This window comes from Glycine soja, chromosome 2, assembly GCF_004193775.1.
Source record: "Glycine soja cultivar W05 chromosome 2, ASM419377v2, whole genome shotgun sequence".
Lineage (NCBI taxonomy): Eukaryota > Viridiplantae > Streptophyta > Magnoliopsida > Fabales > Fabaceae > Glycine > Glycine soja.
Genome location: NC_041003.1, coordinates 38,644,172 through 38,716,260, shown reverse-complemented (window position 1 = coordinate 38,716,260; position 72,089 = coordinate 38,644,172). Strand labels below are relative to the sequence as shown.

The window sequence follows — 72,089 nt, the reverse complement described above, 5'->3', positions numbered from 1 at the left end:
TGAGATCATTAGCTCATGCGAAATAAAGTCACAACAGAAACAGAGCACAATCTTAATTGAAATTTGAAATAGAGCATACTTGTATTGAAGCAAACTATTTATTGAATTCAGAATAACTTCCACTGCACTTTCATGAACACAAATCTTAATGTATTTGAACTAAGGGTATGCCTTCTGCAGAATTTTTCTTTTGATCAAATTCTGATTATTAGATGCTGCTATGTTTGCCGGTAGCTTGATGGTGTAAAAGTTAAATAGTGGTTGTATGTTATTTGGATGTACTTTTCGGTTTTTCAGCTTGCTCATGGAAAAGGATAAGCATTGCAGTTCAACTGATTATATAGATAAACCTAAGAGAATCCTGGTAATTATGTAGACATGCCTCCTTGTGTATTTCCCTTTGTTGGAAAATTGTTCTTTTAACTGAGTCTTATTACTTCACTTGTCTTGGTAACTTCTTTTCAATCTTTGCTTACAGGAAGTAGTTCACTTTATTAACTGGGTAGCAAGTCATTGTTTGGAGGCTATAGATGGAGATGCAAATTGTTTACCAGAAAGAACATGAAGTAGTTGTTCACAATTCTGTTGCACAGTTGTCATCTGTAACTTCAGCTCCGTGGTGGAGAGTACCTTTGAATCTCAACCAGTTTCATGGGGGAGTATTGTGGCCAAATAAATTAAACACTTTTCATTATGGGGAGCTTTGATGCAAGGGGAGTATTGTCACTTTTATTATATATATTTCCAACCAAATTTAAAATTAAAATAACAAATTTTAAATGTCATACATTCATTGTATTGATTTATGTAATGGTTAACATATCTTAAAATATAATAAAACCTATCTCGTTTAAAAAGGATAAAGCACACACTTTAATAAATATTATAAGAACGAAAAAGAAATAAATGTAAAGATGGAAGTTAGCGTTGTAAAAAATATTACTTAAAGTATATGAAAAAAATGCTTCAAACTACTAAAAAAATGTGTAACAAATACTATTATAGATGTGTTTGCATTGCATACACTGAGAATGGGGCTCTGTATTCTTAATTCTATTTTTACTTGATCATACAGTCAGAAAAGAACATTGTACTGAGCTTAAACGTCCTCCTAGTTACACAGAAATAAACAGGCACGTAAGCAACAATGATAGAGGAGATTTCATTATTTTAGCTTAAAATCTATCTTAGGAGGGAGAATTTTAAAATTACCTTCAAATGCATAGCTTTGTGTCGTGGTCTTCATTTTCCATTAGTAATTTGATAACTATAATTTAATTAATATATAAAGTTTTGGTGAATCCAGTATAATTGTAGAAGTTCTTCAAGGGCCATGTCAGTCTCCTGGAGTCCGGCAGAACAAATTGCAACCACTATTTCTGCTGTTCGTGTGCAAGTTGGAAAACCACATGTGGCATGTCAGGGTGCAGTTTATTACTTAAAACTTTCAAATTCACTGCTGAATGTTTTATGTGTCTTGGAAGTTTCATTAACGTAAGTGAACTCTACCTCCTTTTCAAACATCTCCCCCCTTCTTTGTATTTTCTTAAATATGTTTTTAGTTCCTCAAATTAGGAATTTTTATCTTTTTTAATCCTCCCAATTCAAATTTGCATCTTTTAGTTCCTCAAATTCACGAAATAGTTTTTTTCAGTCTCTTGCTACAGTCAAAAACTATCTCAATTTGTACTTCAAACTGCCAAAAATCAATGAGACTAAAAAAATATTCCATGATTTTGAGAGACTAACAAAATACAAATTTAAATTTAGGAAACTAAAAAACACAGACCCCAAATTTAAGAGATTAAAAATATATTTAAATTTTATTTTAACTAAAAGTTAGATTTCCACTTTAATCTCTTGTTATATCAATGTTGACAAAGATAAACAAAGAATAATCTTCTAGTTTCAAATATGTACATGTGAACACATAAAGATATGGCTTGGTTTGTGCATGCAGTCTAACAAACTTGAAAAACCTGACTACAAATGAACCAGCCTGAGGTTCACCAATCACTGTGAACGAAGCTTTCTCAATAACCATTTCTTTCTCAAAGGAGAAGCCAGAGCCAGAAACATCCTCGCTCTTGTCTCATCTTCCAAAAAATCACAGGCATCTAATATTAAATCATCATCCAGGTCTGGTATAGCCTGAAGCACCCTGATAACATTATCTACAGAAAAATTATCTTCTTTTTTTGCTTTCTTGGTTAGTGATGCAACCGCAACAGCTATATGCTGTCTTGCCTTCTTAGACTCATTAAAGGTCGGGAGCATTTTAGGTTGATGCCTTTTTAGGTGACCAGAAACATTTTTTTCAACATGTTGTAATGCTTTATTATCTGCATTAGCAAGGGACTGAGTTTCTCTGGCAGAGTTCTTCTCTCCACCAATATGCAACACTTCTTTATCTGCATTAGGCAGAGGCTGAGTTTCTCTGGTAAAATTATATTCACCACCTATATGTGATGCTCTTTTATCTGCATTAGGTAGTGGCTGAGTATCTAGGACAGAGTTATTGCCCGAAGAAGATTCCTTTTCAAGATTTGATGCTCCTTTATCTGCATTAGGTAGTGGCTGAGTATCTGGGACGGAGTTATTTCCCCCAGAAGATTCCTTTTCAAGATTTGACTTGCAACCCACAGTAACTTCATTGCGACATACTATGCACATGCCCAAATAAAAAGGCATGCTTTTAATTTTATAGAGCCGGAAGCTGTGATGTACCTGTAATCACGAATAGGTGATGGTAGTAGAAAATGAAAAAGAATCAAAAAGAAAAATGAAAATAACCACAAGGCAAGAACACTTTATACCCTGATGCATTTTCGCCATACTTGTTCATCAGCAACAACCTTGTGTTGTGTCTTATCCCAACTAAACCCTTCTTTGCCAAGGAGGATATTTATAGAACGGTAATGCCTTCTCAGGACATTAAAACGGTTTCTCAACACAACTCTACCATAATGACATAAAAATCGTTTATTAAATGATTCTGTCATGTCTACCCATGCTTTCCTCCTGAATGTAGTGCCAATCTTGTTCCCTTTACACACCTGATCCACCATAAGTTCAACAAAAAATTGGTCCATCATTGGAGACCAGTCAATTCTACCTTGATTAACAACAGCTGGGGTAGTTTGATCGTCCACTCCTTTACTAGTGATAGTCTTGTCATCCAAATCTTTTTCTGAGAAAAGAATTAAAAATGTTTCAACATGATGAAAATACCAACAGTAAATGAATAAATTTGGTAAAGAAATTTCAAGTTTCAACCATCAAGGTATTTGTTTCCACCTTCGTACTCAAAATCTACATCAAAACATGAAAGGCTGTATCTCCCATCAGCAACTGCATGGCCATAAATTATGCACAGATCATCATAATACAGACCGACTCTTTTTTTGAAAGGTTGAGCATCAGGATGGGCCTGCATGCAGAAAAACACAGCCATAATTGCAATGTAACAATTCGTTAGTGCAGTTGAAATATTTGATGACAATGTGTACCTTAATACATTCATCCCATGCTTTATCATCAGCTACTATCATGTTTTGTGTCCCATCCCACCGGAATCCCTTTTGACCAACTATCATTTTCATATCATTGTATTGCTTCCTGAATCTTTTGTGACGGTTCTTCAACACTTCTACATCATACTTGAAACCAAACTTGGTGTTAAATTGTTCAATCATATTTACCCAGGCTTGTCTGCTAAACACTTTCCCAGTTTTATTCCCTTTGTGAACATGGGACAGCAAAAGCTGAAGAAAATATCGATCTTGAGATGGAGTCCAGTTAGCCCTCAATTTGTCCAAACTAGGAAAAGAATCATCCCCCATTAGTTTACCTGTAACTCAAATGGATTAGTACCTAAGAAGCATGGTGAAATTCCTCTAATCTTTGGACACTTGAACCCAGATAAATATGCACACAGACACTAAATAATAATAAGTAACAACAACAACAATTTCCTTAGAATAAGTAATATAATGTCATCTAATCATCAGAAACTGTCATGTATGATCTGTGTTATCAATGGCAGATGGCAGAATATGGCGGAAGGCCAAAATTCCACCATATAAGCACATCATTGCAGCCTATGGTGCCGCCATAGCGAACCTCCCTCCACAAATTGCCTATGGCGTTTGGCAAGAAATCCGCCATGGCAACACCATTTAACAACATTGTTAGTATGATAAGTTGGTTGGTTTTTATAATAACTAGCTGTGGGACCCATGCAAAGCATGGTTTTAAAAAAAATCAAACTGAGAAACAGAAAAAAAAATATTGCACTTCCCCCCAGCAGCTGACATGTGACAAGCTGCTGGACAAATTTAATAATATATTGAGACTACCTTAGTCATATCAAGTTACCAACAATATTTTTTATTGGTTAACAATGTAAAACTTTTACACTATAGTGCATGTCTATCAAACTCAAACTCATATCATCGTTAACAACAAAAACAAAAATGTAAAGGAACAGTGTCAGATATATCAGGAGTACTACAGTGCAAAACCCCTTGAAATCTACCCTCACCCTAGCACCTGGTCTTTTTTTCCAGCAAACACTATCATATTCCAAAATATATTTCGCTACATTTTCTATACCTCTAACAAAGGTAATAATTCTTAATAACTATTGCTAGCATAATGCTGCAAATGCCAAACAAACAATACACAGAATTCAACTTCATAAATAATATCCAATATGCAAAATCGTTATACAACATTGACCCAAACTCCTTCAGGTTTTCACTCGAAATCAGTTCCATGGAACATTCTACTCCTCAAGAATTCAACAGAAATTTTATGCCTAACTTATACCGAAAGGTTTGTGTTTTAGCAGCCAAACAAGGAACACGGAGCAGAGGGTCATTCAACGAACAATCAATTTCGACCTCCCAAACAATTTCGCCAAACGCGACATTGATGAATGGAACGTGATCGAACCCTAAATCTCTGTTTGGATGAATTGATAGAGAGAAAAGAAAAAGAGACTTACCTAAAAGGAAAGACAACAGCTGACGAAGAATAGCAGCGAACCAAGCAAGTGTTTGAGAAGTGCGAAGGAAAAGTAGTTTTTTTGTAATTGTGGAGTGGGACCTGACTCTGATCTGACTTGGAACTAAAGGGAATAGAATTATCCCTAAAAAACACACATAATGGTTCCTATACATATTGTTTGTAGTTGTTTCTTATCATTTCATTTGTTTAGTGTTTTTTTTTTTAATTATTACAACAAATTTAGTTGAGTTTTGTTTTGAGTTATGTCCTTAAATTTACCCTATCTTTGAAAGAAAAGTGAGAGAAAAAAATACAGAAAGAAAAAAAATATGAATAAAACTGTTTATTTTTAGAGAAAAATAGAACGAAAAAAATAGTTAACTTTTAGAAGAAAAAGAAAGTTTAATTATATTTTTTATCCAATTTTTTTTAATTTTTGACTAATTTGATTCCCAATAAATTAATTTAACAAATTTTACCTCTCACTTTTAAAAAATTTGCCAACTTTGACACTCAACTTTTTTATTTTTTGATGAATTTTATTACCACCAAATTTTGTGCTTAATAATGGATAAATAATGGAAGGTAAAATTCATAAGTTTCTTAAAAATTAAAGATAAAATATGTCAATTAATTTGTTGGGATAAAATTCACCAGAAATTAAAAGGTTAAAGATAAAAAAATACAATTAAATAAAAAAAATACAAAAGGAATTATTTCCCATGAAAGAGTCTAAACCAAAAAAAATTAAATACAAAAAAAAAATCTACTTTTCCAATTTAAATTTCTTTTTCTTTCTACTCTCTTATTTTCTTTTCTGTCAAACAAACATAAGTTTAAAGGATTTCTATAGAACACTTTTTAACAAAATTCTTAAAATTAGTAAGGATATTTAAACTTGTACTTATATGAGATACAATTTTAATCCTTATAGTTAAATCAATTTTTATTGGTTAACTATGCTTAGTTTTAATTAAAGGTAAAAATTTATTTATTAAGAAAACTAAATCAAATATTTTTAATTAAAAATGAAAATTGTGGAGCTTATGAGATAATTTGACATTGTGGGCATAAATAAATAATGGTTTCTATGGGACCAACTTCAACATGGTAGAAGATAAGGAAAAAGTGATGAACAAAAGGTCAGATGATATTTTATCATTATCATGCCGGGAAATTAAATTCCATATTTTTTTCACCAACAGCAAAGATAAAGCATACCCTATATGGATTCACTTTCCTAGTCCCAATTTAGTTTATTATGAAGAAATTTTTTGTTTGCCTTGGTGTCAGAAATTGCCAAGCATATTAATGTAGACTCTAATACCTTACGGGTTGAGAGAGAGAGATTTGTTAAATTTTTTGCGAAAATAGACTTGACCCAATCAATTGTGAGCAACATCTATTTGAGTAAACAATAGTATAACGTAGAGTATGAAGGACTGCACGTCATTTTTATGTCTTGGGTTGTTATGGAAACTTCCTAGAATTGTACCACGATTGGGAAAGCTTTACCGAAAAATAACAATAATCAGCTTAAACCACACAATCACGATGACGGTTAGGTTGGAAAGATTGTAAAGGTTCAAAACTGAGATTTCCTTGAGAATTTTATTTTGGCTCAAACTAAGAAAATGAGTCTATGAATACGGGCTTATCATCTAAAGTAGAGAGCCTGGTTACCCATGGCAAAGTATTAAAGACTCAAATTGCTCAAATTCCCTTTGCAACTTGAGACTAATCCTAGTGAGCATTGTAACCTTGTGACTTGTGAGCACCATGAGGAGTGATTAGTAATTAGAGGTTTCCAAGTCTAGAGAAGGAAAGGATAAGGAAACAAAGAGTCTACGGTTAGGAATTTTATAATTTTAAATTAATTAATATGGGTTATATATTATATTCTAACATTTATATTTGTTATTTATATCTAGTGTGTTTAATACAAAAGATCTAATTTAGTGAGTCCATTAGAATGTCAACATAAAATTAATATGGACCATGAGTATAAATTGGTTGATTTCATTAATGAATAATGAGAATCCTAATAGATTTAAAACTTAAGGCACAATTATGGTCTCCAACAGAAAATGACCATCCCATAAAAAATAAAATGATTTGGTTAAAAAATATCATAAAATTAACTATTCATGTGATCATTTTTGTTCCCCTGTATTTGTTTGATCAAGTTCTATAAATTTAAGTATTCCTTAAATTTTCCTTTCCATAAACTGAGGTAATATATTTGGTGTTCATTTGATATTTTTATATGATTTGTTAAAATTCTAACAAATGATATTAGAATCATCATTATCATTAGATTATTAGAATTTAAAATTGTTTGATTCAAATTATACCAGAACCGATTAATTGATTATCTCAACCAAACAGTACCTATTAATTGTCAGTATAACCAGAATTGCCATGTTCGACGTTTGATTGGATACTATATTTTTTTTTTGGCGTCGCTTTTAGTTGAACACCGTCATGTTTTTAAAGGCTTTGACCGAATACTATGTTCTTTAAGAAATCATATATATCTCGCTGAAGTAATAGCCTTATAATATACGTGTTTTAATAAAGTGATGGCATCAACTATGTTTTACAAAAGATCGATGGATGCTAGCGTAAGGTTCCTTTTGTTATAGATTATTGCATTGGATTGACATTGTATATTGCAAGACATTATTGGCTATATCCTTTTACAATCTCTATATGAATCCAGTTATAAGGAAATGGTTTTTTTGTGTGTGTGTGTTACGTGGATAATCTTTTGGCGTATTTTGGTTTTCATATTTTCCTGTTTCAAGCTTTTGTCCATAGAAAGCAATTTGGCCATCCGTAAGGTTTTCTCTTTATCATCATAATTGATGTACGAATTGTTTTTTCTTCTTCCACAAATGGGTGATTGTGATTAGTATAAATCGATGATAGCATTAGATACAATTTACATATATGTTATCTACTTGTCGTTATTAATGTTTCATATTTATCGTTATTATGATAGAGTACAAATTTAAGTAGCTACGGCTCCTCCCTATGGATCCTCCATATTTATTTACATGTCTAGTAATTTTTTAATTAATTTGATTGATACAATATATTGTCCAAGTAACATCTATTATGTGTATTGATTTAATTAAAATTACATAGATGATATGCGATTATTTATGCGAATTGTATTTAGCCTAAAGGAAGATATAATTTTGGCAAATAATAACATACTTGTGATGGTAAATATATGATAATGGCTAAATATGAGTTGTCTTTATAATGAAAATATCCTTAAAAATAATTATTTAGTAGTTATTCATGCTTAATTGTTAAGAATTGATATTTTTTCTATTCTTGGCTTGCGGATATGAAAAAGAGGAATTAAAAGCCAAAAAGATACAAAAATAACAAATATTTGAAAAAAGACTCAGCCCAAGACGCACTCAGCGCGCAAGGGTGCGCTCAGTGCGAAAACAAGCACTGATGCTATGCTAAGTGAGGAAGAGGTGCGCAAAGCACGAATACAGGCACCCATGCTAAGCGCGAGTACGGAGGCCCAAGTCCACTCCAACAACTATAAAAAGAGAATCAAGTCAAGGAAAAAAGACACACCGAGTCTCAAAGCACTCTAATAAACATCTAAAGCCTGAGAACTCTCCCTTAGGGAATTATTTCTTCTCTCTCATCATTTTCTATTCCCTTTTTCCATCCCTTCTGTTCCATCAGTTTCTAAACCCATTTTCAAGTGTAAGACCCCTTATGGCTCTGAGAGGCTAAACCCTTAGTTAAGGTCTGGCAAGCCTAAAAAGCCAAAAGATGTATTATATATTTCATATTCATCAATACAAACAAGTGTTTTCTTTTCTATTATCGTTTCTTACTTTTAATTTCATGCATCATTCATCCTTGCATCATCTTTGGGGGTTAGGTGCTCGGCAGAGGGTAATCCTTAATAGAAATACAAGGAAGGTTTTGCATACATCAGTTTTAGGAATTAGTCGCTCAACAAAGGGTAATTTCTAATAAAACAAAAAGGAATGGGTATCTTAATAAAATCGTTGCTAGACATAGAGTGATTGCATTATGCCAATGCATCAAAGCAAGCATCTAGAATTAGAACTTCATGCATTTTATCTATTGAATCTTTGCAAAGACATTTGGGAGACAGATAGGTAAGATTAGTTTTTCATCGTAAGACATCAGGGGCAAGTATTCTAATAGATGTGGGTAGGAAAAATTCACCTAATTGATATAGAAAAATCGAAAATAATACATCTTAGGCAAATAAGGCATGTTAGGTCCTAACATTCCCATCTCATTGAATTCCCTATTATTTCCTTTTGTTTTTTTTATTAATATCTATTATTTAGTTACTGTTCTTTTAAATTCATCTTTTAGAGCTCATCTTATCTTTTCCTCTTAGAAATTGAAAATCATCCAACACAAGTACAAAACAAAGTCCCTGAGGAAATTGACACTCGGACTTCTGAGTCTTTACTACTTGAACATTTGGTACACTTGCCAAACAGTTAACGAGTTTTTAGCGTCGTTGTCGGGGACTTTGTTCTTCGTACTTGGTTGTCATACATTTTCAATTTGTAAGTATTAATTCTTTTATTCTTTATTTTTTTATTTTACAATTTTAGTCATTATTTTTCTTCTTCATTCCTTTTCTTCTATAATTTGCACGGTAGTCTTTGTTTTTGTGTATGCGAGGTAGAACTACAACCGAAGATTTAGCTCCACTAAATCTGGAGATTGAAGCCACTTGCAGGCATAACAACGCCTCAAGAAGAAGAAGAGAGCAAGAAATACAAGGGAGCATTCAACCCTCACCTTCACTCTCTCCTCAAAGTTACTATCAAATGGAAGAGGAGCATGCACGACAAGTGACACTAAAGGACTACTCTAGTACAGCTACCTCATAGTTCTTCACCAGTATTGCAAGGCCGGAGGTTCAAGCGGCCAACATATCTTATCCTCACTCTCTCATACAGCTGATACAAGGAAACCTCTTCCATGGTCTACCGAATGAGGATCCTTACGCTCATCTCGCCACCTACATAGAAATATGTAACACGGTAAAAATAACCGGTGTTCCTGAGAATGTCATACGCCTTAATCTTTTCTCTTTTTCTTTGACAGGGGAAGCAAAAAGGTTGCTACACTCCTTTAAAAGCAATAGCTTGCAGACTTGGGATGAAGTTATCGAAAAGTTCTAGAAAAAATCCTTCCCAGAGTCAAAGACTGCCAAAAGGAAGATGGTAATATCATCATTCCATCAATTCCCCGATGAATCACCCAGCGAGGCGCTCGATCTTTTCCACAAACTACTTAGAAAGACACCTACACATGGGTACAGCGAGTCGGTGTTGTTAGACAAATGACCTCAGTTATCTTAAGAAGGGGGGCTTGAATTAAGATACAAAGACTATTCCCCAATTAAAATTTTGCTCTCTCTTTTTAGATTAACAATGCACCCATAACATGAATTACTCAAAAGACAATTCAGAATAAACTTCTTTAAAGCAAAAGATAAATGGCAATAAATAAAAGAAGTTTACAGGAAGAGAGAAATGCAAACTGATTTATACTGGTTCGGCCACTTCCCGTGCCTACGTCCAGTCCTCAAGCAACCCACTTGAGAGTTTCCACTCTCTTTGTAAAACTCCTTTTACAAAGTCTGAACCACACGGGGACAATCCTTCCCTTGTGTTCAGGAATCCTTTACAACAAGAGACCCTCGGTCTCTTAATCCCTTTTCAGAAGTAAGAAGAAGAGAAGAAGAAATCTCTCTTGAAAGAGATGGATTGTACAATGAAAATCAACCAAAACTCCTTATTGAATATGCAAGTGTTTGACCAAGGAATCCTTTTTGAGAGAATGAGACATTTCAGTTCAAAAAAACTCTCTTAATCTTTTGAGAGGATAAAACTTTTTGAACAATTAACACTCTCTATTAATTCATGTTTCCAAGTCACATATAAATAGACCTTTGATGGTCATTCATAAAACGTTTGAATAGATGTGACTCTTGGAAGTTATTTTCTGAAAATCTCCTCTGGTAATCGATTACATGATTTGTGTAATCGATTACAGGCTTTAAAATTTGAATTAAAATGTTTATTAACTGCGGGTAATCAATTACCAATATTGTGTAATCGATTACACAGTGTAAAATTTGAATTCAAATTTTTAATGGTTGTTGTAAACCATTTGGCCACTGGTAATCGATTACATCCTCTGGTAATCGATTACCAGAGAGTAAATCTCTTGAAAAAGACTTTTTAACTGTAATTTCTTGGCCAAACCTTTTGCTATTTCAATTAGGAATTTCCTTCCTAAAATACTAGAGATCTTCTTGATGTTGTATCTTGTATTCTTGGATCCTTGTCTTGAATTAAACTTGAGAAGCGCGTTTTCATCAAATCATCACGATCATCATCAAAACATCAAAGACAAAGTCTTTGCTTCTACAATCTCCCCCTTTTTTATGATGACAATTTAATTCCTGAAATCAAGATATAAGTAATGTATATGCGTGATATATTGCGTTCACTCATTTCATACTCCCCCTATGTTTTGGAATTGATGATCACTTGATTTCTAAGCTTCTATACAAGCTTCTATACCACCCCATTTCTCTCCCCCTTTGGCAACATCAAAAAGCCAAAGTGTGTGGTAATAACAACACAATAGCATTCATATAATTCAATATAACACGAAAACACTAAAACCAAAAATAATCCAAACATTCATAAGTTAAATAACTAATCCAAACATTCATAAGGTAAATAAATAATCCAAACATTCATAAGTCAAACCACATTTAATCCTAAGCATAAAAGACTAAAGTCCAAATACCAAAAGATAACTAAAGTGCAGAAAATGATAGCCTAAAGATCATAGCCAAATACACGGCTTATAAGAAAAGAGAATTATAAACTAAACACTAAGAAGGTGGTGGTGGTGGTGGAAGATTAAAGCTCTGACGAATATAACCCACATCTTCTTCAAGTTGTGTGAGACGGATATCCATTCCTGCAAAGCGATTATCCAAAGAATCAAAACGTTCACCAACATAAGTGTGAAGACCCCGTAACTCTGAAAGAACTTCAGTCATAAGGGCTGAATCATCTCGTTGAGGAGGAGGAGAAGGAGTACGCTCATCTTGTGGAGGAATGGCATCTTTCTTCAGCCATTGACCATTACGATCCTTACAGTAACCAAATGAAGTGACTGCACCAGCACCTATAGCAAAGGAACGCTTGACTTGAACAAAAGGTTCATCATCAAGAGGAATTTGAAAATGATGGAGAAAGAGGGTGACCAATTGAGGATATGGAAGAGGTGCATTGGTCCGTAATGCCTTATGCATTCGGTACCGAACCAAGTGAGCCCAGTCGATCTGACAACCGGTGAAGAAAGCCCACATCAAAATCAAGTCCTCCTCAGAGGCTTGAGCCAAATTTGAAGACCGGGGAAGCAAAATTCTAACAATAATGTAGTGCATGATGCGATTATCAAAGGTCAATGATCCGGCCAGCAATCTACCGCTCATTTCAGCCTGGTCATTACAAACCATACGGTGAGCATCATGACTAGAATAATCGAATTTCCAGTCATCAACAATGGTGCCCTCAAAAGGTGCACCTTGACTGGGTAATTTTGTCAATGAAAAGAACAAAGATTGATCAATGATCATAGAAATACCATGCACCTCAGAAGAAATAATACCATCCTGAATTTTTTAATTGCTGTAGAAGACTTTAACAAGTTCAGGATAGTAAGGCAATTTTAAAGACATGAAATCAATCAATCCATAGTTTTGAAACACTTAATAACAGTCAAATGTCTCATCATTGAAGAAATCTATGTCTAGGTACTTAGGGTCTAGAATGATCCTAGAAGAAAATTGAGAAAGATACCGTAGACGTTGATCATCTGAAGAAAATAGAGTGGATGATCTTGGAGATGATAAAGAAGGATGAATAGGTGTTGTGGGTGCTTCAGATGGTCCATGGCGGCAATGGCCAGCAACAGCAGTGGTGAAGGATGATCCCTTTCGCTTCTTTGACGATTCTGCCATTTGATGAAGTTTTAGTGAATTTCAATCGATAGAATTGAAAGAGGAGTAAAAATGATGAAGATTGGGCTTTGCGGGACGTGTTTTGGTTAAGAATTGAGGAAGATATGAAGGTTTGAAGATTAGGGATGAAGGAGGCACGAAGATGAGAGGTTGGCTGCGCAGCGTGACTGGTTTTCGTAAGTATTTATAGAGGAGGACGTGATGTAATCGATTATAAGGTGTGGTAATCGATTACATGAGTAGTAAGTCTTCTGGTAATCGATTACAGAATGTTGTAATCGATTACAGGCTATTTGTTCTTGTGTAATCGATTACACTTGATGGTAATCGATTACCAGAACAAAAACTAGGTTAATTCCTTTAAAAATTATCTATGTCTATGCTAAAAACATCTATCAATATCAATCATCAATACTAATACTTATTTATTTCAATCAAACAAGTATTAATCACACAATTAACACACACCAATCAAACATAATCAAATACTTACAATTAAACACAATCAAACAAAAGCAATCATCAAAACATAATAAAAAAAAATTATCAAAGACAATCAACATAACTATCAATCAAAATCATCAATGACAATCAAATATTTAAGCAGAAAACAAGCATCAAAACTCAATCTAAAGTTAACAATCATAGACAAAAATATCAAAAGTAATCAATCGAAGACAAGTGACCTGTTGGTATCATTTGATATTACTTGTTGGGCTTGTTGATCAAGTGGCCTCAGTTTGTTGTCTCCATAAATCACATATCCATTTATCTTGGGGAGAAATATGAATGAACTTTGATGCATGCCATGTGTTTGGAGAAATTGCTATCAATGTATCAACTTTGCTCTTCTCCGTTTTCATAATCTTTCATCATGATACCCAGATTTATGATTTTATTTTTCTGAATCACTTGAAGAACTTTTGTCATTATCTTCCTAAGTGATTTATGCTTTCTTTTCTTTCTTTTCTTTGAGATTCCTCTTGTCGGATTTTTCAATTCTTCTTTTAAAGACAAGACAATCGAATCTCATGTGCCCAGATTGATTGCTTTCATATCATGTTGGGGCCAAGGAGGAATCTTCTTCTTTCTTCTTTGTATTGATGTTTTATTCCCTTTTATTTCTTTTGTTTCTCAGAAATTTATTGAACCTTTTCACAAAGAATATGAAATCATCATCATCTTCTTCTATTTCAGTTAAGTCCTCTTTGTCACTTTCTTCTTGAATAAAAGATTATGAGGCTCTGAGTGTTATTCCTTTTCTCTTTATATCATTCTCTTCATGTTGATGGAGTCTCATAAGTTCCATTTCATGTTCTTGAAGTTTTCCAAAGAGAGTGGCAAGAGACATATTAGTGAGATCTCTTGATTCTGCAATTGCTGTTACTTTTGGTTGTCATTGCCTGCTTAAACATCTCAACACTTTGTTAATAAGATCTTCATTAGGAAATATTTTTCCCAATGATGCAAGATGATTAACTATACGAGTAAACCTCTTCTGCATATCTTCTATGGTCTCATATTGAAACATTTTGAACAGTTCATATTCATGTGTGAGAGTGTTTATTCTAGATCTCTTGACATCAGTTGTGCCTTCATAGGTTACTTGCAATGTATCCCACATTTCTTTTTCATTTTTACAATTTGAGACTCTGAAATATTCATCCATGCCTAATGCAGAAGTGATTATATTTTTGGCCTTTAAATGGTATTGAACCTTTCTTCTTTCATCATCATTCCATTCTTCTCTTGGTTTTTCTATAGTTGCATTTCTCACTACCTTTGTAGGAACAAAGGGACCAACTTCAATGGCTTCCTACATATTTAAATCTATGGCTTCAATAAAGATCTGCATTCGGATTTTCCAATAGTGATAACCCTCGCCATTGAACATAAGAGGTCTATTAATAGAATTTCCCTCAGGAAATGGACAGTTGGATGAGGCCATATCTATTCTTGAAGTTTTTAAACTTTATACAAGAATCTTGCTCTGATACCACTTGTTAGACAAATGGCCTCAGTTATCTTAAGAAGGGGGGGGTTAAATTAAGATACAAAAACTATTCCCTAATTAAAATTTTGCTCTCTCTTTTTAGATTAACAATGTACCCTTAACATGAATTACTCAAAAGAATATTCAGAATAAACTTCTTTAAAGCAAAAGATAAATGGCAATAAATAAAAGAAGTTTACAGGAAGAGAGAAATGCAAACTGATTTATACTGGTTCGGCCACTTCCCGTGCCTACGTCCAGTCCTCAAGCAACCCACTTGAGAGTTTCCACTCTCTTTGTAAAACTCCTTTTACAAAGTCTGAACCACACAGGGACAATCCTTCCCTTGTGTTCAGGAATCCTTTACAACAAGAGACCCTCGGTCTCTTAATCCCTTTTCAAAAGTAAGAAGAAGAGAAGAAGAAATCTCTCTTGAAAGAGATGGATTGTACAATGAAAATCAATCAAAACTCCTTATTGAATATTCAAGTGTTTGACCAAGGAATCCTTTTTGAGAGAATGAGACATTTCAGTTCAAAAAAACTCTCTTAATCTTTTGAGAGGATAAAACTTTTTGAACAATTAAAACTCTCTATTAATTCATGTTTCCAAGTCACATATAAATAGACCTTTGATGGTCATTCATAAAACGTTTGAATAGATGTGACTCTTGGAAGTTATTTTCTGAAAATCTCCTCTGGTAATCGATTACATGATTTGTGTAATCGATTACAGGCTTTAAAATTTGAATTAAAATGTTTATTAACTGCGGGTAATCGATTACCAATATTGTGTAATCGATTACACAGTGTAAAATTTGAATTCAAATTTTTAATGGTTGTTGTAAACCATTTGGCCACTGGTAATCGATTACATCCTCTGGTAATCGATTACCAGAGAGTAAATCTCTTGAAAAAGACTTTTTAACTTAAATTTCTTGGCCAAACCTTTTGATATTTCAATTAGGAATTCCCTTCCTAAAATACTAGAGATCTTCTTGATGTTGTATCTTGTATTCTTGGATCATTGTCTTAAATTAAACTTGAGAAGCACATTTTCATCAAATCATCATGATCATCATCAAAACATCAAAGACAAAGTCTTTGCTTCTACAGGTGCAACTAAACATCTTTACAGATGGCATGTGACCACAGCCAAAGTAACTCCTTGACGCATCCGCAAGGGGAAAAATCAAGATGAAGACACTGGAGGAGGCAATGGAGCTGATAGAGAACATGGCGGCCAACGATCATGCCATCCTTCGTGGTCGAGCATACACGCCAACAAAGAGAAGCCTTCTGGAACTCACAGCTCAAGATGCAACATTGGCCCAACAGATAAAGGCCCTGACAGAGACCCTCAACAAGCTCCCTTAACAACTACAAGCGGTAAGTCCCTCTCACTCTTCGATCATGCAAATAGGGGGATGCCACATCTGCAGTGGAGCACACGAGCCAGGGCAACGCATAGCCCAAGAAGATTTTTCCAAGGAAGTGAACTACATGGGAACTCAGAATCGCCACAGATTGCAAGGCTACAACCAAGGAGGACTACTGGGATTCAACCAAGGGAGGAATTTCACACAGGGCTCAAGCTGGAGGAATCATCCAGGGAACCAGTTCAACAAGGAGCAAATAAGTCAACCTGTCTAGAATTCCAACCAAGGGATTGATCTTTATAAGAAGACCAGCAAGCTTGAGGAGATGACGAATCAATTCATTCAGATATCCATTCCAGCTATAGGAGCACAGAGTCATCCATTAAGAATATGGAGATACAAGTGGGACAATTAGCCAAACAAATGGTTGAAAGACCCACTAGCAGCTTTGGAGCCAACATAAAGAAGAACCCGAAGGAGGAATGCAAGACAGTGTTGACTAGAAGCCATTGGAGAGTGCAAGGAGAAGAAGAGAAAGCTGAAGGAGACCAGCTTGAGGAAGAAAGAGCAGATAAAAAAGGAGAGAAAGAAAAATGAGGTCTTAACTTCTAAGACCAAAAGCCAGCTAGCCCGAGAGGCTAGGAAAGAAGAGCCACCAGCCCCTCTAGAGGAGCCCACATATACTTTAGAGCCATCAACGAAGAATAAGGAGCCCTACTTCAAGCATTTCTTGGAGATATTCAAGGGGATGGAGATAACCATGCCATTTGGGGAAGTTTTGCAACAGATGTCGCTCTACACCAAATTCATGAAGGACATCCTCACCAAGAAGGGGAAGTACATTGACAATGAGAGAATTGTGGTGGGAGGCAACTGCAGTTCGGTGATATAGAGGAAGCTACATGTCATACCCTAATTTCGTCCGGGGACCTTTGCTTGATGACATGCAACTTTTGTTTGGTCCTTGTGAGGTGCTTGGCACCCATCATTAGGCAATTTGTGAAATTCCGGGACATGCCGGAAATCAAAAGAAAATATTGATGCATAATCCGTAAGGTTCCGTGACACACCAGAGATCAAATGGAAGCATCGTTGCACAATTAGTGAGGTTCCGTAACATTCCATAAGTCAAAAAAGGGGATGATTATGTAATCCGCAAGGTTCCGTAACATTACGGAAAGAAAACAAGTATCGTTATGAAATTCGTAAGTTTCCGTAACTTTACGAAAAAAGAATCACCAAAAAAAGGCAGGGGGGTGTATTTAGTAAAAATAGGGGTGCAAATAGAAACCAGGCCCACTTGGGCCCTCCAGAAGATTCCTCCAGAAGGCTGTTGCTTCTGGAGGAAGCAACCCTGCTCGCCTGGGCGAGCTGGGTGGCAAGCTTCTCCCCCAATTTTCTATAAATAGGGGGAGAAGTGAAGTAGAAAAAGGTTCAACCCCTTAGGCACTTCTCTCTCTTTTGAATTTGCTGAGGAAAATTAGTTCCGTGAAGAAAATCCAAGCCGAGGCGCTTCCGTAACGTTTCCGTGAGTAATTACACGAAGATTCTCGACCGTTCTTCAAGATTCACCGTTCGTTCTTCGTTTTCTTCAGTCTTCAACGGGTAAGTACCTCAAACCAAGCTTTTCGATTCATTCTATGTACCCGTGGTGGTCCACATTTTGTTTCATGTATTTTTTATTCTCGTTTTCATTTACTTTTTATACCCCCTTTTGACGTGCTTAAGCCATTTATTTAAGTCATTTCTCGCTTAATGTAAAAATAAAATAAATTTCCACCGATCATTTGAATTGTATCACCCGTTAATTTCGGTTAAAATGAATTCCGACCGTTCGGTCGTGCCGTAACCACGTTGGAAATTAAAAAAAGAGGTAAAATAATAATATAAATAAAAAAAATACCTTTTAGTAAAATAAAAGCGAAAGATCAAAATGGACGTTTTCTCTTTGGGATTTCTCGTTCTTAATTGAATTGACTAATAACTAAAGTGAAACTAAGGCTAAAATCAACTCGCCTAGTCAAGCTCGTCCACAAAAATAGCTTTTTGAAAGTTTATCACTTTTCTTACTAAGTAAAATGGATCATTCTTAAGGTCCAACGCCTTAAAATAATCACTTTTTTAAGTAAAAAAAAAAGAATCACTTGATTCACGCATAAGGAAGAACTACGTAGGTCTGATTTCCTCATCGCAATTGAGGAATACGTAGGAGTAAAGGGAAACACCCTTGTCGACCACAAAAAGAGAAAAAATATAAAGAAGGGTATAAAGGATATAAAGACATAAAAGGGTACGTATAAATCAAAGTCATGTTTGCACATTCGATTAAAGGCTGCCGTCCCTTGTGACGGACGTGTGGGGTGCTAATACCTTCCCCGCGCGTAAATACAACTCCCGAGCCTTTCACTTAAAAGTTCGTAGATCACGTCTTTTCCGGTTTTTCCGACGTTTTCCTCAAATAAACGTTGGTGGCGACTCCGCGCGTATTCCTTTTGTGGAACACGCATCCCGCGAGTCACGCGTCGCCCTCCCGCCGAAGGGTAGGTTGCGACAGTTGGCGACTCCACTGGGGATTGTTTTTAGAGAGTTAGGCCATTTAATCTTGTGCAAAGTTTTGCCATGACTTACTCCTTTGTTGGTTTCCCTTTATTATGTTCTTGTATATATAACTCTTTGATGCTTTTAGTGCATTTTTTGTATGCATGAGGTAAATATTTATTCATTTGATGCACACAAACACTAACACTATTTGCACACACGGTGAGTTGAAAAAAAAGGGGCCCTATACCCGGGTTCGTGGGAGCATAAGGAGTGGAGGTGAATTTGTGATCATGCTAGGTCTCCGACTTTCTTGATTACAGTGAACCCTCATCTAGAGTTTTTCTCTTTGAAAACATATTGTTGCTAGTAGTCCCTACTGCTGCAGTATGTTCTTCGAAGGGGATGATACCTCTAGAAACCATCAAGAGAGATATGACTACCTTGGGGGTTATCACTAAAAGCCTAGTTAGCTCTCTCCCTTATAGGTCCCTTAAATAGGGGCACAGAGAAAACACGCTGCGTGCCATTTTTCACACTGCCATGCATAAGTATCATATACCCTTTTGCTTATATTTGTTTGTGAATATTGTCGTACTATGTACATCCCCGTGTTGTGCCTTTCGCATATGCATCATGCGTGGGTTTCGTCTTTGATCCCCTCACTTTAGCAAACCGACGGAGGGTCCGTGTCACCTTCTTAAAAACATACGTTGGGTGCCATGCTTCCCAAACGTTGTATCCAAGAAGGAAACAATTTCTCGGGCTCCTGTATTCGCAAATTGCATCTGTGTCATATGCATTTCTTCATGCATTCATCCATTCCACCCATGATAGATGTCGGAGTTTTGATTCGTACTAGGTTTTATTTCACTTTAGTAAAACATGGGATCAAGTCAAAAGCCTTCGCTTAAAAAGAGGTTCTATCAAGTCAAAATCAAGAGCTTAGAGGTCACTAGTTTACGAGAGTTGGGGCAATTAATGGGTCAACTTCAACGGCAAGCCTTCCGCAAAGCCTATGGTAAGATTTGGGACCTAGTTCCCAGTATTATGACCAGCCCCTGAGGTGCTTCACATTCGAGGACTTCCACCTAGTGCCGACTGTGAAAGAGTTTGAAGAAATCCTGGGATGCCCACTGGGAGGAAGGAAGCCATATCTTTTCTCTGGGTTCTATCCCTCCACGACAAGAGTTGCCAAGGTAGTGAAAATCTCAGCACAAGAGTTAGACCGGGTAAAACAAAACAGGTATGGGGTAGTCGGAGTACCAAGGAAGTGTTTGGAGGAAAGGGCAAAGGCCTTGGAAAATCAAGGCGAATGGGCTTTCTTTTATTGACATCTTGGCGCTTTTGATCTTTGGAGTGGTCCTCTTTCCGAATATGGAAGGGTTAGTGGACCTAGCAGTGATTGACGCTTCCCTCGCCTTTCATCATGGCAAGGAAAGCCCGGTCGTCGCCATTTTGGCCATGTATGACATGTTCGACCGAGGATGTGAAAAGAGCGGCGCAAGAATTGTTTGTTGTGCATTGGCTCTCTATGTGTGGCTGGTTTCACACCTTTTTCTCCAAGAAGGTAGGCCCGTCTATCCGCTACAAGGTCACCGCTCGTGCGTCGAAAAAGGAAAGGCGAATTGGGACCAACTCTTGGCTAGCATGGAGGGGCATCTGTTAATTGGTTCCCTCGCTAGAAGGAAGGAAGAATCAGGATTCTATCTTCATGCGAAAGATGTCCAAATGTTCCCTTGATGGGAACAAGGGGTTGTATTAATTATAATCCCGTCCTCGCCATAAGACAGCTTGGCTACCCCATGAGAGGAGTGCCATCAGACGAAAGCATCACGCCTTTCATCGCACGGGGTTACAGTGACCACATCGCGAGGGTACTCCAAGGAGTTCGCAAGGCATGGGATGCGGCGTGAAGAAAGGACAAAGAGCTTAGGAGAAGCAGTAATGGGATCATCGGCGGCTATCATAAGTGGCTGAGAGTCCGAACACAAGGATTGGACTGGCTCCCAAATCTAAAGACTGTGAGAGACGATGAGGTTAAAGCTTCGGAAGAAAGTGATGAGGTACAAGCCCTAAAGGCAGAGCTTGAAAGAGCCCGGGTAGTCGAAGAGAAGTTCAAGTCCATAGCCATCAAAGTCTGAAAAGAGTATGATGAACTAAGGGACGTCAATATGGCCACCGCTGAAGCCTTGGAACGAGAAACCAAGAAGGCCCGAAAGGAAGAACACGACCAAAGCAAAGTTTTGAGGGGCTTTATAGGGCAGCAATAGTGAGCTCAAGCTCTGAAGAGGTGAAAGGAATCTTCACGGGTCAAAGGCATGATCTTGAAGGACGAGCTAAAGGCTTGCTTTAGGTCGAAAAGAAATTTGTCCCAACAGTTAAGCGAGACTGAAGGGAATATGTGGGCCATCATCGATGAGTGCAAAGAGAAGCTAAATCTAGCGGCGACTCACGAGCAAAGGCTAGAGGATGAGTACGCCAAGATATCAACAGAAAGGGAAGCAAGGGAAAGGGTAATTGATTCATTGCACCAAGAGGCAACAATGTGGATGGATCGATTTGCTCTTACTTTGAACAGGAGTCAAGAACTTCCCCGATTGCTAGCCAAGGCCAAAGCAATGGCGGACACCTACTCCGCCCCCGAGGAGATCCACGGACTTCTCAGCTATTGTCAGCATATGATAGACTTAATGGACCATATGATTAGAAACCGCTAGGAAGTTTGTATTGTCGCTCAGATCTTGACTAGTTATAACTTTTTGAATAAAATGAGTTTATCCCACGTTTTTACTCCAAAAATCAGTGCGAATCTAGTCACTCCCGCATTTTATCTCTAGCATGCATTGTATGTTGGTCTCGTCCTTTGTCACGGGAAGCCGGAAGGTCCATATCACCTTCTTAATTGTACACATGGGGCACTGTGCCCCCAAATGCGCAAGTAAGAAGAGATAATTTTCCGGGCTCTCGTGTCCGTAAAATGCATTCATATCATGCATCGCATAAGCATCTCTTCATAACATCATAATAAACATATCATTCCTGCATTTGTCCGTTATCATATTCCAGCCTCACATTTTGCATGAGTCATGGCATCATCATGCATATGCGTTCAACAAACTTTTTGATCTGCAAAATTGCATACCATTTGTTTTCATGTTTGCTCATCCTTGCGTTTTCCTCTACAAAACAAAAACAAAAAAGGGGAAGCGTGAAACTTCACACTACATTCTTAGTTGCATGTGTTAGGCACCATGAGCCAACCATGTTGGGAGCATAAACCCATTTCTAAAAAAAAAACACACAACAACAAAACAAAATAATTGAACATGGTACCTAATGCATGGTTAACTAGGAAATGGTGTTTCTTCGGGCATCTCAATTTCATAATTACATTTTCCGTGCATAAGCTTAAAGTATGCCCGAGTCATTCATCCCTATGAGATGTTGTTGAAGTATTGGCGATCAGAATTTCCTTTCCTTGGATTATAGGGTTGAACCAAGCTCATGCTTTTACAAAAAGGTTCATCAAGTCAAGTTGAAATATGGAAGTAACCGTCTTGCAAAATTGGGGCAAAAGATGAATCGAGTCACATCACTGCTTCGTCTACTGCTAAACATATTTAGGATTGTTGATGTCCTTGTTACTTCCAGTTTCACCTTGACAAAGATATCATGGACCATGTTGAAAATCTAAATTGGTTCAACCCCATATCCTGCGTAAAAATTCGCAATACTTCAATTGTACATCATTCGCATACATCCATGCTTTTCATTGGTTGCATTGCTCATTGCATTCTTTCCTTGAAAAATAAGATAAAATAAAATAAAATGAACTTAATCATTGTTATCAAAAAGAAAAGGACACGCTTTACGGTGCCCTTACCGAACTCGTGCTAGAGCTAGAGTAATGGGTGAAGCAGAGGAGGTGCAAGAGAAGATGAAGGCCGAAATGGAGGCCATGAAAGAGCAAATGGCCACAATGATGGAGGCCATAATGAGCATGAAGAAGATAATGGAAGCCAATGCGGTTATAGTTGCCGCTACTAGCGCTGTCGCTAAGGTGAACCCGATGCTCCCATCTGGCCTCAAGCAAATGAATCATCCAACCTCAAATATGGTAGGCAAAGATTTGGGAAGTACGGATGACCCCATGATGTGCAAATTCAAAACAAGCACGACTTCCTGCCATATGGCTTGCCTCCCAAACTATACACCACCCAATGTGGCGTACATTCCCAATGAGGATGTCAATAACTCCACTCCTATACTCATTAAGAGCCAACAACCTCAATCTGATCATGCACATGTCTCTCGACCCATGGAGGAGGCACATGAAATTCCCCACCACGATCTAGCCGACTTCGAGCCTTGCCTCGGATATGCCGCTGAAGGGCAAGCAGTTGGTGGTGTACCCCTGCAAAACACTTTGGAGGGCCCCTAGTATCATCCACAACCACAACCCTCACGTTCCACAGTGATTAAAAACCCTCATGCTATGGCAGAAATGGGAAAGAGGAAAGGCTCAGGGCCATTGAAGGAGGTAAAGATTATGCCTTTGCTAACCTAGAAGAGTTGTTCCTAGTACCCAATATCATCACCCCTCCCAAGTTCAAGGTGCTGGACTTTGACAAGTACAAGGGGACTACTTGTCCCAAGAACCATCTAAAGATGTATTGTCAGAAGATGGGGGAATACGCAAAAGATAAGGAATTGTTGATACATTCCTTCCAACAAAGTCTTACTGGGGTAGCTGTTACCTGGTACACTAACTTGGAACCTTCCCGAGTCCATACTTGGAAGGACCTAATGGTTGCCTTCGTTAGGCAGTATCAGTATAATTTTGATATGGTTCCGGATAGGATGCAACTACAGAACATGTGCAAAAAGGGGGACAGATCTTTCAAAGAACACGCCCAAAGGGTGGAGGGATCTGGCGGCCCAGGTGGTACCCCCAATGATGGAAAGGGAGACGATAATCATGATGGTAGACACATTATCGATACTCTACTATGAAAAGATGGTGGGCTACGCACCCTCAAAGCTTTGCGGATTTGGTCTTCGCCAGTGAAAGGATCGATGTGGGTCCGAAAAGAGGCAAATTTGATCATCCTACTAGGACGACTGAGAAAACTGGGGCAAATGAAGAGGGTGAGAAAGAGGGAGAAGCCCGTGCTGTGACTGCCATTCCTATACAGCCAAGTTTCCCACCAACCCAACAATGTCATTACTCAGCCAATAACAAACCTCCTCCTTACCCACTGCCCAGTTATCCACAAAGGACATCCCTAAATCAACCACAAAGCCTGTCTACCGCACTTCCAATGACGAAGACCACCTTTAGCACAAACCAAAAAACACCAACAAAAAGGAATTTTGCAGCAAAAAGCCTGTAGGGTTCACCCCAAATTCCATTGTCATATGCTAAACTTGATCCCATATCCACTCAATGGTAGCCATAACCCCAACCAAGGTTCCTCAACCTCCATTTTTCTGAGGATACGACTCGAACGCAACGTGTGCTTATCATGGAGGAGCCTCGGGGCATTCCATTGAGCATTGTATGACCCCGAAGCATAAAGTGTGAAGTCTAATTGATACGGGCTGGCTGAAATTTGAGGAGAATCGCTTGTTGAATCCTAACATTGACAAGCAACACCATACATGGGGCAATTCTGGAAGCTGTTGTTATGACTCATCAGGATTTTCAAGTTTATGCTATAAACCACAGTTACAATGCTAAATGATATGGATAAAATGGACATCCTTGTCTCTCTCATCCTCTCACGAACACATCTTTGCTTATTCAACTTCCACCGGAATGTGAGTGTAAGCCATTGGTCTATTTGCTCAAGCAACCTGCGCTCCTGAGTGTTGACTTCCAAGACCGTTCAATCAGAGATTACTCATCTTGCACGTTGGTGGGGGTGTCGTAAAACGACGAGTAAAGTAAAAAAAAACAAAAAAACAAAAAAAGAAGAGAGGGCATTTGATTGACTGTGTTTTCAAGTAAAAATATAGACGTTCATGTGGCCTCATTTTATCATGCCAGAAAGTTTGTCTTCTTAGAGAAGCGAGTTGTCAAGAATAGGATGTTGGACAAATGGCCTCAGTTATCTTAAGAAAGGGGGGGTTGAATTAAGATGCAAAGACTATTCCCCAATTGAACTATCACTCTTTCTTTTTGGATTAACAATGCACCCTTAACATGAATTACTCAAAAGACAATTCAAAATAAACTTCTTTAAAGCAAAAGATAAATAGCAATAAATAAAAGAAGTTTAAAGGAAGAGAGGAATGCAAACTTGATTTATACAGGTTCGGCCACTTCCTGCGCCTACGTCCAGTCCTCAAGCAACCCACTTGAGATTTTCCACTCTCTTTGTAAAATTCCTTTTACAAAGTCTGAACCACACAGGGACAACCCTTCCCTTGTGTTCAGGAATCCTCTACAATAAGAGACCCACGGTCTCTTAATCCCTTTTCAGAAATAAGAAGAAGAAATCTCTCTTAAAAGAGATAGATTATACAATGAAGATCAATCAAAATTCCTTATTGAATATGCAAGTGGTTGACCAAGGAATCTTTTTTAGAGGATAAGACATTTCAGTTCAAAAAAACTCTTAATCTTTTGAGAGGATAAAACTTTTTGGGCAATGAAAACTCTCTTTAAATTCGTGTTTCCAAGTCACCTTTGATGGCCATTCATAAACCATTTGAATAGATGTGACTCTTGGAAATTATTTTCTGAAAATCTCCTCTGGTAATCGATTACAAGACTTGTGAAATCGATTACAGGCTTTAAAATTTGAATAAACTGCTGGTAATCAATTACCATCCATGTGTAATCGATTACACATTATAAATTTTGAATTCAAATTTCTAGTGACTGTTATAAACATTTTCAGCTGCTGGTAATTGATTACCAGAGAGTAAATCTCAATTTAAAATGATTTGGATAGAAGTCTTTGGCCAAACCTTTTGCTTTTTCAATTTGGAAACTTCTTCCTAAGATTCTAGAGATCAACTTGATCATATATCTTGATTTTCTTGGATTTTTGGATTCTTGTCTTGAATAAAACTTGGAAGCACTTGATCCTTTGGCATCATCAAAACATCAAAACATCTTGCTTCTACATAGGAGTCATTTGACTTAATCCATCAAAAAATCCTTCAACTATTTCTCGTCCTTGGAAAAATTCTTTTTGCAAGAATCAACTGCTTCTTTCATTCTTCCTCACTATGAGGCTATGAAAACAAGACAACGATGGTTACCTCATAGCCCTACACTGGGGCAATGAAAGGCACCATGCATAAACCTCAAGTGAACCTAAGGGCAGATTAGAAGTTCTCACCCAATAGGTTCCCTCCTACAAGGTCATGACGAAAGACAACGATTGGTACCTCAAAGCCTTACACTGGGGCAATGAGGGGCATCGTGCATGAGCCTCAAGTGAACCTAGGGGCAGATTAGAAGTTCTCACCCAATAAGTTCCCTCCTACAAAGTCATGATGAAAGACAACGATTGGTACCTCAAAGCCTTACACTGGGGCAATGAGAGGCACCGTGCATGAGCCTCAAGTGAACATAGGGGCCGATCAAAAGTTCTCACCCATCGATGTTTTCAACAAAAAAAAGGGGGACAAACCCTAGGATTTCAATGGATTGATTAAACATCAAACGACTCCATTGTCGTCACTCCAAAATGGTCAAATGACTAAATCAAACAGAACACACACTCTGAGGGAGTTCTCGGAGAGATTTGCAAAAGATAGGATAAGGTTGCATGGACTATCACCTCTTTCAAAAGGACAGTCAATTTGTGTTTTCCAAAAAAAATCAAATCAAAATCAAAATCACAAAATAGGGAAAGAATGTCATGAACATTGTACAACTTTCCATTGCATTGCATTGTTTCATATGAAGTCCGCATTTACCAAATTTCACGACAAAGGTTGCATGCATCTGCATCCCTAAAAATCATGTTAACTGCATACATTTCCTACATCTAATGTCCAAATCTTGTGGATTTGGGATGACCGGCCCTCTCGATGAGTCGATCTCTTGATTTCTCATAAGGGTGGACCCTTGGGTACTTGTACCTATCGCCTTTAGAGGACTACACATCCTCGCCTTCAGAGGACTGCACGTCCTCACCTTGAGAGGACTACACGTCCTCGCCTTGAGAGGACTACATGTCCTCACCATCAGAGGGCTGCACGCCCTCACCTCCAGAGGACTACACGTCCTTGCCTTGAGAGGGCTACCCGCCCTCGCCTTGGGTACTAGTTACCCTCACCTTCAGAGGACTACATGTCCTCACCTTCGTAGGGCTACACGCCCTCACCTTTAGAGGACTACACATCCTCGCCTTCAGAGGACTGCACATCCTCACCATGAGAGGACTACACGTCCTCGCCTTGAGAGGACTACATGTCCTCACCATCAGAGGGCTGCACGCCCTCACCTCCAGAGGACTACACGTCCTCGCCTTGAGAGGGCTACCCGCCCTCGCCTTGGGTACTAGTTACCCTCACCTTCAGAGGACTACATGTCCTCACCTTCGTAGGGCTACACGCCCTCACCTTTAGAGGACCACACATCCTCACCTTCAGAGGGCTACACGCCCTCGCCATCAGAGGACTGCATGTCCTCACCTTCGTAGGGCTACACACCCTCACCTTTAGAGGACTACACGTCCTCGCCAACAGAGGGCTGCACGCCCTCACCTTGAGAGGACTGCACGTCCTCGCCAACAGAGGGCTGCACGCCCTCACCTTGAGAGGACTGCACGCCCTCACCTTTAGAGGGCTACGTGTCCTCATTTTCAGTGTGCTCCACATCTACACCTTAAGAGAATTTAAGGTCCTCTGTCCTTAAATGCTTAACTGAGACTTGCACTCCCGGTTAAGGGGCCTGTAGTTTCCTTTTAACGGTTCCTAGGCCACCCCCTGATATGGGAGGAGGGCCAACTGTGCGAGCACAACCAGAGAGGGAGGTTGTCACACAGCTACTATGCATACCGGGGCAAGATTTCACCCGTACCGCTGCAAAGAGACGAGTGCGGACCATGCGCACCAACATGACCACTCTTACACAGATATAGATGACATTGCTACTTAGCAACATTCTGCCCAGTGACCTCAATGCCAATCTCCCCCTGCAAAAGTATCAGTTGGTCTGTGTCGTCCCGACATGGGTAAGTATGCATATGGTTCAACTGATTTCTGATACCATCTATTATTTGCAGGGATCGCACCCACAAAGACACCCAGTGGACCTGAAGAAGTCCAGCAGGACCCTGGGGTTTCCACAAAGACACCTCTGTCGGCCCTACAGGGCGCCCGTTTCCCCCCAGCAAGTTCATGTCGTCGTGGCATAGGTAAGTATGCACCTCCCCCAACTGATTTCTGATGTCATCTATTGTTTGCAGGGATTGTGCCCGCAAGACACCTAGTGGACCCGAAGAAGGCCAACAGGGTCTTGGAGTTGCCAGCTCTAAATACGGGTCTCTGTCAGTTCTAGGGAGTGCCTGTCGCCCCCAGCAAGGTCATCAGGCCCCCCTACCAATCGAGCTTTCATCAAGAAATACTGCGCCCCCAGGCAGGCGCAGGGCGAAACACCACATCAGCATTGGGATGGCCGGTAGCGGGCAATAGACACACCGCCACCACCTCTAGAGTTCACCTCAGCTCATCCATAAAAAGGTTAGAGCGTTGCCTACGACACATGGCCGACCCATAGGCAACCAAGTCCAAAGCCAAAGGTAAGCAAAGTACTAGGTCCATGACCGACAAATCATTAGGCGTCCAACTCAAGACGTTAAAGAAGCGCTACTAGGAGGCAACCTAGTAACTTTTAAATTTCTGCTTGGTATTTGATCACCTTTTGATTCTCAAGTCATATTGGGACACACCTAGTTGCTCATGATCCTAAGAATTTAAATAAAACGAGCACAAGCTCGGAAGGTAGTCATACCTCACAAAATATATATATGTATGTTTAGGTAGAAAGATACCTTAGATATGCATGTATGTAAACAAAAAAAACACTTCACAAAATATATATATGTATGTTTAGGTAGAAAGATACCTTAGATATGCATGTATGTAAACAAAAAAATACTTCACAAAATATATATATGTATGTTTAGGTAGAAAGATACCTTGAATATGCATGTATGTAGCAAAAAGATACCTCACAAAATATATATATGTATGTTTAGGTAGCAAGATACCTTGGATATGCATGTATATAGCAACAATACCTCACAAAAATATACACATGTTTAGGTAGCAAAATACCTCAAGGAAAAAAAAAGGAAGAAAAAAAACAAAAACAAACAAGAAAAAGAAATAAACAAATGAAAAAAAAAAAGAAAAAAGAAAAATAAGTTGTCTAGCTGAAAAACCAACATGCTTTTGAAAAGAGATGACTTCCAACTTTTCTTTGAAAAAATTCACTGATCATAACTAGTTTTTGAAAAAAAATGTGTATACACCTGAAGGGTGAATGCTGTGAAAATTTTCCCGGACGCCCGAAATGGACTCGAATGAATGCAAAAATTGATAAAAGAACATATTTTGGAAACATTGGGTTGACTAAAAATAGAGGAAATGAATCATGAGCCCTAGCATCACATGACCATAAAAATTTGACACTTGAGTGTCCGCATAGGTGCATGCATGACTAGTTTTGCATAAAATTTCCAAATCATCATCTTTGCATTTGTGTCATGGAAATAATGTGGGGCATCCCTTTTTATCCTTGAACCAAACCAAACCCTGACATGTATCGTGTCTAGCCATTCTACAAGCCTTGAGCCAAAATCCTAACTCACCATAAACCTTGACCCAGGGTGAGAATGTCGATCCTTACCCTCGGAAGCAAAAAAGGAGAAGGAAAATTTCCAAGCAAAGAGAAAGCAAAAAAAGAGGGGAAAGGAAATTCCCAATCAAAGAGTGGGAGAAAGCGAAAAGGAAAGAAAGGAAATTCCCAATCAAAGAGTGGGAGAAAGCGAAAAGAAAAGAAAGAAAATTCCCAATCAAAGAATGGAAGAAAGTAAAAAAGGAAGAAGAAAAAGGAAGGAAAGAAAGCTCCTGATCAAGGATCGAAAGAAAACAGAAGAAATGTGCAGAAAGGTCTTTGGACCGGACAATATCTGAACAATACAGAATTGTCACCAAATGAACGAAAAGAAGGAAAGGAAACCATGACCTAAAGTGGTCTTCTCCCTTTAATTGCCAACCAAAATCTTGTGTGCTAGCGACTTTTTCGCCCCGCACTAAACCAAAACAGAAAAGGAAAAAAGCCAAAAAAATCAAAAGCCAAAAAACCCACCAAAAGAACCCGTTTCCAAGGGAAGTCCTATTGATCCATGATCACGCATGTAATCTTTGATTTGATAGGAAATGATTTGTAAAATCAAGTCATGACATATCTATGGTTCGGAATTAGGATAAAACATTTACCTGTGCGAAATTGATACACTTTGAGTGGATTTCTTCTATTTTTGTCGAACCCAGTGTTTCCTCTAAATGGTCATTTAGACGAAATGCTAAACATCCAAAATCTCATTTATGGTTATGAGAAACTTTCATCAGCATACTCTCCTTCCCCGGTAGACGCATTATTTTTCACTCAAAAAAGCATATGCTGCTCTAATCAGTTGGAATATTTGTCTCTTTACTAAAGCATGTTTGCATTTTAGTGGAGAAAACACCGAGACTTTTTCAAGTCTCACAAGTTATCCAGAACTACGTAGGTCTGAGTTCCTCATTGGAGGATACGTAGGAGCAAGAGCCTCGCTTTTGTCGACCACACCACCTTTTGTTGCCATGACCCAAGAGCTGGTAGCCCGCGGAGACACCTTACGGTTATCCGCACCTCGTCATTCAGTGACCCCAAGTGTGATTGACGAGTAGAGGCCAATGTGGTCATCTGCGCCCTTTCCGGAGGTGTCAGCATTTTCCGGTGGAGACTTTTTCAAGTCTCACAAGTTATCTAGAACTACGTAGGTCTGAGTTCCTCATTAAGGATACGTAGGAGCAAGAGCCTTGCTTTTGTCGGCCGCCCCAAAATCTCTGTCATATTGACCCTGAGGTCATCTGACATGCGGAGACAAATTATGGTCATTTCGCACACCTTTTTGCCATTCGAACACAGTTGTGTTCGATGGCACGCAGAGACAAATTATGGTCATTCTGCGCCCTTTTGTCATCCAGAGGCGACGGGCCCGATGACATGCGGAGACAAATTATGGTCATTCCGCACACCTTTTTGCCATTCAGACACAGTTGTGTCCGATGGCACACAGAGACAAATTATGGTCATTCTGCGCCCTTTTGTCATCCAGAGGCGGCGGGCCCGATGACATGCGGAGACAAATTATGGTCATTCCGCACACCTTTTTGCCATTCAGACACAGTTGTGTCCGATGGCACGCAGAGACAAATTATGGTCATTCTGCGCCCTTTTGTCATCCAGAGGCGGCGGGCCCGATGACATGCGGAGACAAATTATGGTCATTCCGCACACCTTTTTGCCATTCTGACACAGTTGTGTCCGATGGCACGCAGAGACAAATTATGGTCATTCTGCGCCCTTTTGTCATCCAGAGGCGGCGGGCTCGATGACATGCGGAGACAAATTATGGTCGTTCCGCACACCTTTTTGCCATTCAGAAACAGTTGTGTCCGATGACACACAGAGACAAATTATGGTCATTCTACGCCCTTTTGTCATCCAGAAGCGGCGGGCCCGATGACATGCGAAGACAAATTATGGTTATTCCGCACACCTTTTTGCCGTTCAGACACAGTTGTGTCCGATGGCACGCAGAGACAAATTATGGTCATTCTGCGCTCTTTTGTCATCCAGAGGCGGCGGGCCCGATGACATGCGGAGACAAATTGTGGTCATTCCGCACACCTTTTTGCCATTCAGACACAGTTGTGTCCGATGGCACGCAGAGACAAATTATGGTCATTCTGCGCCCTTTTGTCATCCAGAGGCGGCGGGCCCGATGACATGCGGAGACAAATTATGGTCATTCCGCACACCTTTTTGCCATTCTGACACAGTTGTGTTCGATGCCACGCAGAGACAAATTATGGTCATTCTGCGCCCTTTTGTCATCCAGAGGCGGCGGGCCCGATGACATGCGGAGACAAATTATGGTCGTTCCGCACACCTTTTTGCCATTCAGACACAGTTGTGTCCGATGGCACGCAGAGACAAATTATGGTCATTCTGCGCCCTTTTGTCATCCAGAGGCGGCGGTCCCGATGACATGCGGAGACAAATTATGGTCATTCCGCACACCTTTTTGCCGTTCAGACACAGTTGTGTCCGATGGCACGCAGAGACAAATTATGGTCATTCTGCGCCTTTTTGTCATCCAGAGGCGGCGGGCCCGATGACATGCGGAGACAAATTATGGTCATTCCGCACACCTTTTTGCCATTCAGACACACTTGTGTCCGATGGCATGCAGAGACAAATTATGGTCATTCTGCGCCATTCGTCAATCGCGGCCGACAAGCCCGTTGACACGCGGAGATTTACGTCATCTTCCACGCTCACAAGATATGTCATACTGACTTTTGAGTCACGCTGACGGGCGAAAATACCCGAGTGGTTATCCGTATAAACATTCTTTTGCTATCTGTAAGACAGAACGCTTGATAGCATGCAGAGACTGACATCGTCTTCTGCACCTTTTGTTCCCCCGGGGACAACAAGTCATTTGCATGCGGAGATGTTATGGTCACCCGCGACTCTCGTCAACCGAGAGGAACGAAATTAGTGTCTTATCTTTACTTCCCTTTTATCTCCAATAAAAGACAAGTAAAGAGGGGCAACTGTCATACCCTAATTTCGTCCGGGGACCTTTGCTTGATGACATGCAACTTTTGTTTGGTCCTTGTGAGGTGCTTGGCACCCATCATTAGGCAATTTGTGAAATTCCGGGACATTCCGGAAATCAAAAGAAAATATTGATGCACAATCCGTAAGGTTCTGTGACACACCGGAGATCAAATGGAAGCATCGTTGCACAATTAGTGAGGTTCCGTAACATTCCGTAAGTCAAAAAAGGGGATGATTATGTAATCCGCAAGGTTCCGTAACATTACGGAAAGAAAACAAGTATCGTTACGAAATTCGTAAGTTTCCGTAATTTTACGAAAAAAGAATCACCAAAAAAAAAGGCAGGGGTGTGTATTTAGTAAAAATAGGGGTGCAAATAGCAACCAGACCCACTTGGGCCCTCCAGAAGATTCCTCCAGAAGGTTGTTGCTTCTGGAGGAAGCAACCCTGCTCGCCTGGGCGAGCTGGGTGGCAAGCTTCTCCCCCAATTTTCTATAAATAGGGGGAGAAGTGAAGTAGAAAAGGGTTCAGCCCTTTAGGCACTTCTCTCTCTTTCGAATTTGCTGAGGAAAATTAGTTCCGTGAAGAAAATCCAAGCCGAGGCGCTTCCGTAACGTTTCCGTGAGTAATTACGCGAAGATTCTCGACCGTTCTTCAAGATTCACCGTTCGTTCTTCGTTTTCTTCAGTCTTCAACGGGTAAGTACCTCAAACCAAGCTTTTCGATTCATTCTATGTACCCGTGGTGGTCCACATTTTGTTTCATGAATTTTTTATTCTCGTTTTCATTTACTTTTTATACCCCCTTTTGACGTGCTTAAGCCATTTATTTAAGTCATTTCTCGCTTAATGTAAAAATAAAATAAATTTCCACCGATCATTTGAATTGTATCACCCGTTAATTTCGGTTAAAATGAATTCCGACCGTTCGGTCGTGCCGCAACCACGTTGGAAATTAAAAGAGGTAAAATAATAATATAAATAAAAAAAATACCTTTTAGTAAAATAAAAGCGAAAGATCAAAACGGACGTTTTCTCTTTGGGATTTCTCGTTCTTAATTGAATTGACTAATAACTAAAGTGAAACTAAGGCTAAAATCAACTCGCCTAGTCAAGCTCGTCCACAAAAATAGCTTTTTGAAAGTTTATCACTTTTCTTACTAAGTAAAATGGATCATTCTTAAGGTCCAACGCCTTAAAATAATCACCTTTTTAAGTAAAAAAAAAAGAATCACTTGATTCACGCATAAGGAAGAACTACGTAGGTCTGATTTCCTCATCGCAATTGAAGAATACGTAGGAGCAAAGGGAAACACCCTTGTCGACCACAAAAAGAGAAAAAATATAAAGAAGGGTATAAAGGATATAAAGACATAAAAGGGTACGTATAAATCAAAGTCATGGTTGCACATTCGATTAAAGGCTGCCGTCCCTTGTGACGGACGTGTGGGGTGCTAATACCTTCCCCGCGCGTAAATACAACTCCCGAGCCTTTCACTTAAAAGTTCGTAGATCGCGTCTTTTCCGGTTTTTCCGACGTTTTCCTCAAATAAATGTTGGTGGCGACTCCGCGCGTATTCCTTTCGTGGAACACGCATCCCGCGAGTCACGCGTCGCCCTCCCGCCGAAGGGTAGGTTGCGACACTACCCAAGAAATTTAAAGACCCCGGGAGCGTGACAATCCCTTGCACCATAGGGAATGAGTCAGTAAGGAAGGCTTTCATTGACTTAGGGGCAAGCATGAACTTGATGTCCATGTCAATGTGTAGAAGAATTGGAAACCTGAAGATAGACCCTACCAAGATAATGCTCCAGCTCGCAGACCAATCAATCACAAGACCATACGGGGTAGTAGAAGATGTCCTCGTCAAAGTCTGGCACTTTGCTTTCCCGATGGATTTTGTCATCATGGACATAGAAGTTGCGAAGATTCCTCTTATCTTAGGCAAACCCTTCATGTTGATTGCCAACTGTGTAGTAGATATGGGGAATGGTAATTTGGAAATGAGGGTCGACGACCAAAAGGTAACCTTTAACCTTTTCGAAGCAATTATATACACAGGGGAAGATAAGAGGTGCTTCAAGGTGGAGGAGGTTGATAAAGAAGACGTTGGTGTTCTTCAAACCACATAGACTTCACTGGAGAAAGCTTTGATCAATGTTGTGGAGTGTCTAACTAGTGAAAAAGAGAAGGATCTAAGGGATTGCTTGGAAGACTTAGACCATGAACAAAACATTCCTACAGGGGGACCAGTTTTGAAGAATTAAAAAGCGGGAGTCCATCCGAGAAGACCATGGTAGAGTTGAAGATCTTACCCAACCACCCGAAGTATGTGTTCTTGGAAGAGAACGAGACCAAGCCTGTGGTGATTAGCAATGAGCTAACAGTAGAAGAGGAAAACATGTTGGTGGAAGTCCTCAAGAGACACAGGAGGCAATAGGGTGGCACATATTATATCTAAAAGGAATCAACCTTGCCTACTGTACGCATAAGATAATGATGGAAGAAGACTATAGACCAGCTAGACAACCCCAGAGAAGGCTCAACCCATCAATAAAGGAAAAGGTACGGAAAGAAGTACTCAAGCTTCTAGACGCTGGGCTTATCTACCCTATTTTCGACAATGCTTAGGTAAGCCCAGTCCAAGTGGTACCAAAGAAAGGGGGTATGACATTCATTCGGAATGAAAAAAATGACCTAATCCCAACAAGGACTATCACTAGTTGGAGAATATGGATCGACTACCGCAAGCTCAATGAAGCCACAAGGAAAAATCATTTTCCTTTGCCTTTCACGGACCAGATGTTGGAGAGGCTTGCGGGACAGGCTTATTAATGCTTCTTGGATAGATACTTTGGATACAATCAGATTGCAGTGGACCCCAAGGATTAGGAGAAGTGGCCTTCACATGCCCTTTTGGCATCTTTGCTTACAGACCGATGCCATTTGGGTTATGTAATGCACCTGCCACATTTCAGAGGTGCATGTTGGCCATTTTTGCAGATATGGTGGAGAAAAGTATTGAGGTATTCATGGATGACTTCTCAGTATTTGGACCCTCATTTGAATGCTTCTTGAAGAAATTGGAAATGGTGCTACAAAGATGCATGGAAACAAACCTAGTTCTGAACTGGGAGAAGTGGCATTTCATGGTTCGAAAAGGCATAGTCTTGGGCCACAAAATTTCAGCCTGAGGGATTGAGGTAGATTGGGCTAAGATTGATGTCATTGAGAAGTTGCCACCACCATCAAATGTTAAAGGCATCAGGAGCTTCCTAGGACATGCAAGGTTTTATAGGATATTTATCAAAGATTTCTCCAAAATTGCTAGACCGTTGAGCAATTTGCTGAACAAAGATGTTGTGTTTAAATTTGATGAAGAATGTTCAGCAGCCTTCCAAACCCTGAAAGACAAGCTCACGACCGCCCCGGTGATGATCGCACCTGACTGGAGTAAAGAGTTTGAATTAATGTGTGATGCTAATGATTATGCAGTGGGCACAGTCCTAGGACAGAGGCAAGACAAGACATTTCACACCATTTACTACACTAGCAAAGTTCTCAATGAAGCACATTTGAATTATGCCACTACGGAGAAGGAGATGTTAGCCATTGTCTTTGCCCTAGAAAAATTTAGGCCATACTTGGTGGGGTCAAAACCAAGGCTAATTAGATGGGTCCTGTTCATACAAGAGTTTGATATAGTCATCAAGGACAAAAAGGGATCCAAGAATGTGGTGGCTGATCACCTCTTCTGATTGAAGAATGAAGAAGTTACCAAAGAAGAACCGGAGGTAAGGGGAGAATTCTCAGATGATTCCTCTTACAAGCTACCGCAAGACCTTGGTTTATTAATGTGGCCAACTATAAAGCCACAGGAATCATCCCCAAAGAGCTTAACTAGAGTCAATGGAAGAAATTTTTACATGATTCCCGCTTCTATGTGTGGGATGATCCACATCTGTTCAAACTAGGAGCAGACAATCTACTGAGGAGGTGTGTTACAATGGAGAAAGCACAAAGCATCCTTTGGCACTACCATAGTTCACCATATGGCGGTCACCACAGAGGAGATATGATAGCAGCAAAGGTGCTACAAGCATGTTTCTTTTGGCCCTCAATCTTCAAAGACGCTCATGATTATGTGCGTCGCTGTGACAAATGCCAAAGAATAAGGGGATTTCTAGAAGGAACGAGATGCCTCTACAAAACATAATGGAGGTAGAAATTTTTAACTGTTGGGGGATTGACTTTATGGGGCCTCTCCCATCTTCATACGGGTATATCTATATCATGGTATATGTTGATTACGTGTCTAAGTGGGTGGAAGTCTTGGCCACTCCCAAGAATGATGCCAGGGTAGTGATAAAATTCTTAAAGAAAAACATCTTTTCCCGTTTTGGAGTAGCACGGGCCCTAATTAGTGATGGGGGAACACACTACAATGCGCAACTAGAGAAGGTTCTGGAGCATTATAATGTCAGACATAAGGTGGCCACACCTTATCATCCCCAGAAAAATGGCCAGGCAAAAGTTTCAAACAGAAAGCTAAAGCGAATCCTTGAGAAGATTGTCGCATCATCAAGAAAGGATTGGGCTTTGAAGCTGGATGATGCTCTCTGGGCTTATAGGACTGCATTCAAGACTCCCATAGGCTTGTCACCATTTCAGCTGGTCTATGGGAAAGCATGCCACCTACCGGTGGAGTTGGAGCATAAAGCCTACTGGGCCCTCAAACTGCTTAACTTTGATGAAGCTGCATGTGGAGAAAAGAGGAAGTTACAATTGTTGGAGTTAGAAGAAATAAGGATGAACGCCTATGAATCATCCAAGATTTATAAATAGAAGATAAAGATGTATCATGACAAGAAGTTATAGAGACAAAACTTCCATCCAGGGCAACAAGTCTTGCTCTTCAACTCCATACATAGGTTATTTCCAAGAAAGCTGAAGTCAAAGTGGTCAGGGCCATTTGTGATAAAAGAAGTAAGACCCCATGGAGCTGTGGAATTGGTGGACCTTACGGAAAGCACCCCTAACAAAAGATGAATCATCAACGGACAATGCTTAAAAATTTATAATGGATGCCAATTAGAAAGATTAACAAGTGTTGCCTACCTGAACGATCCATGAAATGAAGAACAACCTCTAGCTAAAGACAGTAAATTAAGCACTTACTAGGAGGCAACCCAGTGTTTTTAATGTTTGTTTTTCATTTCTTTCCCAAAAAAATAAAAAAAAAGCCCAACAGCTTTATATAGTGATTTCAGGGGTGCAGGAAGCAGAAAAGTGTTTGGGCTGACAAAGTTATCACGCTAAGCGCGCAACTGCGCTCTCAGCGCCCAGCTGACGACACATATGCTAAGCGAGGCATCCTCGCTAAGCGCATAGGTAATTCAAATTTTGGAGGGAATACCAAGGGACGTCGCCCGTAGTGCACTTAGCGGCTTTTGCTCACTAAGCGCGAATGCCATAACTGCTGGCAGTTTTCGAAATAACCCAACCCTCCAACTTCCATCCTCTTCTCCCTTTTATTTCTTTTTTTTACAAACATTATTTACCTTCTTATTTCCTATCTCACCTTTCTCTCCTCTCACTCATCACTCCCTCTCTTCTCACTTAAATTCGCTCTCATTCACTCAACGCTTACTAAAGGTAAACTAAGTTTGTTTGTTGTTACTACATTTTTTTTGTAGGTACCAACTCACTAAGCCTCGCATTAGGCTTAGCAAGAACAAACAATCTGGAGAAGAAAACCCAAAATTCTAGAATGAACTCGCTAAGCACGACGATGTGTGCTAAGTGAGTTCGTTGCAACAAAAGAATAGGGCTAGGTGCACTACGCGAGCAAGCAGGAACTCGCTTAGCAAGCACCACATGCTCAGTGCGCTCATAAAGACGGACAAACTCGCTTAGCGCACAACTCGTGCTAAGCGAGACTGTAGCGCTAAGCGCAGAGCCCTCAAGACTAGGCGCTAAGTACGCACTAGCGACCTAGTACCAGATTTTTAATTTTATTTTTTTAATTTAATTATTTACTTATTTTACTATTTACACCCCTATTTTTACTAAACCCGGTCTTATTTACATTTTTGCAAATGGTCTCATAGAAACGACGATCAGTGCCTACTCAAGGAGGGGAATCCACCTGGGATTTCTCCCGCTTCACTACAAAGACAGCCTAGCACAAATATCAAGACAACATTCACTTCCAAAATATTTTATTGAAGAGGAACGTGGAGCTCTCTGCGGGCACGTTTGATGAATTTTACAAAGAGCTCCAACGGAGGCAGTGGCACCGAGTACTCACCAAACTCCCAGAGAAGCAGATTGACGTCACTATGGTCAAAGAATTCTACTCAAACATCTATGACCCATAGGACGATGCTCCAAAATACTGCAAGGTGCGGGGACATGTCATCCAGTTTGACGTGGAAACCATTAATGATTTCCTTGACATCCCCGTTGTCCTTATTGATGGAGATGAATATCCGGTGTACTCCCAGTACCTGCACACGTACTCGGATCACCAAGCCATTGCGATAGCCTTATGCACACCCAGAGGAGGATTCATCCTGAATGCCGATGAGGCCCCATGGAAGCAGTTACGGAAGAATCTGACTACGCTCGCGCAAACATGGAGCGTACTTTCCTACTTTAACCTTGCCCCTACTTCTCATGCTTCTGATCTTAATGTTTGGTACCTAAAGTCTTTCATTAGCACACTACTCATATGGGTGTGATTCCTTATAGTACCTTAGTTTAGTGGGAATCACATTTATGTTCTATATTCTATGTTTTCTAGAAATTTATATTGTTTGGATTTTCTGAATAAATAAAGTTGATGTTTATCATTATATTATAAGCTTGTTTTGTGTGCAATATTCACGTTACATTAGAATTGATCTCTATAAAGAATATAGTATGAACCAGTTGGAAATAAACATGGTTAAGATCACATTGCATGTAATTTTCATGCCACTTATCCATATTTGATTTATGTCATCAAGTATGATTGACAATATTGATTTATATTTGTATTAGTTATTTACATTTAGTGAGCTCAATATAAGTGATCTAATTTAGTGAGTCCATTAGACTGGTAATAAAAAATTGATATAGGCTTAATGAGCGAAAACCAATTTGGCCTATTAAAGGATAATGAAAACCCTGATAGGCTTAAAACCTAAGGCACGATTATGGTTCCCAACATGCCAAATCAACAAACAATTTCTCATTTTCCAATTTGAAGAGAAAACAATGGTCCCATAAGGAATCAAGTGATTTGGTTGAGGAAGGTCATAAAACCAACTGTTTGTGATCATTCTTGTTCAATTGTATATGTTTGATCAAACTCTATGGATTCAGATATTTCTTAAACCCTTCTCTTGATAATCTAACGTAATGCATTTGATCAAGCTCTAGGATAAAGACCCAATTTACTTGGGCATACTAGTCCAACCAATCACAATCATTTTCATGATTTAAGCTCCAACACATTCTTGCAAAAGCAAGCAAAGAAACACTACTTTTTCAATAACTTCCAAAATATCAACTGAATATGTAATTTTTTTCCGTAGAAATCAAATGTAGAGATACTAGGGATTTTATAATAACTTATGCATTATTCTGAACGAGTTGAACTAAACCCCTTGATAACTCAATAGGCAATTTGCATGTAGAGAGTAAAACATAATCTTAGTCTCTTAAAAGCAAACGATCAATATCTAATTTTTTTTTTAAAAAAAGTTCTTAAAAGTGTATAACGTAAATAATAATATTAACATATATTTAAAAATTAAAATAATACTAATAAATAGTTAAATTTAAGTACTCACATAAATAATTGAATTCTTTTTAATTTTTTTTATTAGTTTCAACGTACTAAGAATATAGCACATTATATTTTTCATAAATCAAAAGGCTAAAAGATGTTTTCAATCACTAATAAATATCGAAATTTTGTGTATGTTTCCTAATAAAAAAATTTTGCTTTTGCTCCATGATAAAAAAATAAATTTATTTTTAGTCCTTGATACATTTTTGAATTTATGATAAATTTTGTATTTGTTCCCTGATAAATTTTTTTCATTTGTCATTAGTCCCTTTGCAATAGACTAATAACAAATGAAAAAATTTATCAGGAAGTAAACACAAAATTTGGATATTTATTAGACATGAAAAATATATTTTAGACAAATCAAAATGATATTTTATTGTGTTGGTAAATGCAATAAGGTGTTAGAAGGTAGTTTCAATATTGATACCTAGGCTCACCTAATCTTTTAGTCTATTAAGATATCCATTAATTTGCATTTTTTTCCTAGGTCAAAGATCACATATGTCTCACAATCTATTGTGTTAATTCCACTAGTGATGTGTGACTACTGTTTATCCAAAGAAATTTTACACATAAAAAAATTAAATAAAACTCTTTTATTAAATATATTATTTTCAATATATGAATACATGTAGAGTCTTACATCATTAAGTCAACTCTAAATTATTAATTTGAGCATATGAGGGTTCTTAATGGCACATGCATCTACCATGGTTTTTTAAATTGATTTTTTGTATATAAAAATTTGTAGTTTATTGGGATCCCTCCACCCACCGACGCATACCAAAATTTATAAAAACATGTACATTTAATTCTAACTTAAAAAATATAATTAAATAGCATATTCCTAATTGAATTCTTTTCGTTCTAAAATTTTATCCAACATGTAACCAAAAATAAAAAATTTATGCAACTGACCAAGCACTAGGATGAGGCATGAGAATCTAGCTAGAGGCATCATTTGCTTTGCTTGAGGGCTACGCGATTTCTTTCCCCAATTCAAGCAACAAGCTACACATAAATAACGCATTTATTCCCTATTCTTTCTTTCCGTTCATTTTCCTTTTTTTTTTTTCTTATCCGTTCCTTTTCCTCTTTTCCAATAAATAAAAAAAACTCCTTCATGGAGTTTATTTTTAAATTAAAATTAAGTATTTAAATATGTTTAGTTTTGAATTTTAAAAAATTTAAATGTTTCAAATTTAATCACCAAAAAATATATTACCACTTTCTTATAAGTATTTTAAAAGAATTAAATCAATATTCATGATAAATATTTATTTTATATAATTCAAATTTATAAATAATTGTATCGTATATGTTGAAACACAAACACATTATAAAAGACTAATTTGATTTTATAACATGAAGGGGTCATCTTTATCTATTGGGAGATTAGTCTCAGTCTTCGAATTATGTAAATTTTTTATTTAAAAAAAATAGGAGAAAATATTTTAAAAGTAAAATAAATAATAAATTTTTATGAAAAATTAATAGTTAATATTATAATTATATATATATATATATGACTTTATCACAAATTTTAACCAATGATATTTTAATCAACATTTGTGAATGGACTTAATTTTTGTAAAGTGCACCTCTTCACTTATATGGATAAAATTAATATATAAGATACTATGTGTTCAACAATTTTAGATCAATTAAAAATATAAAAATTAAATATGTGCATTTCTTTTTTATTCTTTTCATTTACATTTTTTATATTATATATGATAAATATTTATTTTGATCGCTAAAAATGTGAGATACTAACATATTGATCTATAAAAAATGAAAAATTCAAAATGTCTATGAATGTGAAAAAATGCAATAAATTGGCCATGCCATTAATTCTCTTTCATTATCCATAATGTGCATACCTACATGACTTTTCTAGTGATAATGAGATAGCTAACAATTGTCATGCATTTTCTATGTGATTGCTAGTTGTTATCTACATGATTGTCACATGTCTAAAAGTTGACTTTTCAATTTAGTTTCTAAACTTAATAACTTGCTATCATTTTAATCCCCGAACTTAATCATGTTGGATCGAGTGGCCTCAGAATAATTTAGAAGGGGGGGTTGAATTAATTATTCCTAAACCTTTACCAATTAAAAAATTACTCTTTTAAGGCTTTTACTAAATTATTTAAGAGAATGAGGAGCAGAAGAGAAACTTAACAGAAAGTAAAAGCGGAAATTAAATGCACAGCGGAAAGTAAAAGAGTAGGGAAGAAGGAAATAAACACACAAGAGTTTTTATACTGGTTCGGCAACAACCCGTGCCTACATCCAGTCCCCAAGCGACCTGCGGTCCTTGAGATTTCTTTCAACCTTGTAAAAATCCTTTTACAAGCAAAGATCCACAAGGGATGTACCCTCCCTTGTTCTCTTTGAACCTAGTGGATGTACCCTCCACTAGAACTGATCCACAAGATATGTACCCTCTCTTGTTCTCAGTCAAACCCAAGTAGATGTACCCTCTACTTGTACCACAAAGGATGTACCCTCCAATGTGTTAAGACAAAGATCTCAGGCTGTTAAACCTTTGATACTTTGTGAATGGGGATACAAAAGAATTCTTAGGCGGTTAGTCCTTTGAACACTTTTGTATTAGGGAAAGGGAAGAATCAAAAGAATTCTCAGACTGTGTCGTTTTGAATTCTTTGACAAGGAAAAAGGGAGACACAAAAGAATTCAGGCGGTTAGTCCTTCGTTCTTTTGGAAAAAGGAGAAGAGAGACACAAAAAGAATTCAGGCGGTTAGTCCTTGGCGAATTCTTTTTGGCAAAGGGAGAAGAGAATGAAAAGATGAATAGCACAAGTTTTCAAGGTTTGGAAAACCAGAAAACTGTAGAAAGCTTTTGGTACAAAGAAGAAGAAGAAGAAGTTCAAAGAGATTCAAGGCTTGTAAAGGATTGTATGAAATAAGTGTTATAACTTTTAGAAAAACTTAAAACTCATTTGAAAAAGTCAAAACCTTTTTGAAGAGTTACATCTTTTGATTTTTCAGAAACAGTCACTGGTAATCGATTACCAAATAAGTGTAATCGATTACACAAAGCTTTTGAGTGAAAGGATGTGACTCTTCACATTTAAATTTGAGTTTCAACGTTCAAGGGCACTAGTAATCGATTACCAAAACATTGTAATCGATTACTGCCTTTTGAAAATAATTGGAACGTTGTAAATTCAGTTTGAAAACTTTTTCAAACTCATTTTGCTACTGGTAATCGATTACAACAATATGGTAATCGATTACCAGAGAGTAAAAACTCTTTGGTAAAGGTTTTGTCAAAAAATCATCTGCTATTCAAAGTTTTGAAAAAACTTTTTAATACTTATCTTGATTGGGTCTTTTCTTCATTCTTGAATCTTGATCTTGATTCTTGAGATCTTGAATCTTGAATCTTGATTCTTGATTCTAGGCTTTCTTCTTGAGTCTTGAATTCTTCTTGATTCTTGAACTCTTGACTTGTTCTTGATTCACTTGAGTTGTTCTTTGATCTTTGAGCTTTTTGTTCATTACCTTTGTCATCATCTTTTGTTGTCATTATTGTTATCATCAAAACACCTTTAAATCACATTCACCGTGAATCCTTGCTTCTACAAATCACTTATTGGCATTTTTGTCCATGAACTTAACCACATATTATCATTTTGGTTCCTAAAAGAACTTTCAAAATTTCAATTATGCCTCATGTTGCATGTAAATTATTAGCATAAATATAACCATATTTCTTCACTTCTATTCTTTAACCCTCATATTTTTCACATTTCTCTTACTAATTCAATCATTTAAATTATACTATAAATATGAAACTAATTTATGAATAATTTTAAGGATGGAGGAGGTGTAAGTGGGAGGGGTGGCATAGGATCCATGTGGGTGATGTTAGGTCTGGACGGTCCAATGTTTTATAACTATATGATCCTTCCATACCCAATTTTTTATGATTACAATGATATAATTAATGATGGATTAATGGTTTACTCTTAAGTGGAACAAGACTTACTATATATGAGCATGCGTGGTGATGATACTATATCTTATGCTGTTATTAATTATTGTCCATTGATAATTGGAACTTGTTTCTTAAAAAAAATGTTATATTCAACATACAACACACTATTGTAAAAAAGCGCCCAATCATTTATGAAAACTAGTGTCCATACATTGTGTCTTTATAATCGTGTCCAATTGACTCATCCACTTACACAAACCATTTTATATTAAGTATAAGGTGTCCAATCACGTACTTGATTCATGTTAGCTAAAAAGATAAGTGTTCATACCAACTCTTTTATACATTCACTTTCCCCTCTTATTTTGAATGTTAATCTTTGAATTTCAAGTATGCAAGGCAAAATAAAAAGAGAATAGAGGAAAGAGGATATTCCTCAGAGGTTGTTATCGCTAGAGAAAGGCGCACATGCAGTTGTCCATACTTTTATTCATTCTCTCACCTCAAGCAAGCGAACGTTGCACAAGCTATCAACTATGAAACAATGATCATACCAAGGAAGGCTCTAATTCTGTAAAGGATCTCCTTTCTAAAGTTTATAAAAGGCGACTTAAGCATTGTTATCAAGACACAAAAAGAAACGATAAAAACAAGCGAGTGAATTCGAAGTGCTAAGATTTTGTTAAATCATTGGACAATACTACACCGTGCTTAAATTATTATTCGTTTCTCCGCACAGTTAATTAATTTTTTATTCGTGCTAAGTGCTGATCCACTCTTTGAGTGTTTTGAATTTGTGTATTCATTCAAACCTTTGTTGTTTGTGAAATTCAAGAATGATTTAGTGTTAAACAATATTTGGTGTTCTTAGATTCAAGAGGAGTCTAAGGGGTGTGCCAGAAGTGGCCTAGAGACTATTGTTATAGCTAGGAGTGGCAGGACAAACTACTTGTTTGTAATCAAGTTTTGATTAGTATAACCCTTTACAGGAGAACTAAATGTAGCTCTTTTCTATCCATTGGATAATACATTCAAAACCTTGTTTTAGCATACCTAGTTGAGAACCATACTTTTCACACACAAAAAATTCATTTTTATCTAACACACTATTCAATCATCTTTTAGTGTGATATGTGTTATTTCAGGTGATTTGACACATGATCAATGATAAAAGTGAAATAATCAAACATATTAGAAAATGTAAACAACAAAAGTTGTTTTCGTGAAATACTATCACAAGGTATATATAGACATCAAAGAATTTTAAATGTAATGGTTACTTGAGAGTGTTTTTTTATTGACAATAACAAAATTAAGTTATTTCATTCTTAATAGTTTGGTAAATTCATGAAGAGATATATAATGATAAACTTTGAGTCTAGCATGATCTCTTGTCCTCTTTGCAAGAAAATATGCAATAGACTTGAGTGTTGAAGAAGATATTTGAAAATTTTTAATTGAATAAAATGCAACTTCTTAAAGAAGCTAGACAATGTTTATTAAGAAAAAAATAAATAGTTTTTTAAGATCTTTTTGTATTATTTTTCTATTAGAATTGATGTTTCAATTGAATAAATGACGAAGTTTGTATGCAAATGGTGAATGTAAAAGTCAAGATGAGCTATAAAGTGTGGAAGAGAAAGGTAAAAAATAAGAGCGCATGAAATGAAAGTAAGGGGATATGGTGATGATCATGCTAATAATTTACATGTAGCGTGAGACTTAAATAAAAAATCAAAAGTACTTTTAGAGATCAAAATGACAACACGTAGTTAAGTTGAGGGATCCAAATGTCAATAAATGATTAGGTTTAGGGATAAAAATGACAACATGTAGTTAAGTTGAAGGACCCAAATGTCAATAAATGATTAAGTTTAGGGATTAAAATGACAACAAATGAATAAATTTATAGACTAAATTAAAAGTCAACTTTTAGACACGTGATAACCGTCAGTTACCACGTCATCATCAAATATGCCACGTAGGCACACACTTTAGGAAAATATATAAGAGTTAATTGTATAATCAATCTCTCACACTTACCGGATATTCATGGACTAAATTTAAAATTTTTATTTTCAAGGACTAATCTATCTGCGTTTCACACTTTCACGGGTCAATGAATACTCACTCTATTATATACTCCCTCCGTTCCTAAATTTCTTTTAACTAATTCACATTTTTTAAGAAAGTTGATTATGATAGTTAATAACATTAAATTTATTAATAATTTATACTATTTTGTCAAAATTATCCTTAAAATTACTAAGTCTTATAATCTTTTTTTCACTTAATTATTTTCTCACTTAATTAATTAGTATGTGTTAATTTTTTATCCAATTCAATTCTTATAAGAAAGATAATCCATTTATCTTATAGCACGTAACATTTATAGTAAAATAAGTTAGAGTACTTAGATAAAAAATAATTAATAAGAAAATAACTTAAACAAAATCTCGTAAAAAGAAATAAACAAAATTTAAAGAAGAGCCTAGAGTACTGGTTGTTACCTACCAATTTAAGCTTTCACTGATTCTCATCTATGTCCTTCTGTTACAAAGAACAACCCCTTTTACTCAACTTTTTTAATGACCTTCTACACTCACCTGCCTTATGTCCATATATAATGTGTTTGTGTAAGTCCCTAAAAAACACTTACGCTTCCAAGTTCCAACTTCGCCTTCTAATGCACACACGTAGGACTTAAACTATTCGAAAATATCTATTTATTTATATTGTATGAAAATTATTTTGGATTTGGAATGCTAATGTATGTCCTCTCCAAAGCCCATTCATTTTCCTGATATTTCTTTAGTAGTTCAACTTACAATTGGTGTTTTTTATTTTAAAAATTATATTCAAATATTTTTTAGGTCATTAAATCTTTAAAAAAGTACGTTACCAATTTTTTTTTTTAAAAAGTAAATATAACATATTTTTCGCTGAATGGGCATGGGCAAAGAGCCCCACATATTAATGTATAAATTTTAGTGTAATAAAATACAATAACGAAATACAGCTGTTTCTGCTGGTAACATTATTTTGGTAAATATATTATTGGTATGCAGTTCTGCTAATAGCATTTATAATAAAAAGAAATATTAATTATAGTTAAATTAAATTTGATGGAATTCGGTTTTATTTACTATTATATATATATATATATTTATATTTATATTCTTGTATTTATTGGGAGAATTATCTATTTAATAAAAAAATCATATCCAATTCTCATCCTAATAAAACTTTTTTTTGAACTAATAGTAACCACCGTATTTAAAATTTAAAATAAAATAAAATCTCCTAAAAATAAAAGTATAAATTTTGGGCTGAGTTGTTGGCGTGCTGCTATTTTGTCTCCAACGACTTGGAGAAAGTAACAAAGCAAAGTCCATGTTGTGTTGCTCTCACATCACCTGACTTTGTCGTAGGATATTTGATCATTGCTTGAGATCTGCCTTTTCTGCTTCTTCTGGGTTCTTCCCAGATTATGAACATTGAAAAACACCACTCTTCAGAGCCAAGGTTCATGAACCATGTATTTTTTCCTTTGTTTATTTGTGTGATTCTGAATAAAGTTTTCATCTTTTTAGTTTTTAAGCTCCTGCTTCATGTGGGGTGCTTTGATATTTCCACCTCTGTGTTTTGTTGGCTTTTCTTAATTGGGTTTCGTTCAGTTTCTTCAATCTCTGAATGATCCTTGTTGACTTCAGGCCTAGAATTTGCTTTTGGTTTGTGGATTTTTATTGACTTCAATTTTCTGTTTGTCATGTAGTTTCATTTAATTGCTTGCATGTGTCTTGGGGGGTGTAAATTCATTTATTTAGCTATCCTTACCCCTCTTAGAATTGTGTTTCCATGTGGTTCTGAAATTTGAAGTTTCCTTGTGTGTGGTTCAAATGGATGTGTATTGACTTTTTTTTTTACTTTTGGCTTTTGGCTTTTAGTTTTTTCATATGATACATCAGAAAACAACATAAAGGGGTGGATTTAGAAAGAAGTTTCATTACTTTGGCTAATAGAGAGTAACCTTTTGTGTGTTCTGGCCTATTAAACACATGCACTTTGTTGTGTTTTTGTTAATCTTGCATGATGAGAGTTATTATTATACATGATTGGCTGATCTTGTTTAATCTGTTGTGGTAGATATAGGAGAAGAGTAGAAATCCTTCGAATGGTTAATGCCTATGTTCCTGAATTGACTTTCTGAGAGAAGGCTTGTTCAACATTCTCAAGGGATGCAAAGATGGAGAAGAAAAGAAAGATTGTGCAGTATAGGGAGAGGCTGGATAGGACTCTTGCCTCGCCTGATCTTGCAAATGATGAGATGCTCAAAAAGCTTGTCGGAAGTCAACTCCCACCTTCTTCAGAACCTGAAGTAGAAGGTGATGAAATTACCTAAATTCCTTTGAATTTGTATTTGGGAAGGAATGGTACAAGCTAATTAGAACAATTATTTAGTTAGTTTTCTTTGTCACTTATTTATTTCAATTCATGTTTGGTTGGTGCAGGATTTAGAGATAAATTAGTAGAAACCAAGACTGCGGAGGTGTCTCACTTTCTTGATATGTTGAGGAGTGCTTCTTCAGATGATAGCGGAAGATCTTATACATCACACACTGATTGGAAAGTACGTTTTTTACTCTCTGCATTCTCACGAAGTTTTGTTTTCTTGATATACTTTTTTTTCTTATTTATGCCATGTTCCATTCATTTAGATTCTGAACCTTTTTTCGTTTTGCATGTCTAATTGATAACTACCTTTCACAGAAATCAGGAATTTACATTGGATGATTGACCTTGTTGACTCTCTTTTTGTCCAACAGTATCCCATCATTTAAAATTCAATGGACTAATGCAATCTCTCTTGACATTTGTAACCTGACTTCTGTTATGTGTTGGGTTGAAGATACTTGATTTGTTCAATCAAATTCTCAAGTTATTGATAATTTTACTTATTTTAACAGTTAAAACAAGATGGTGACGAGTTTCGTGTTATGTATCGTGAAGGACCAGAAGGAACTCCCTTTCATACAATGCTTGTAGAAGGCTTTGTAGATGGGCCTGTTGATGTTTGTAAGTCACAATGGAGCAACCACAATGTTAATCACCGCTATTTTACTGACAAAAGCAATATTATTGAATATTGATTTCAACATGAAAATTTTAATGAGTTACTTTCATCGTTACAGGTTTATGTATCTCTTGGGAGACATGCCTTTACAAAAAATGGTGAGACTTATATTTAGTACAATATGCTCCTTGAATTTTCTGTATTCTAGTCCCAATACAAAACTACACCTGTATCATCATTTTTATACTTGTTTAATTTCTGTATAAAGTTCTAAGTTATCTTTATTTTGGTGTGGTTTGGGGTGCTGAGAAAATTATAGTTGCAAGAAATGCGTTTTGCAGCAGTTGACTTTCTACGTTTGATATGAGGTGGTCCTGAATGTTGTTGTACTTGTATACCTTAGCAATGTTTTTGAATCTAAGTAATATATCATTATAAAAATGTATCTGATAAATGCACCTGACACCCTTTTCACAATTTTCATTTAGGTGGCCTCAGTCTACTATTCCCACTTTCAAAATCTTATCAGCTGAATGTTTGCAAAAGACCCGGATTGGGGAACAATTATCACTAGTGAGGTTTGTCCAGCCTGCACCAAGTAAAAAAAAAAAACATTTAATGCCCTTTACCACTTTTGAATGCTGATTTTTCACTGAATTTTGGAAGAAAGGGTGAAGGTTTCATGGCCTCTGTCTCTGAGGGAAGCTATAGTGCACTATTATCTGTTTGAGTACTTTCAAGATGACTTAATTGTTGTTCTTACAAATTCGGTAATCATCTGGACCTGTGTTTGCTTTATCTTTTAGGTAAAGTTAATTTTACACTAGATCAAAGCTTAAGAAATTTGTGCTTGGTCACAGGTTCCGGATTCAAAGAATGCCACAGGAACCCTTTGTGGTTTCAACAATGAGGCAATTCCTGAAGCAAGAGAGGTTGTGAGAGTTGATTTGGTGGGAGGCTTTGCTTTGCAAAAGGTGACATCAGAAAGATGTTACTTTCGGTGAGTTTTAGGTGTACTTAAGCATAAGAATTTACTTGAATGGAGTGATGGAATATATTGGGAAAACAGTCATCAATCACAAACCATAATGCCCCATATAGGTTCTGCTTGTTTTACAAAAAGAGTTGAAGACAAATGTGAAGAAACTTTCTGTTGAATACAGCAACGTGGTTATATTTCTCTATTTTGGACCAGGACAGAATTATGATATGTATTAACAGATGTGTGATATAATAATATAATGTTTAGTTGTTGCTTGCTATATTTACAAAATTTGTTGCATTCTCTAAATGTGTCTGCATGTGTATTTACAGTGTACTTGTACAGTAATAGTATCTGATTTCCTTTTATTTGTTATTCATTTAGAATACATGGGAGAGAAAGAAAGAGAGAATTGGTTGTAGAATATTATAATTAGAATATATGAAGCTAGTTCTCCCATTGATTTAGTGAAAGTCTGCGTTTTTTCTATTCGTTATTTGAAATACTAATTTTAAACGATAACCATGACTAAAGCTTTACGATATTTATTTTACCTAATTGTAGTTGGAATCAGGACCTTCACCATGAAGGCAATGCAGTTCTGTTTATTGTGTGTCAATTCTAGTTTTGTGCTATAGTCCTCTGAGACTAAATGAAATCACTGCTTTTGAACATATCCTAGGGTTTGCATATTTTGCATTATAGATTATTAATAATAAAGTACTTTATTAGAAAAAAAAAATCTGATTATGTCGGCTTTTGGCTTTCACGGATCAGTCAGGGAATCAAATTGTTCTTTCTTTAATATTTGTTTTGTTTACTTTTTTGCATAGTCTTGGCACTATTGGTGTTTCTGTAAATGTTTATGTAGTTGGTTTGGTTATTCTGTCTAAAGTGGCCTTATTGGTTCCCACTGATTATTTAAGTTTCCAATTTTCCATTCTAATTTACGTATAGTTTCTAGAAGAAATATGAAAGTAAATTGGCTTTATGGATTAATTGTATTGATTGACATTTTGTCATGTGGTTAAAAATAAAAAAGGTACCACAAAGAAAATGGATTGTTATTAGCGCTTCTGATTCAAGACTTCAAATTTTGTAGGACAATAGCAAATATGGATATAAAGTTGGATTTTGTGCCTCCATCCCTTATAAACTTTATTTCAAGGCAGCTCATTGGTAATGGTTTCAGACTTTATCAGAAGGTTGTAGATTCTTTTCACATATGCTTCTTTTATTATGCATTCAACGGAAAATTGTTTATTTTCTCCATCTACCTAATGTGAAAACTTGTTCTTTAATTAAGAAAAATAAGTTAAAATTAAATGTCATTGTGCATTTGTTGTGATGTTCTATAATCAAACCATCTACCCTTGGATTCTTTAACTATTATCATTAAGATTACTATTATTTTTTTATTTTTGATATCAGTTATTTGTGTAAGATGGAAAGATGGATTACAAAGAAATTGAGGGATAGGATATTTTCCTTGCACAAAGCAGCATAAATGAAAATTTTCAAACACATTAACATGGATTCTTTAACTAGTGCACCAATTTAGGATAGGATTACCCTGGCTTTGTGAACTTGGTCTATTTTAATATCTGCTGATTTACCATTTTCTTCTCCATCATGCAAAAGTAAAACATCCATAGCTTCATTGCATTTTTATTTGGCACTGTTTTCTATCTTCTTATGACACAATCCAATCCATAATTATGTTATAGACGGTGTCTTCTATGACAAGCCACGATAAAGGGGAATTCAATAAGGCCTTGGGGGATCCATTATATGTTCGAATTCGGGAAGCTCTATATAACACTAGTGGATCAAAGGCCATGAATGGTAAAGAGCTTCAGCAAGTTGCAAGTGTTCTCCCTGCTGAAGATCTTGTTGAAAGTAAGCAGGGTGGGGAAAAAGATGCATCTAAGGAAGATATGAGTAATCAATATGCAAATAATGTCATGCCAATGGCAGTGAATAACAAAGTACTAGATAGTAGCAAAACCTTTAATGAGATTGTAGAAGTAGATTGTGAAGAAATTGTACAAGGTAAGGAAAAAAATGCATCTAAGGAAGATATAAGTAATCAATATGCAAATAATGTGATGCCAATGGCAATGAATACAAAAGAACTAGGTGGTAGGAAAAAATTTGCTGAGATTGTAGAAATAGATATTGAAGAAATTGTACTAATTGAGGAGGACACTGAAGAAGTAAAAGACATTCAAAATAAGGAAGTTGAAATGAGTGTACTAAGGGGCAAGAGGAGTATATATATCAGATCAGAGGTAGAACATGCTCTAGAAACATTAGAAAAAGCCATTTCAATGGTTCGTGAACAGCGACTTCATTCTCGGGTGGTATCTTCTAGCGTTGCCGACGAAGAGTCCCCTTTTATGAAAAATGATGATAAAGTTGATACATATTCCTCAAAACTCACTCAACCAAGTTCCAAAAATGAGGTTAGTGTTGAAGTACCTAATGGAGATATTTCGGAGGGAGCTTCGCAAGAAGCCCTTGGGAATAACCCTGGCATCCAAAATTCAAGGTGATTATTATATTACTGTTTTTATCATTCTATGATTGTTAAAAGGAATATAAGACTCTGATTTTGTTTCCTTCCTTATGGTTTGTTTGAAAATAAGCAGAGTAGTACAGGATGTTGCTGATCATTAAATTTTCTTTTTTTGTTCCTTCAGGTGTACAGGAACAGATCCTAACTCAAAGGAAGTAAATTCTAACAAAGTAGTACCAACTTCATCAGAGCAGAATGTTTCAACATCTATTTTGTTAAGCCAGGCTGTTTCACATCCCTTGGGAAACGGAGCAATTCTGGACCAAACAACAATCAGCAACAAGCAATTAAACACTGATTCAGTCCAAGACACGTCTTTAGATCATGCAGACAAGTCAAGCAGGCAGAAAAAACTAAACACCATTGTAACTCAAAGTATGAATTCAGATGTACCAAAGAAGTTAAGCAGGCAGAAAAAATTTCTGTTGTTTTGTTGTTTTCTGCATTGACTAAAGAGAAAAGGTTAATTGGCCATGAACAGAGGAAGGAAACAGGGAATTTGTATACCTTAATTGGTCGTGTATACTGACAGGGTTCTCCCTTTTGTTTTGTTGGAAGAATCTTCTCTCTCTCTCTCTCTCTCTCTCTTCCCTCCCTTTCTATTTTCATCCTTTAGTGAAACTAAAATGTACGACTTATTCAGAATCTTTTCAAATAAGGGATTTCATTGTGTATAGTTTTATCCTATTTTTAGGATGAACTAAACTTGTAACAAATGTTTTATCCCACTGTAATATGTTTATTAAACAATACCATTATTTCTTCAACTTTTCCATATTTGTTGAATTAATTTGTCATAATATTTATACATTTGAGAATTAAATTGATCATTTAAAAGATGTTAAAATTAAATTGTCAGGGAATACATAATTACTAAATAAACTGTTTAGTTTTCTTTTCTGCATTTGAAGTTTCTTCAACCCTTCAAAGTCTAAATTACATCAAAAGGTTCACCTTTTATTTTTCTTTTCTTTTTACCGATGTCCTTTAATAAATATGATTGGTTAGTATTTAATAACTTAAAAAAATGAAAGATCAAATTATAGTTATAATTTTGACAATTATTACATCATTTAATAACTTTCAATTGGATAATATTTTTTTAAAACTCACCTTAGATTGAAAGTTCCTTTCATATAGATCACATATGCAAAATTTCATATTAATCGAATATCATTTCTTATCTCGTTTATATAGATGGAAACCAACATAATATAAACATTTCAAAATATACTAGCATATGGATTATTTGATTACCTTGTTCAATTTTGACAAAATTTGACACAGAGGATCTTGATAATATGTATATATAATTCAACGCTTTGATCAATAAAAAATAATATTTTATATCAATTTATAAAAATGGTGTAATAATTATTAAAATTACACCAGTATAATTTGATCTCTCCTCTTTAAAAAAAATAGATTTTATGTAATTGAAAAAATTAAATTGAAAGAAGAAACATAAAAGAAGGAAGTGAAGATAAATTTATGAAATCTAAGATAGTGATATTCCTAAATTTACTTTCCCTAAAGTATTTCTTAGACATCTTAAACAAACACAACCAACCTATGTTCAAAAAAGACTATGGCTTGCCGATAGGTTTTAGTTTTCTCTGTAGGTACTATAGGTCACGAGGGCACGGGTAGTGAACCACCAGCTGATGGAGGTAGGGAAGTACAACCCAATGTTTCTTTTTGTGACAAGTTTTTTATGAACAAGGAAAAGCCCTCCACGCAACCTACAATTGATCTTATTCAACAACAACTTGCTAAGATGAAGTTTGAAGATGGGAAACCTTTGAAGCTTAAGGTTCTCATAGCGGAATCAATGTTTGAAGGTCAATGTGCACCATGGCAATACGCTCTATTGGTTAAGTTGTTGGGTAAGATTGGTTTCATTTTCATGAAAGATAGGTTAACTGGAAGCTGAAAATGGATTTTGATCTCATGGATGTTGGTAATTAATGATTTCTTCATGGTGAAATTTGACTTAGAGGAAGATAGTTCATGTTTCATTGACGAGGGACCATGGATGATTCTAGACCATTATCTTACGGTTCAGTGTTGGTATCCAGAGTTTGTGTCTACCACAACAACGATTGAGATGACTATGGTTTGGATTCATTTTTCAGGATTAAACCTAGTTTTCTATAATGAAAGCATTCTCTTGGCACTAGCTTCCATTGTGGGATGACCAATCAAGGTTGACTCCAATATGTTGGATGTCAAGCGTGGTCGTTTCATGATAGTTTGCATTGAGGTCTATCTCAACAAGCCAATGGTAGGGAAGGTGTGGCTCCGAGGCCACAAGTACAACATTGAATATGAAGGATTGCATCATATCTATGCGTCGTGTGGTTGCTACGGTCACTTGACAAGAGATTTCAAGAATGGGAACGATCACTTGGTTGATGCTACGGTGCAGGAGGGTGTGCAGAATCAACCACTGTTGCTAGTGCCTGGAGTTACGATGGAGAATAACAGTTTGACAGAGAAGGCCAATAATCAATCCCATTCAATTGGCATTAATGACATGACCCATAGGAAAATTGGTGATCAACATCTCATTCATGCATGGGACGAATGTTATGCAATCAAGGGAGCTAATCTTGGGGGTGTTACATGGAGGAATTTATGATGGCATGTCGCTGACGTGAAAGCCAAGTTGGCAATTCTGTTATTTCTGTTATTCAGTTGTTTGAAGGTTGTTAAGAATCAGTTTCATTAATTAGCAATTTGTATACAATTTCTCTAAATTGAGCAAGTATAAAAGCTCAATTCTACTGTGTAATCAAGGATCCAATTTCATAAATACAATTGCTACTGATTCAACCATTTCTCTATCTTTATTCTCTATTCTCTGTTTTACTTCAACCAAAGACTCGAAGACTGTTCTTCATTCTCAGGCGACCTATTGAAGGTTTTCGGCATCATTTTTGGTATCAAAGCATTGACCTCACACCTATGAAGATTATCAATGGCGGAGTACAATACTAGATCACAAGATTTTAGAAAATTTGAAGATTCAATCAAAGAAAAATTAAAGGAGATGAGCGAAAATATCAGGAAAATTGCATATTGTGTTGGTGGGCAAGAAACTCATATTTCAGCTCTTAATCATCAAAATACAGTGCTTATGGAGAGGACAAACCAGAAGGTGCATCATGGTGGTAGTTCGCATGGATCGGGTTCGTTCCATAGAGATCGTAGTTACATGGCTACTCGTCAAGAGAAGATTGATTTTCCATGGTTTGATGGCAGTGATCTCAATGGTTGGTTGTTTTGATGTCGCTAGTTCATTGAAATTGATGGAACAACTGTGAAAATGAAGATGAAGTTGGCTTCTATCAACCTGGAAGGACGCGCTTTATCTTGGCATCAGAATTTTGTTAGATTTCGGCTTGAAGCTGAGGTGATTTTCTAGGAAACTTATGTTGCAACTTTGGAAGTAAGATTTGGAGAAAAGCATAAAGATTCAATGTTAGAACTGTTATCCTTGAAGTAATCAGGTAAAGTTTTTTCTACTATGACCAATTTGATTACTGGGTTGGCATGGTTCAAATATCTGGAGAAATTGCTTTAGGAATATTCTTGAATGGCCTTAAGCCTGCAATTCAGCATCGTGTTAGGAGTTTTATGCCTGCATCTGTTAATCAAGCATATACATTAGTAGTCTTGCAAGAAATCTCTTTGAGAAATTTGCAACAAGAATTTAATTCGAATTCTAGGAGACCTCCTTTATTACCTACTCCTAGAACCCAACATATGAATTCATCTTCTACCTTGAAACCTACACCTAAACCATTTGCTGATTCCAAGGGCAAAGCTATTATTAACTTTGATGATAGAAGATCGAAGGGGTTATGCTTTTTGTGTGATGAAAATTATGTAAAGGGCCACAAGTGTAAGAAGAAATAGTTGCTTGTGATTGAGGTCACTGAATTGAATGATGTGGAGGGAGATCAAGAGGTTTTTGTGGAAGAAACAAAAAAAAGGAGGAAGATGAAGGAAATCCACAGATCTTAGTGTATGCAATTGATGGTGTTGTTGCAAAAAGTTACCAAACTATGAGGGTAACTGTGACTGTGAACAAGAAACCACTACATATTCTTATCGACTCAGGTAGCACTCATAATTTCTTGGATGTGAGGGTAGCATGTTGGATCGAGTGACCTCAGAATAATTAAGAAGGAGGGTTGAATTAATTATTCCTAAACCTTTACTAATTAAAAATTTACTCTTTTAAGGCTTTTACTTATGTTGTTAAGAGAATAAGGAGTAGAAGAGAAACTTAACCAAAAGTAAAAGCGGAAATTAAAATGCACAGCGGAAAGTAAAAGAGTAGGGAAGAAAGAGACAAACACACAAGAGTTTTTATACTGGTTCGGCAACAATCCGTGCCTACATCCAGTCCTCAAGCGACCTGCGGTCCTTGAGATTTCTTTCAACCTTGTAAAAATCCTTTTACAAGCAAAGATCTACAAGGGATGTACCCTCCCTTGTTCTCTTTGAAACCCTGGTGGATGTACTCTCCACTAGAACTGATCCACAAGAGATGTACCCTCTCTTGTTCTCAGTCAAATCCAAGTAGATGTACCCTCTACTTGTACCACAAAGGATGTACCCTCCAATGTGTTAAGACAAAGATCTCAGGCTGTTAAACCTTTGATACTTTGTGAATGGGGATACAAAAGAATTCTCAGGCGGTTAGTCCTTTGAACACTTTTGTATAAGGGAATGTGAAGAATCAAAAGAATTCTCAGACTGTGTCGTTTTGAATTCTTTGATAAGGGAGAAGGGAGACACAAAGGAATTCAGGCGGTTAGTCCTTTGTTCTTTTGGAAAAGGGAGAAGAGAGATACAAAAAGAATTCAAGCGGTTAGTCCTTGGCGAATTCTTTTTGGCAGAGGGAGAAGAGAATGAAAAGATGAATAACACAAGTTATCAAGGTTTAGAAAACCAGAAAACTTTGGAAAACTTTTGGTACAAAGAAGAAGAAGAAGTTCAAAGAGATTCAAGGCTTGTAAAGGATTGAATGAACAAGTGTTCAAGATACTTGAAATGCAAAACAAAGCCTTGCTTTTATAGACTCTTCATGTCTGGTCAAGACAACCATTAGAAGAGTTATGACTTTTAGAAAAACTTAAAAACCAATTTGAAAAAGTCAAAAACTATTTGAAGAGTTACATCTTTTGATTTATTCAGAAACAGTCACTGTTAATCAATTACCAAATCAGTGTAATCGATTACACAAGGCTTTTATGTGAAAGGATGTGACTCTTCACATTTGAATTTGAATTTCAACGTTCAATGGCACTGGTAATCGATTACCAAAACATTGTAATCGATTACATCTTTTTGAAATTAATTGGAACGTTGTAAATTTAGTTTGAAAACTTTTTTCAAATATATTTTGCTACTGGTAATCGATTACAATAATATGGTAATCGATTACCAGAGAGTAAAAACTCTTTGGTAAACATGTTTTGAGAAAAATCCATGTGCTACTCAGTTTTTGAAAAAACCTTTTCATACTTATCTTGATTAAGCTTTTTCTTGATTCTTGAATAGCCTTTTCTTGATTCTTGAATTCAACTTTCCTCTTGAATCTTGAAGTGTTCTTGATTCTATCTTGAACTCATTCTTTGATTGACCTTTGAGCTTTTTGTCATCACCTTTGTCATCATCTTTTGTTATCATCTTTGTTATCATCAAAACATCTTTGAATCACTCTTGATTCACCATGAAGCTTTGCTTCTACATAGCAAAGAAGTTGTGTTGCAAAGTGGAAGAGATAGGTCCAACGAAAGTGTATGTGGCAAATGGGGGAAGTCTAAAGTGTGTGGCTATATGCAAGGGCCTAACATGGACTTTACAGGGCACCAAGTTTGTCACAGATGTACTACTTCTTTCTTTAGGTAGTTGTGACATGGTACTTGGGGTTCAGTGGCTAGAAACACTTGGAGAGATTAAATGGGATTTTAAACAGTTGAGAATGGAATTTATGGTACAGGGTAAAAGACATGTATTAAGAGGGTGTTCTGAAGCAACAACTTTGAAAACCATATCTGGAAAACAAATGAACAAGATATTTTTAAACCCAGGAAACTTTTCTGCAATCCAATTATGTAGTCTTCATTTGAAACATGAGATTAAGACTAAAAATGATAAAGTTCCTGAAGAGATTGAGGAATTGTTATTTTCCTATGAGGAGATATTCAGGGAACCTACCTCATTACCCCCTGCAAGAGCTCATGATCACAAGATTCCTTTGAAGGAAGGAGTGTCAACAATCAATGTGAGGCCCTATAGACACTCTACAATGCAGAAAGATATGGTTGAGCTAATGACTAAAGAGTTATTGGATACTGGGTTGGTGCAACCTAGTAACAACCCATTTTCATCTCCAATTGTACTTGTGAAGAAGAAAGATGGATCTTGGAGAATGTGTATAGATTATAGGGAGTTGAACAAAAGCATTGTCAAAGAAAAATATCCTATACCTGTTATATAGGAGCTACTTGATGAACTACATGGTAATGGATGGTTTTCCAAGATTGATCTCCGATCTGGATATCGTCAAATTCAAATGTACTTTGCGGATGTGCCAAAAACAGGTTTTAGAACTCACAATGGACATTATGAGTTCTTGATTATGCTATTTGGCCTGACCAATGCCCCTACCACATTTCAAAGCCTCATGAATGACATATTCAGGCCCTTCTTAAGGAAGTTCATTTTGGTGTTCTTTGATGATATCTTAGTTTATAGCAGAATTTTGAAGGAAATGTGCAACACATGAAATGCACATTTGAGCTGTTGAGGAACCATTCTTTGTTAGCAAAAAGGAGCAAATGTGATTTTGCTTGTCGTTATGTGGAGTATATGGGCCATTGCATCTCCAAAGATGGGGTTTCAACTGACCCCAAGAAGATTGCAACAATTCAAAACTGGCCAACTCCAAAAACTATTATGGAGCTGAAGGGATTTCTGGGTTTAACTGGTTACTACAAGAGATTTTTGAAGAATTATGGAACAATTAACAGACCACTCACTACATTGCTTAAGAAAAATCAATTCCATTGGTCTGAATATGCAGATTCTACATTTAAAGCATTGAAAATTGCTATGGTCACTCCACCAGTTCTGGCGTTGCCAGATTTTCAGAAGGAATTTGTCATTGAAATAGATGCTTCTAACAATGGAATTGGAGTTGTATTGATGCAGAAGGGTCATCCTCTAGCCTTTATTAGCAAAGCTCTCTCTCCAAAGCATCAATCCTTGTCAGCTTATGAAAATGAGCTGTTTGCTATTGTGTATGCAGTTGGAAAATGGCATCACTATTTGTTTGGCAAACATTTTGTGATTAGGACTGATCATAATAGTCTTAAGTTCTTATTGCAATAGAGAATTTATTTTGCAGGGCAACACAACTGGCTTACTAAACTCATGAGGTATGACTATGAAGTTTTCTACAAGAAAGGAAAAGAAAACACTATTGCATATGCTTTATCTAGAGTGAAGGCTTCTAAATTAATGGTGATTGCAATTTTCAGCATTTCCAGTGAGCTGATGGCTGAAATTCAAGGTAGCTGGGAGATGGATCCACATCTATCCGAGCTTATACCTCAACTGCATCAAGGGCTGAAGCCTAAATCTCCATATATGTGGATTGAGGGACAATTAACCAGAAAGGGTAGAATTGTGGTAGGCCAGGATGAACAATTGCAATTGAAGATTATTAGGCTTTTCCATAAGGGTGGACTTGGAGGCCATTATGGAATCAATGTAACAGTTAAGAGGTTAACTACCTTATTCTTTTGGAAGGGAATGGAGAATCAAGTGAGGAGTTTTGTACAACAATGTGACATTTGCAAAAAATTCAAATATGATAATGCTGCAACCCCTGGTTTACTGCAGTATATACCAATTCCAAGTCAAGCTTGGTTCCAGGTAACTATGGACTTTATTGATGGATTGCCGAGTTTAGAAGGTTATGAACTGATTTTTGTGGTAATTGACAAATTTACCAAGTATAACCATTTTGTGGGATTGAAGCACCCATATTCTGCAAAGGCAGTGGCTAGAGCATTCAATGATAATGTGGTGAAGCTACATGGTTATCCAGAGATTTTCATCAGTGACAGAGATACAGTCTTCACTAGTGACTTTTGGCAGGAGTTGTTTACACTACAAGGGGTTTCTTTGAGGTTGTGTACTTCTTACCACCCTCTGGCAGATGGTCAAACTGAGGTGGTCAATAGGTGCTTGGAAACATACCTCCGTTGTGTAGCTGGTGGTCAACCCAAGACTTGGCACAGGTGGTTATCTCTAGCTGAGTGGTGGTACAATTCAAACTATCATACTGCAATTCATACTTCTCCATTTGAGGATTTGTATGGCTGCCCTCCCCTAATACACCTTCATTATCAGAAGCTGCTAGAGTTCATGAAGTAGATGTTCAGTTGCAATCTAGGGAGGAAATGCTGAAATTATTATAGTATCACTTAAAGAGATCTCATCATCGCATGAAAGCCTAGGCTGATAAGCATAGGTCTGATAGGATTTTTGAGATATTTGATTGGGTGTATTTGTAGCTACAACCTTATCATCAGAACTCTCTAGCTGACAGGCAGTCCAGGAAATTATCAGCAAGGTATTTTGGTCCATATCAGATAATTGACAAAATAAGAGCAGTGGCCTATAAATTGAAGTTGCCACTAGGGCACAGATACACCCCGTCTTCCATGTGTCACAATTAAAGAAAAAGGTGGGTGATGGTGATCATCTTGGTACTCAGTTACCTACTCCTGGGGTCTCTATTTCTCTTCAACCATTAGCTATTTTAGATAGGAAAATGGTTAAGAGAGGAAATCATGCTGCAACTATGGTATTGGTACATTGGGCTAATTATTTCCCTGAGGATGCAACTTGGGAGTTCCTATATGATTTGCAATTACGTTTTCCATATTTTCAACCTTGAGGACAAAGTTGTTTTTGAGGGGGACCGTATGTTACATCGAGGAATTTATGATGGCATGGTGCTGACGTGAAAGCCAAGTTGCCAATTCTTTTATTTTTGTTATTCAATTGTTTGAAGGTTGTTAAGAATCAATTTCATTAATTAGTAATTTGTATATGATTTCTCTAAATTGAGCAAGTATAAAAGCTTAATTCTACTGTGTAATCAAGGATCCAATTTCATAAATACAATCGCTACTAATTCAACCATTTCTTTATCTCTATTCTATATTCTCTATTTTACTTCAACCAGAGACTCGAAGCCTGTTCTTCATTCTCAGGTGACCTGTTGAAGGTTTTTGGCATCAGAGGGAATGGTTGGTGGTGAAATGATGTAATTGCAAGAATACTAATAATAATAATAAGGTATCACAAAATGTGATGGGTCCATGTACCAGGCTTGAGATCCCAAAACCACTGCCTCACCTACAATCCTACCTTCTCTCTCCAATCATTAAATGGGTCCCTCCCATCATGGTAATTCCATAAATAATCCCATTGGATTTGTTTCAAAAAACAAACAACCAAGAAAGGAAAATGAGACCCCTATTCTTCAGTTGTTAAAAAATGCGGAAGCAAGCAAGCAATCTTATTTGAAGAAAAATCAGGAAAGTGGGAATGTTATATCCAATGCTGATCTCCCCTCATCTAAAAGCCACCATCAATAGAATACTGATAAAGGGAAACTGTTAGGTGACCAAGGCCAATCAGTGAGGCCCAATAAAACCTCTAACATTAGTGAGGGTGATTCTTCCAACTTGAATATCCAACAATTGTTTGCATCCATGTATGTTGTTCTAAAAGATTGGAATGACAAAGGTAATGACTCTATGGAAATGGTTTAGAACAATAAGAACCCCATGCAACAAGATGAAAGCCTTGACCCTCCTAATAACATGGCATCCTAGAGTTTTCAGTTCTACTTACTTTTTTATCTGTTATTATGGATATGTTTAAAGATATTTCAATTATCACGTGGAATATTTGATGTGCGACCATCAAATGCACCCTGGGACATGTTAGGGACATGATTTCCAATCATCGTCCTTATTTCTTCATGCTTTTTGAAACTTATGCTCCCTTCTCTTGGGTGAATGAGGTTTGGGAGACTAGTGAGTATCATCCTGTTTTCTTACAAGTGGCAAGCCACTCAGGGGCTATATGGATTCTTAGCAACAAGAAAGATCTTACGTACAATTTGATTCATCAAATGGAGCAATCTATCGCTTTTTCTATCCATAAGGGCACTTGTGTGTTTGTTTGTTCAGCCATCTATGCCTCTCCAAATCCTTCCATGAGGACAACTTTGTGGGACCACTTGGTTTTGTTTGGAAATTCCATTCATGATCCATGACTTATGATGGGGGATATGAATGATATTATATCCACAACAAAGGTGATAGGGGATAATTTCATGCAAATAGAGCTATTGCTATGGTTACAACTTTAAACCATTGTAATATGATTGATATACCTACTATGAGAGGGTTTTTTACATGGAGAAGGAATGTTTAGAATGGGTTGCATGCCCACAAGAAACTTGATATGTGTTTAGCCAATCCTGAGGGGAGAACTTCTTTCCTTAATGCATTGGTCGAACCTCTTCCTTGCCACAATTTTGACCACAATCCTTTATTCATGGCTAGTTGTAGGTCTCAGAGCAAAAAGAATAAAGATTTCCATTTCTAGGCTGCATGGATTTCTCATTCAAACTATTCTCCTCTAGTTAACAATGCTTGGAGAGATTAGTATGGTAGTATTTTCCAGAAATTAGTCAAGGCCCAGTAGGAGTCTGTTACTTGTAACAAAGAAAATTTTTGGGAACATTTATAGGAATAAACATTAGCTTGAAGCCAAGATCAAAGGTGTTCATATGGAGTTGGATTATAGTGTCTCTTATCGGATCGAGTGGCCTCAGAATAATTAAGAAGGAGGGGGGTTGAATTAATTATTCCTAAAACTTTACTAATTAAAAATTACTCTTTTAAGGCTTTTACAAAATTGTTAAGAGAATGAGGAGTAGAAGAGAAACTTAACAGAAAGTAAAAGCAGAAATTAAATGCACAGCGGAAAGTAAAAGAGTAGGGAAGAAGGAAACAAACACACAAGAGTTTTTATATTGGTTCGGCAACAACCCGTGCCTACATCCAGTCCCCAAGCGACTTGCGGTCCTTGAGATTTCTTTCAACCTTGTAAAAATCCTTTTACAAGCAAAGATCCACAAGGGATGTACCCTCCCTTGTTCTCTTTGAACCTAGTGGATGTACCCTCCACTAGAATTGATCCACAAGAGATGTACCCTCTCTTGTTCTCAGTCAAACCCAAGTAGATGTACCCTCTACTTGTATCATAAAGGATGTACCCTCCAATGTGTTAAGACAAAGATCTCAGGCGGTTAAACCTTTGATACTTTGTGAATGGGGATACAAAAGAATTCTCAGGTGGTTAGTCCTTTGAACACTTTTGTATTAGGGAATGGGAAGAATCAAAACAATTCTCAGACTGTGTCGTTTTGAATTCTTTGACAAGGGAGAAGGGAGACACAAAAGAATTCAAGCGGTTAGTCCTTTGTTCTTTTGGAAAAAAGGGAGAAGAGAGACACAAAAAGAATTCAGGTGGTTAGTCCTTGGCGAATTCTTTTTGGCAAAGGGAGAAAAGAATGAAAAGATGAATAGCACAAGTTTTCAAGGTTTGGAAAACCAAAAAACTTCATAAAGCTTTTGGTACAAAGAAGAAGAAGAAGTTCAAAGAGATTCAAGGCTTGTAAAGGATTGTATGAATAAGTGTTCAAGATAATTGAAATGCAAAACAAAGCCTTGCTTTTATAGACTCTTCATGTCTGGTCAAGACAACCATTTAGAAGAGTTATAACTTTTAGAAAAACTTAAAACCAATTTGAAAAAGTCAAAAACCTTTTGAAGAGTTACATCTTTTGATTTATTCAGAAACAGTCACTGGTAATCGATTACCAAATTAGTGTAATCGATTGCACAAGGCTTTTAAGTGAAAGGATGTGACTCTTCACATTTGAATTTGAATTTCAACGTTCAAAGGCACTAGTAATCGATTACCAAATAATTGTAATCGATTACAGCTTTTTGAAAATAATTGGAACGTTGTAAATTCAATTTGAAAACTTTTTCAAAACAATTTTGCTACTGGTAATCGATTACAACAATCTGGTAATCGATTACCAGAGAGTAAAAACTCTTTGGTAAAAGGTTTTGTCAAAAACTCATGTGCTATTCAATGTTTTGAAAAACTTTTTAATACTTATCTTGATTGAGTCTTTTCTTCATTCTTGAATCTTGAGTCTTGAATCTTGATCTTGATTCTTGAGATCTTGAACCTTGAATCTTGATTCTTGTCTCTAGACTTTCTTCTTGAGTTCTTGAATTCTTCTTGATTCTTATCTTGATCTCTTGAATTGTTCTTGATTCACTTGAGTTGTTCTTTGATTGATCTTTGAGCTTTTTTTCATCACCTTTGTCATCATCATTGTTATCATCAAAACTCCTTTGAATCACCTTTGATTCACCATGAAGCTTTGCTTCTACATCTCTTCCTCTCTTGTTACTCTTGAAAGAGACTTCTAGGACTTGTATAATCAGGTGCTTTATTAAGAGGAGATGTTATGGTATTAGAAGTCTAGGGAGAGGTGGTGAAATTTGGTAATAAAAATACTTTCATAATCGGATGATTATCATAATGAGGAATAATAAGATCTCAGGTGTCATGATTGATGACATTTGGTGCTCTAATGAGGAAACCTTGAAGAAAGAAGCTTATGCTTTCTTTAAAGATTTATTTTCTTCTCCCCAAACCTACCAACCTAACAGTCTTATGCTCCCTCACATTCCTAAGATATCTGAAGAGGATGCTCAGCCGTTGTCACCATGGAAAAGGTTTAAGGTGTGTGTTAGTGCTTAGCTTTACTAAGCTTTAAAAGATTGGCTAAGATTTTGTTAAAACATAAGCACTTAGACAATGAAGGAAAGCTGGAGTTGCTGCACATGATGTCCAACGTTATGTCAAAGAATAAGATCGGGCTGCACAATGCACAAGGCAAGATGAAATGTCAAATGAAGAATTGAAGCTGCAGGATTCACGATGTCGGATACAATGTCCAGGACATCCTGCCCGAAAATACTGGAGTTGCTAAAAGCATTGAAGCTGCAGGATCCACGATGTCGGATACAATGTCCAGGACATCCTGCCCGAAAATACTGGAGTTGCTAAAAGCATTGAAGCTGCAGGATCCACGATGTCGGATACGATGTCCAGGACATCTGGCCCGAAAATACTGGACATATAAATCTGTTATATCTTTAACAGATTATTGTGCAGTTAGCAAGAGATAAGATGATCTATCTCTTGGAACGAATTAAAAGATAATTAAAGTTCGAATTTCAAAGTAGAAGAGTTCATTCAGGGATTAAAGATTAAAGATAAAAACTAAAAGATCAAACTGTATCTTTTAGATCTTTAAGTGCAGATTTTCAGGAAGAATGATAGATCTCATCCAGCACAAGTAGTTGCAGCCCAGAAACGCACACTGCTATATAAACATGAAGGCTGCACGAGTTCTGTACCAAGTCCGGGATTGAAGAGTTATTTTGTGAGTTTTGGGACTTGAGTGATTTGTGAGCCACCTTGATGTTACTCTAACATCAAGTGTTGGACCTGAGTGTGTAGAGTTGATCTCTAGTGTGTAGAGTTGATCTCTAGTGTGTAGAGTTGATCTCTTTTGTGTAGAGTTGATCTCTATTGTTCAGAGAGCAATCTCTGGTGTGTCTTTGATTTAATTGTAAACACGGGAGAGTGTTTGAGAGGGAGTGAGCGGGGTTTCTCATATCTAAGAGTGGCTCTTAGGTAGAGGTCGCACGGGTAGTGGTTAGGTGAGAAGGTTGTAAACAGTGGCTGTTAGACCTTGAACTAACACTATTTTAGTGGATTTCCTCCCTGGCTTGGTAGCCCCCAGATGTAGGTGAGGTTGCACCGAACTGGGTTAACAATTCTCTTGTGTTATTTACTTGTTTAATCTGTTCATACGGACACATATAATCTGCATGTTCTGAAGCGTGATGTCGTGACATCCTGTACGACATCTGTCCCCAGTATCAGAATTTCAATTGGTATCGGAGCAGGCACTCGAAATCACTGAGTGAGATCTAGGGAGATAAATTCTGATGAACATGGAGAAAGAAGAAGGACCAGTGAACAGACCACCAATTCTGGATGGAACCAACTATGAATACTGGAAAGCAAGGATGGTGGCCTTCCTCAAATCACTGGATAGCAGAACCTGGAAAGCTGTCATCAAAGGCTGGGAACATCCCAAGATGCTGGACACAGAAGGAAAGCCCACTGATGAATTGAAGCCAGAAGAAGACTGGACAAAAGAAGAAGACGAATTGGCACTTGGAAACTCCAAAGCTTTGAATGCTCTATTCAATGGAGTTGACAAGAATATCTTCAGACTGATCAACACATGCACAGTGGCCAAAGATGCATGGGAGATCCTGAAAACCACTCATGAAGGAACCTCCAAAGTGAAGATGTCCAGATTGCAACTCTTGGCTACAAAATTCGAAAATCTGAAGATGAAGGAGGAAGAATGTATTCATGACTTCCACATGAACATTCTTGAAATTGCCAATGCTTGCACTGCCTTGGGAGAGAGAATGACAGATGAAAAGCTGGTGAGAAAGATCCTCAGATCCCTGCCTAAGAGATTTGACATGAAAGTCACTGCAATAGAGGAGGCCCAAGACATTTGCAACATGAGAGTAGATGAACTCATTGGTTCCCTTCAAACCTTTGAGCTAGGACTCTCGGATAGGGCTGAAAAGAAGAGCAAGAACTTGGCGTTCGTGTCCAATGATGAAGGAGAAGAAGATGAGTATGACCTGGATACTGATGAAGGTCTGACTAAGGCGGTTGTGCTCCTTGGAAAGCAGTTCAACAAAGTGCAGAACAGAATGGACAGGAGGCAGAAACCACATGTCCAGAACATCTCTTTCGACATCAGGAAAGGTAGTAAATACCAGAAAAGGTCAGATGAAAAGCCCAGTCACAGCAAAGGAATTCAATGCCATGGGTGTGAAGGCTATGGAAACATCATAGCTGAATGTCCCACTCATCTCAAGAAGCAGAGGAAAAGACTTTCTGTATGTCGATCTGATGATACAGAGAGTGAACAAGAAAGTGATTCTGACAGAGATGTGAATGCACTCACTGGGAGATTTGAATCTGCTGAAGATTCAAGTGATACAGATAGTGAAATCACTTTTGATGAGCTTGCTATATCCTATAGAAAACTATGCATCAAAAGTGAGAAGATCCTTCAGCAAGAAGCACAACTGAAGAAGGTCATTGCAGATCTGGAGGCTGAAAAGGAGGCACATGAAGAGGAGATCTCTGAGCTTAAAGGAGAAGTTGGCTTTCTGAACTCGAAATTGGAAAACATGACAAAATCAATAAAGATGCTGCATAAAGGCTCAGATACGCTTGATGAGGTGCTACAGCTTGGAAAGAATGTTGGAAACCAGAGAGGACTTGGATTTAATCCTAAGTCTGCTGGCAGAACAACCATGACAGAATTTGTTCCTGCCAAAAACAGCACTGGAGCCACGATGTCACAACATCGGTCTCGACATCATGGAACGCAGCAGAAAAGGAGCAAAAGAAAGAAGTGGAGGTGTCACTACTGTGGCAAGTATGGTCACATAAAGCCCTTTTGCTATCATTTACATGGCCATCCACATCATGGAACTCAAAGTAGCAGCAGTGGAAGGAAGATGATGTGGGTTCCAAAACACAAGACTGTTAGTCTTGTTGTTCATACTTCACTTAGAGCATCAGCTAAGGAAGATTGGTACCTAGATAGCGGCTGTTCCAGACACATGACAGGAGTCAAAGAACTCCTGGTGAACATTGAACCTTGCTCCACTAGCTATGTGACATTTGGAGATGGTTCTAAAGGAAAGATCACTGGAATGGGAAAGCTAGTCCATGATGGACTTCCTAGTCTGGACAAAGTACTGCTGGTGAAGGGACTGACTGCAAACTTGATCAGCATCAGTCAGCTGTGTGATGAAGGATTCAATGTAAACTTCACAAAGTCAGAATGCTTAGTGACAAATGAGAAGAGTGAAGTTCTAATGAAGGGCAGCAGATCAAAGGACAACTGCTACCTATGGACACCTCAAGAAACCAGTTACTCCTCCACATGCCTATCCTCCAAAGAAGATGAAGTCAGAATATGGCATCAAAGATTTGGACATCTGCACTTAAGAGGCATGAAGAAAATCATTGACAAAGGTGCTGTTAGAGGCATTCCCAATCTGAAAATAGAAGAAGGCAGAATCTGTGGTGAATGTCAGATTGGAAAGCAAGTCAAGATGTCCCACCAGAAGCTTCAACATCAGACCACTTCCAGGGTGCTGGAACTACTTCACATGGACTTGATGGGGCCTATGCAAGTTGAAAGCCTTGGAGGAAAGAGGTATGCCTATGTTGTTGTGGATGATTTCTCCAGATTTACCTGGGTCAACTTTATCAGAGAGAAATCAGAAACCTTTGAAGTATTCAAAGAGTTGAGTCTAAGACTTCAAAGAGAAAAAGACTGTGTCATCAAGAGAATCAGGAGTGACCATGGCAGAGAATTTGAAAACAGCAGGTTCACTGAATTCTGCACATCTGAAGGCATCACTCATGAGTTCTCTGCAGCCATTACACCACAACAAAATGACATAGTTGAAAGGAAAAACAGGACTTTGCAAGAAGCTGCTAGGGTCATGCTTCATGCCAAAGAACTTCCCTATAATCTCTGGGCTGAAGCCATGAACACAGCATGCTACATCCACAACAGAGTCACACTGAGAAGAGGGACTCCAACCACACTGTATGAAATCTGGAAAGGGAGGAAGCCAACTGTCAAGCACTTCCACATCTTTGGAAGTCCATGTTACATTTTGGCAGATAGAGAGCAAAGGAGAAAGATGGATCCCAAGAGTGATGCAGGAATATTCCTGGGATACTCTACAAACAGCAGAGCATATAGAGTATTCAATTCCAGAACCAGAACTGTGATGGAATCCATCAATGTGGTTGTTGATGATCTAACTCCAGCAAGAAAGAAGGATGTCGAAGAAGATGTCAGAACATCGGGAGACAATGTAGCAGATGCAGCTAAAAGTGGAGAAAATGCAGAAAACTCTGATTCTGCTACAGATGAATCAAACATCAACCAACCTGACAAGAGACCCTCCATTAGAATCCAGAAGATGCACCCCAAGGAGCTGATTATAGGAGATCCAAACAGAGGAGTCACTACAAGATCAAGGGAGATTGAGATTGTCTCCAACTCATGTTTTGTCTCCAAAATTGAGCCCAAGAATGTGAAAGAGGCACTGACTGATGAGTTCTGGATCAATGCTATGCAAGAAGAATTGGAGCAATTCAAAAGGAATGAAGTCTGGGAGCTAGTCCCGAGACCCGAGGGAACTAATGTGATTGGCACCAAGTGGATCTTCAAGAACAAAACCAATGAAGAAGGTGTTATAACCAGAAACAAGGCCAGACTTGTTGCTCAAGGCTACACTCAGATTGAAGGTGTAGACTTTGATGAAACTTTCGCTCCTGTTGCTAGACTTGAATCCATCAGATTGTTACTTGGTGTAGCTTGCATCCTCAAATTCAAGCTGTACCAGATGGATGTGAAGAGCGCGTTTCTGAATGGATACCTGAATGAAGAAGCCTATGTGGAGCAGCCAAAGGGATTTGTAGATCCAACTCATCCAGATCATGTATACAGGCTCAAGAAAGCTCTCTATGGATTGAAGCAAGCTCCAAGAGCTTGGTATGAAAGGCTAACAGAGGTCCTTACTCAGCAAGGGTATAGGAAGGGAGGAATTGACAAGACTCTCTTTGTCAAACAAGATGCTGAAAACTTGATGATAGCACAGATATATGTTGATGACATTGTGTTTGGAGGGATGTCGAATGAGATGCTTCGACATTTTGTCCAACAGATGCAATCTGAATTTGAGATGAGTCTTGTTGGAGAGCTGACTTATTTTCTGGGACTCCAAGTGAAGCAGATGGAAGACTCCATATTCCTCTCACAAAGCAAGTATGCAAAGAACATTGTCAAGAAGTTTGGGATGGAGAATGCCAGCCATAAAAGAACACCTGCACCTACTCACTTGAAGCTGTCAAAAGATGAAGCTGGCACCAGTGTTGATCAAAGTCTGTACAGAAGCATGATTGGAAGCTTACTATATTTAACAGCTAGCAGACCCGACATCACCTATGCAGTAGGTGTTTGTGCAAGATATCAAGCCAATCCTAAGATAAGTCACTTGACTCAAGTAAAGAGAATTCTGAAATATGTAAATGGCACCAGTGACTATGGGATTATGTACTGTCATTGTTCAGATTCAATGCTGGTTGGGTATTGTGATGCTGATTGGGCTGGAAGTGCAGATGACAGAAAAAGCACTTCTGGTGGATGCTTCTATCTGGGCAACAATCTTATTTCATGGTTCAGCAAGAAGCAGAACTGTGTGTCCCTATCTACTGCAGAAGCAGAGTATATTGCAGCAGGAAGCAGCTGTTCACAACTAGTTTGGATGAAGCAGATGCTGAAGGAGTACAATGTCGAACAAGATGTCATGACATTGTACTGTGACAACTTGAGTGCTATTAATATTTCTAAAAATCCTGTTCAACACAGCAGAACCAAGCAC

General features: G+C 37.4%; 2 protein-coding genes across 6 annotated transcripts; one reads left to right on the top strand and one right to left on the bottom strand.

The window, feature by feature from the left end:
* Positions 1-1,821: 1,821 nt before the first annotated feature.
* LOC114393527 (L10-interacting MYB domain-containing protein-like) lies at positions 1,822-5,123 on the bottom strand. Of its 4 annotated transcripts, none has more exons than XM_028354897.1 (5): positions 5,009-5,123; positions 3,510-3,850; positions 3,277-3,430; positions 2,817-3,190; positions 1,822-2,727 (listed from the first exon to the last, which is right to left on the bottom strand). In XM_028354897.1, the coding sequence occupies exons 2-5, from the start codon at positions 3,840-3,842 to the stop codon at positions 2,014-2,016; spliced, it is 1,575 nt and encodes a 524-aa protein (XP_028210698.1). In that variant the 5' UTR covers positions 3,843-3,850; positions 5,009-5,123; the 3' UTR covers positions 1,822-2,013. The 4 variants fall into 4 exon arrangements, with proteins under 4 accessions (XP_028210698.1, XP_028210683.1, XP_028210691.1 ...); XM_028354882.1 differs by lacking the exon at positions 5,009-5,123 and adding an exon at positions 4,831-4,990; XM_028354890.1 differs by lacking the exon at positions 5,009-5,123 and adding an exon at positions 4,831-4,988 and having other exon boundaries at positions 3,298-3,430.
* A 42,903-nt stretch (positions 5,124-48,026) lies between these two features.
* LOC114393511 lies at positions 48,027-54,088 on the top strand. 2 transcript variants are annotated; one of them, XM_028354869.1, is made up of 11 exons: positions 48,027-48,204; positions 48,826-49,064; positions 49,191-49,309; positions 49,647-49,755; positions 49,872-49,911; positions 50,242-50,331; positions 50,424-50,523; positions 50,614-50,753; positions 51,838-51,940; positions 52,463-53,286; positions 53,438-54,088. In XM_028354869.1, the coding sequence occupies exons 2-11, from the start codon at positions 48,926-48,928 to the stop codon at positions 53,760-53,762; spliced, it is 1,989 nt and encodes a 662-aa protein (XP_028210670.1). In that variant the 5' UTR covers positions 48,027-48,204; positions 48,826-48,925; the 3' UTR covers positions 53,763-54,088. The 2 variants fall into 2 exon arrangements, with proteins under 2 accessions (XP_028210670.1, XP_028210676.1); XM_028354875.1 differs by having other exon boundaries at positions 48,027-48,217.
* Positions 54,089-72,089: the final 18,001 nt, after the last annotated feature.

Coding starts and splice junctions, on each gene's coding strand:
- LOC114393527 (XM_028354882.1), bottom strand. CDS start 4,882: ATGACCCTCTGCTCCGTGTTCCTTGTTTGGCTGCTAAAACACAAACCT. Junction 3,851..4,830: donor GCTAAAACACAAACCTTTCG/GTATAAGTTAGG, acceptor TTTGAGTTACAG/GTAAACTAATGGGGGATGAT. Junction 3,191..3,276: donor TGGAAACAAATACCTTGATG/GTTGAAACTTGA, acceptor TTCTTTTCTCAG/AAAAAGATTTGGATGACAAG.
- LOC114393511 (XM_028354869.1), top strand. CDS start 48,926: ATGGAGAAGAAAAGAAAGATTGTGCAGTATAGGGAGAGGCTGGATAGG. Junction 49,310..49,646: donor CATCACACACTGATTGGAAA/GTACGTTTTTTA, acceptor TTATTTTAACAG/TTAAAACAAGATGGTGACGA. Junction 49,912..50,241: donor ACATGCCTTTACAAAAAATG/GTGAGACTTATA, acceptor ATTTTCATTTAG/GTGGCCTCAGTCTACTATTC.